General features: G+C 41.3%; 2 long non-coding RNA genes across 2 annotated transcripts in view; one reads left to right on the plus strand and one right to left on the minus strand.

Annotated features, from left to right (window-relative positions):
* Positions 1-30,803: 30,803 nt before the first annotated feature.
* LOC120935338 lies at positions 30,804-31,321 on the minus strand. The gene is made up of 3 exons (XR_005748425.1): positions 31,280-31,321; positions 31,032-31,190; positions 30,804-30,819 (listed from the first exon to the last, which is right to left on the minus strand). It is a non-coding gene; the product is annotated as an uncharacterized LOC120935338 (long non-coding RNA).
* A 40,332-nt stretch (positions 31,322-71,653) lies between these two features.
* Positions 71,654-72,089, plus strand: part of LOC120935339 — a 9,807-nt gene continuing 9,371 nt past the window's right edge. Inside the window, exon 1 of the long non-coding RNA XR_005748426.1 lies at positions 71,654-71,748. This is a non-coding gene — a long non-coding RNA (uncharacterized LOC120935339). The remainder of the gene's footprint in view (positions 71,749-72,089) is intronic.

Consider the following 72,089-nt stretch of genomic DNA (forward strand, 5'->3'; position numbering starts at 1 on the left):
TTGGAGGCTGGAACTCGCAGAAATCAATTCCTTGATCATGCTAAAAGATTTTTTTTGAGCCAACATCCGGCTATCCTATCTTTTGAAAGACACCAAAAACAAACAAACAAAAAAACGACACACATATGCAAACAACTGTTATGTGTACTGCTTAATTTGTCCTGACAAACAGCATATTAACTATTAATATTAATATTAACGTTTTTTTTTAAATAAATAATACAAATGTTAACAAATCAATATTTTTGCTTGACATGTTTTAGCTTAACAATGACTTTAATTTTTTCGGGAAAGATACTTTTGTTGTTTGGTAACATCACAATTGTAGAAAAATGTACAGTACATATAAAATATTTACTTAGGCTCCTTACTTTTTGTTAATGCATATATCTTTAACCACTTCCATACCGGGCCTATTCTGGCATTCCTCTCCTACATCCAAAAATCATAATTATTTTTGCTAGAAAACACTATATATGTTTTTTTTTTATCAGACACCCTAGGGAATATAATGGTGGTCATTGCAACTTTTTATCTTGCACAGTATTTGTGCAATAATTTTGAAAATGCCTTTTAAAAAAAAAAAAAACGGTTTCACGAATTAAAAAATAAAAAAACAGTAAAGGTACACCAATTTTTTTGTGTAATCTGAAAGTTTATGTTTTACGCCGAGTAAATAGATACCTAACATGTCACGCTTTAAAATTGCACACACTCATGGAATGGCGACAAACTTAATTTCCTAAAAATCTCCACAGGTTACCAGTTTAGAGTTACAGAGGGGGTCTAGTGCTAGAATTGTTGCTGACGCTCTAACGCACGCGGAGATACCTTACATGTGTTTACATATGTGGGCGGGACTTGCGTGTGTGTTCGCTTCCGAGTGTGCTACCAGGGACAGGGGCGTTTTAAATATTTATTTTTATTTTTATTTTTTTATTTTACTTAATTTATTTTATTTTTGCACTTTTTTATTTGTTTTTATCACTTTTATTCCTATTACAAGGAATGTAAACATCCCTTGTAATAGGAATATATTGTGACAGGTACTCTTATGGAGAGATGCAGGGTCAATAAGATCCCACATCTCTCCTTCAGGCTGGAAAGCATGAGATAGTGAAAAAAAAATCACCGATCTCATGCCGGCAGCCGCTATTGTGGCTTTGTTCACTTCCGGGTACCCGTGCCCGGGCCTCCGACGGCCATAGAGATAACTGGGGACTATGCTTTCCATCCGACGCCAGCGGATCGTTTCTTTGGGCCCCCGATGGCACAGGAGAGCCCGGAGAAGCACCAGATGGTGGCAGGAGGGGGGACGTCCCCTCCTATCACTTATAAGAACGATTAAGCAGCAGAACTGCCGCTATGATCGTTCTTATGGTACACAGAATCGCCGTCAGAAAACAGTGATATCTGAATGATGCCTGTAGCTGCAGGCATCTTTCAGATATCCCCACTGAAAGTCCAGGACGTCATATGACATCCTTGGGCGGGAAGTGGTTAAAGTTCTTTACCACTCCGTGGGGTTTATTTACGAAAGGCAAATCCACTTTGCACTACAAGTGCAAACTACAAGTGCAACTTGCACTTAAAATTGCACTGAGAGTGCACTTGGAAGTTCAGTCGCTGTAAATATGAGGGGTAGAAATCTGAAATTATTGGAAGCTCTGCTGATTTTATTGTCCAATCATGTGCAAGCTAAAATGCTGTTTTTTATTTCCTTGAATGTCCCCCTCAGATCTACAGCGACTGCACTTCCAAGTGCAATTTCATGTGCACTTTGCACTTGTAGTTTGCACTTGTAGTGCAAAGTGGATTTGCCTTTTGTAAATAACCCCCCATGTGTGCATCATTGATGATATCAGCTGCCTCTGCTCGATGAGTTAGGGGCTCTAGGTTAAAAAGCTGCCAATGCAGCCCTTCCTATGTTACAGCCCTAGAAATCGAACTATATGGAACATGTGGCAAAAGTGTATTTTGTTTCCAATGTTGGCTTTCTGTATGGTTGGTTTGCTAATTATGGTATCCAGTCAGATAATTGTTACCTATGAGCTGATTTTTATTTTTAATTTTTTTTATCTTCAGGGTATTTTTTTAGGTAATGTCCAACAAGGTAATTAGAAACACAAGAGGGTTTGGTCTCATATACATAGGCATCATGTTCAGAATTGAGTCAAAGACTGTGGGGAGGATTTACTAAAACTTGGGGGTGTAAAATCTGGTGCAGCTGTGCATTGTAGCCAATCAGCTTCTAATTTCAGTAAACTGTAAGCTGAATGGTTTGTATACAGGGCTGCACCAGATTTAGCTCTCTCCAATTTTAGTACACCAACCCCACTATACTTTCAGGTGCTTCTGTGTTTCTTTCACTTGCCTTTGAGTAGGCTTCAATTTGCTTTTGCTTTGCTACCAGCGTCTTCTGAGTTGCTTTTGCAATCACATTTGTTTAGTGAAGAAAAGCTGTTCAGATGTGAATACCCATGTACATGTACATGTCCAACCAGTGGCGGCTGGTACTGTATACAAGACACCCATCACCACCCCTGGCCCCGTCCTCCCACCAGCACCGCACTTATGGCATCTAGCAGCTTCAGCTCCTTCTTGCGTCTCCTCCTCCTCCATGGTGGCGGCTTCGTCCCCAGTGGCTTTCCTCCTCCTTCCCTCTGCGGCTAATGCGATCACTTCTCCTCTTGGCCAATTGGGTCTTAACCTGCTTCCTGATTGGCCAGGAGGAGAAGCAGGAAGACAATAGTGAAAATTAATTCGCTATTGTCACACAACTGGGTGGGCTCAGGGTGCAGTGCTCTGCACCCTGAGCCCACCATTTTTGAAGCCTACGTACTTGTAGATTAGGGGTCAGACGCATGGATTAGGGAGGGCGCACCTGCACCCCTAATGGACGGGCCACCACTGTGACCAACCATTGTCATTTTGTTCACGTCGCATGCACATTGTAATCAAAACAGTTGTTGATATAAAAAAGTTCACTTCAAAGCTCCAACAAGGTATATAGGTAGCCAAAAAGTAAAAATTTCCTAATGTGGTTGGATGTTTTTATGCACTTAGCTGTGAAGCAGAAGAATAATACAAATGTAAATTAAACCAAAGGTTCTCCAAATAAAAGAAAAAATGATTATCTATCTACATATGTTTTACATATTGTTCATCCATTTGACAGAAGTACTTGTTGTCAAGTGCATTGGAAAACAATGCTGAATGTCTAACCTTACTTGGAAAACATTTATTCTTGTAATGATGCCTTTGAAACAAGAATGTCAATCAAGCAGAATTGTAGTATCACGTTTTTCAAATCCACTTGTATGTTTTACCCCGTGCATGGTACTGCAGCAGCAACACTGAAAGGGTTAATCAATAGTGACACCCTGTCATGTCTGGAGACAGACATTAAAAGGAAAGGGAATTCTGAAGTGACAGTTCTGGTGATCTTCCTGTCAGGACTGGGTTTAGGATAAATGACAGCTGTGGGCTTTGTATCGATTATGTGGCATCCTTATTTATCTGCAGACAGCAGAGGCAAGGGCACCTAATAACCCAAACACAGCGACTCCCCGTGTGACCACCTTGTGCTGCTGCAAATGATGATTGCTCACTCTCTCAGATGCCGATGGCTTTTTACCATAATTAAGGCTAGGATTTTTATAATAGCACCCTATTTCCAGCTGATATTTTTAACTAATTAAATATTAATAGTAATATCATATTTATGTAAATAAAGCATTGTTTTCTACCTTCAGGTACGTGATTTGAACATTTAAAATAATGCACTGTATACAAAAGTTGCAGTTATGTTATCTGAAAATGATCTCCTAAAGACATGCTAAATACTTAATAAGTTGCTAGAAAAATACATATGGAAAAGTACATCACAGGCTCATGCAGTATTAACAAGGATGATGTACACATCCCAGTAACCCATAGAAATGTATTTTGTGTACTCTAGGCAGGCCAATGAATGGCAAACGCTAGTTACTAATGTTTTTTGTTTGTTTCACCCATTGATCTTTGCCTCTTTGAATAAAATGTACACTTTGAAGGTCCAGCTCCAACCAAATTTGTATTTATTTGTAATTTTGGATTGGATGGATATGGGTTAGAATGCCTCAATTTATTGCAGACAGAGGCACAGACAATAAGAAGCTTCTGGCCCTTCTCTACTCCAGCTAAGAAGGGTATTTTCTGTTTATTTTCCTGAGATTTCCCCTTATTTCTTATTCCACAGGTAGCAATAAACTGGGCAGAGTTACGAACCCTTCCCCACCCTATCCAGTATTAAATCAAGTTTTGGCTGGTGGTGATATTTACCTTTTATTATACTAGCATTTGATATATAAACAATGGGGCAGATCCACATACATACACTGCGCCCGGCGCAGATGTAAGATAAGCTACGCCGCTGTAACTTACCTGGCTTTGGTTTGAATCCTCTGAATTTGCGCCGTAAGTTACGGCGGCGTAGTGTATCTCTCGCGGCGGAATTCAAATTGGGCGGGTAGAGGGCGTGTTTCATTTAAATGAAGCGCGTCCCCGCGCCGAACAAACTGCGCATGTGCCGTCCGTAAAAACTCCCAGGGTGCATTGCTCCAAATGACGTCGCACGTCAACGTGACGTGAACGTAAAGCCCCATTCACGGGCGACTTACGCAAACGACGTAACATTTTTAAAATTAGACGCGGGAACGACGGCCATACTTAACATTGAGTACGCCACCATATAGCAGCTTTAATTATACGCCGGAAAAAGTCGAATGGAAACAATGTAAAAAAATGCGACGGCCGGTCGTACGTTCGGGGATCGTCGGAAATAGCTAATTTGCATACTCGACGTGGATTACGACGTGAACGCCACCTAGCGGACGCCGAAAAATTGCATCTAAGATCCGACGGCGTACGAAGACGTACGCCTGTCGGATCTAACACAGATGCTGTTGTATCTTGTTTTGTGGATACCAAAACAAAGATACGACGCGCAAAATTCGAAATTACGCGGCGTATCAAGAGATACGCCGCATAATTTCTTTGAGGATCTGCCCCAATATGTACATTTTTTTAGGTTGATTTGCTAAGAGAGTAAAGATGTAGCAAAACCATTGTTGCAAAGTGCAAGTTGAATGAGTTTGGTAAATAAGGTATTTCTCCATTCATGTGCAAGAAAAAATTAAGTTTTTTTTTCCCTTGAACATGATTGGGTATTTAAAGTGAATGGTGATTCTTATGTACTAACCTCAAAGAACTTTCGCTTTTCACAGTCTATACTCCTTTAGTAAAGCGACCCCAATAATAGGGTCATGTTACGTGCTACTTACACATAATGGCAGTCAATAAGAAGGCTATAGAACTGAGCATGTGAACCTATTATCTAATATTATAATTGAGTCAGTCATGAAACAGATATGATTAAACATGCATTATAAACAGCACAGCAAGTGACCCATATATTAATGATACACCCTTATGGTGTTTTTATAGTATAATATGCTATGTTACGTTTCAGTACATTTGGGTGTATCCAGCCTTAACTTTTTAAAGCTTGATGTACAGGGGTCAATTATATGATTTATTCCAAGGAGTCTAAAGATTTTTTTTTATATTTTCTGATAATCCTTGGTAAAAAAAAATAAGCTCCAAGCTATGCCACTATTGATCCATATGTCACCATATGTTTATTGTTTCCTTGAAGTTTTACTCATGGGCACATGAGCTTTGGATCATGGTATGTCAAGTAGTAATAATTGTGCTCCTTTATGTCTGTTACTTCAGTTCTTTGTAAAGGAAGAAGACTGTAGGTGCATTACACTTAGTCTGGTCTACCCTGAAGCAGTTCCTCTCTGATCAATACAGAACGCCTTCCTTACTGATCATTATAGTACAGTGGTTTGACCTTGTAATATTTTCTGTGACCAGGTTCTCCAGGTTCTTATGTTCAGACTTGTTTTCTTATATATAACATTTTTCTTTCACTTTTATATCTAGGGGATAAAAGCTAAATCTACAATAAATTAATTAAGCTCTCCTCCTTATTATTCACAGCCTCTCCAGCTCACTTTATTCCATTGCCACAGTATTGATTGTTTATATATTTAATTTGACTGAAATTATGTTCACACTAAAGATAAAAAAAATATATATATTTGTTATTTTTAATTAAGCAAATTACAGTTGCTGATGGATTTTTTTTTCATTTTATAGATTCTAAATGGGGGTTACCATGTTTTTTTGATAAAAAAATAAAATAAAATATAAAACAACAGGGAAAGTCTTTATTTTGCGTGGACCGGAAGAGACTCCAATTGAGGAACCCCTGGCAAAGTCTGGAACTTTTTTTGGCATAGGGGTGCTCCAGCTTGAAAATCTTTTGAAAGAGATGTGTTTTCAATCTGCAGTTTCTCCATATGGCCACATTTGGTCAATAATGTCACAAGGATGCCCGTTTCCCTTAGTGTATGCGTAGCTGCAGGGTGGGGAGTGCCTTGGCTGCAATTGAATGAACAGCAGTGGGCAGAAGGGACAGTTTCCCCCTTGGTTCACTCACATGTCAATGACAATTACCTTATATGACCATGTAGCCATATTAGGTTAATGATGTCATAAACATTCCTGCTGCTTTTTGTACATATAGCCGCTGGGTGGGAAATGCCCTAGCTGCAGTTGATTGGGAGGCAAGGGGTGGAAGAGGGAGCTTCTTAATGGGTTCAGTTTGGACCAACGTTTGGACAACATGTTATGAAAAGTATTCAACCTTTTTATTCATAAACATGTCATGAGAACAATATATGGATTACCATTGTTGAGCTGGTTTGAAAATACTGGTCACCGACTTTACACACGTAAGTAGATCAGAAAAGTCAGAGAGAAGTCAGAAGGCCTTAGGGCCCTTTCAGACATGCGGACCGTATGTCTGCTTTTTCATCCATCCGTTTGCGGATGAAAACGGGACATACATTGGTCCCTATGTGATTGCTGGTGTCAGCGGATAAACATCCACTGACACCCGTAATCACCCGTCTCCGCAAAGATCCGATTTTGCAGACGGAACAATGTCCTATTTTTTCTTCCGTCTGCGGATCGGATCGGATGAACACGGACACACGGTCCGTTTTTATCCGATCCCCCCGTAGGGGAGAGGGGAGAAAAGACAGGGCGGTCCCTGCACAGTGTGCGGGGACCGCCCTGTCAGCCGCCGGCTCAGTGGGCATATACAGAGCGATCCCCGCTGAGCTTACGGACACACGGAGGCGGATCATTACTGATCCGCCCCGTGTGAAAGGGCCCTTATCAGCATGTTGGTTAGAGGTTATTGATACAAATAACTGGAGCAAGAAGGTCAATCTAGCAGTCAGACGGATAGCATTTTGTACAGCAGCTAAACTAAAGGGATTTTTTATTTTATTTTTTTGAGCAAGGGAGGGTTATAACTTCTGTCAGTTCTTTTCATTTTTTTTGCCATCTGTGTCTCATTGGAAAAATTCCCCTTCACTTCCTGTGCTATAGTCAAAAAAGGAGTGATAGGAAATTCCTCAAAAGTAAGGGAATTTCTAGTTTTCACCAAGGTCCCATTGGAAGATTTTCCCTCTGTTACTTTTTTGTTGCCAATTCAAAATTTGGGATATTACACTAAGAATTTTTTTTCTCAGTTCAGTTCTCGGCAGTTCTCAGAGGAAAATTATCTCCCCTGCAGCCGGTTTATGAAGCTGAGAACTTCAGTTCCCAGAGGGAAACTGAGAACAAGTGTTTCCTTTGAAAACGGCTGAGATCTGTGTAAAAGTGGGTGGGCTGCCTGCAATCTCATGAGATATTGTGAGATTAACGTGCAGCTGAGTTAAAAAAGTGAAACTAAAGTTTAAAAGAACATGTAATTATATGTTTTCAGACATGTGATAACTAAGTAAATATATATATATATATATATATATATATATATATATATATATATATATATATATATATATATATATATATATATATATATATTCATGTGTTTGTGTGTATATATACATATAAATATATATATTTATATGTATATACGTGTATGGGTGTGTGTGTATATATATACAGTACAGACCAAAAGTTTGGACACACCTTCTCATTCAAAGAGTTTTCTTTATTTTCATGACTATGAAAATTGTAGATTCACACTGAATGCATCAAAACTAAATATAAAAATAAATAAAATATATTTCATATTCTAGGTTCTTCAAAGTAGCCACCTTTTGCTTTGATTACTGCTTGGCACACTCTTGGCATTCTCTTGATGGGCTTCAAGAGGTAGTCACCTGGCGCAACACCCCATCACTCTCCTTCTTGGTCAAATAGCCCTTACACAGCCTGGAGGTGTGTTTGGCGTCATTGTCCTGTTGAAAAATAAATGATGGTCCAACTAAACGCAAACCGGATGGAATAGCATGCCGCTGCAAGATGTTGTGGTAGCCATGCTGGTTCAGTATGCCTTCAATTTTGATTAAATCCCGAACAGTGTCACCAGCAAAGCACTCCCACACCATCACACCTCCTCCTCCATGCTTCACGGTGGGAACCAGGCATGTAGAGTCCATCCGTTCACCTTTTCTGCGTCGCACAAAGACACGGGGGTTGGAACCAAAGATCTCAAGTTTGGACTCATCAGACCAAAGTACAGATTTCCACTGGTCTAATGTTCATTCCTTGTGTTCTTTAGCCCAAACAAGTCTCTTCTGCTTGTTGACTTTCTTTAGCAGTGGTTTCCTAGCAGATATTCTACCATGAAGGCCTGATTCACACAGTCTCCTCTTAACAGTTCTAGAGATGTGTCTGCTGCAAAAGGTGGCTTCTTTGAAGAACCTAGAATATGAAATATATTTTCAGTTGTTTCACACTTTTTTGTTATGTATAATTCCACATGTGTTAATTCATAGTTTTGATGCCTTCAGTGTGAATCTACAATTTTCATAGTCATGAAAATAAAGAAAACTCTTTGAATGAGAAGGTGTGTCCAAACTTTGGGTCTGTACTGTATATATATATATATATATATATATATATATATATATATATATATATATATAGCCAAGGCCCTAGAGAACATATTGGTGGTAGTTTTTTTGGAATAAAATACACATTAATGGATTTTAATGCTAAAAAACACAATATATAATCCAATTTTTTGGTAAAATATAAAAGATGAAGTTGCCGAGTAAATAGATAACCTAACATGTCGCGCTTTAAAATTGTACATGCTTGTGGAATGGCAACAATCTATGACACTGAAAATCTCCATAGGCCACGCTTTCATTTTTTTTTTCAGATTTTTTTTATTCTATCATTTATTAAAACAATTTAAACAGTTTTAAAAAAAAAAAAAAAACCTTGTCTCTTTTATTGTCATCACAAGGAATGTAAATGTAGCGCCTGTGTATGCGCTACATAAACATCCCTTGTGACAGCTCCAGGCACTGACAGGTACTCTTTATGGAGAGATCTGGGGTCTATTAGACCCCAGAGGTCTTCTCAACCCTTAAAAGCATCTGATCAGACCAAGACCAGTGTGATCAGATGCTTTCGCTACTTAAAAATGGCGCTGTTTACATCCGGGAAACTGGAAGTTATGAAAATACTTGTTGCTTCCTGTCTCCAAGATCATAGAGATTACATAAAAGAAAATTGCCGACCATAGAAACAATACCAGGATGATGGTAGCATCATACTGGTATAATCACTTGGAGTCAATCACATACATGTACAAGATTTGATGGCAAGTGGTTAATGAACCTGTGTATTTATTTACAATCATTGAATTTTTGTAAAAATGTAAGCAGTATCTGAATTTGACCTGGTATCAGCCTCTTTCAGTCTTGGTACAGTAGATCTGGAGTGTGAGCGGAAGCAGCAACACAAGGATCCAATAAGTTAATGTGCTGACACGAAGTATGCTGATAGGAGAAGAAAGCAGGGTAAGGCCTCATGTACACTGCTGCTGGTAAACTGACGTTAAGGAGCAGTTGGGCATTTTTTTCAGCTGCCCCTGAGCGCTCCTCTATGTTATCTTATCAGTACATGTACACAGGGTCATTTATAATCGTTTCTAGGCAGTTGAGTTTAGAAGCCTTTTTTGGAAACGCCCAAAAAATGGGCTCAGACGGATGTTCAGAGGCATTTAAAACACCAAATGCCTGTAACAGCTTGTAAACGCTCCTAAACGTGGTAACTCACGTTTAGCAACATTTTGTTTACAGTCATTTTTAATTTTAACCCCAAAAAAAAAAAAAATATATGCTTCTAGATGCAAACACGGCTAAATGGACATTTTTAGATGCCAGTTTCTAGCTGTAAGGTTAAATCGTTCAGGAAAGGTCAAACAACGTTCCGTGTACATGAAGCCTTATAGAGAAATGATCTAGTCACTGTGCTGTTTCTTCTTTCACTGTCAAGTCACAGCCAGAGAAGTGGTTTGAATGATGCTGGTCACCAGACTGAGGATATCTAGTAGCGGAAATAAAAAGGGCTACAGGGAGCATTTCTAGACTGAAGGGGAATATTGAAGCAAAGGCTGTTTTTTTTATTTTGTCTTTTAATGGGTTATTTTGTTTTTTAGTGTTATTTTCAGGAGTTCTGTTTCAAGGTAAGTTTTTTTCTTTAACCTACGGCCGGGGAGCACCAATTTTTTTAAAGCCAGGCACCCCTTCCATAGACTCCTATGTTAAACAGTAATTTTTCCGGTATCTTTGGGGACCCGGTACCGGTCGGTCGTAGGTCCTCTGGACCCCAAACTTCGCACACATGTAGTCCCTGTTCTCATCTACAAGTGTGCAAAGTTTGCTGTCTGGGGACCTACAGCCGGGGATCACTGATTTTTCAAAGCCAGGCACCCCTTCCATATACTCCCATCTTAAACGTAAGTCTAGTCATGGACACAGTGAGGCATGGGCACAGTGAGGCATTTGCACAGTGAGTCATGGGCACAGTGAGGCATGCACATGGACACAGTGAGGCATGCAGATGGACACCCTAGGCCAGTGATGGCTAGGTGTTTTGGAACTACATTTCCCATGATGCTCATGCACTCTGCAGTGTAGTTGAGCATCTTTGGAAATTTAGTTCCAAAACATCTGGTGTGCCAAGGTTCGCCATCACTGCCCTAGGCTTATACTCGAGTCAATACGTTTTCCCATTTTTTTGTAGTAAAATTAGGTGCCTCGGCTTATATTCGGGTCGGCTTATACTCGAGTATATACGGGTAAATTATGTTATATAGACATTGTATTTGCTTTGCCAAGTGTCAGCCATTCACCAACTGTAGTCACAGGAACGGTGCCATAGGAGTGTCCAAGAGAAGGTCCACTGCCCGCTGGAACTTTACATTGTCAGCAGTTTTATGCTGAACAGATGAGCCTTACAATATTTCCAGAAAGTCAGTACAGTAAATTATTACAAATATAACAGGGGTTCTGTTTGGTCAATATAATCTATGTAGATCATGCAGTCTGTTTATTATGTGCATTTTCTGTACATGGCCTCTAAAATAAGTTTGTATTCATTCTACTCATTCTACTCACCAAAGTCAATATAATATGAATGGAAGAGGTGGGTCTACGATAGCATGTGACAGCAATAGATATGTTATTTATGTAAACACCACCAGATTATACATAGAGAAAATCTCAATCAATGAATTGCTCGTAGTGAAATTTTTTTTGAATGACCAGAGGCTTATTGATTGAGAAGTGGTTTCTGTTTTTTTTTTTTAACAAGTGATGGAATTTCTTTTCAAGGGTGGCCATGCTGTAGCTTCTGCTAAACCATGTGTGTAGTATGTGTATCTATATTGTATATAGTGTTTGTTATCTATAGATTCACAAGGTGTAACACCCATCATTTCTGAAATTTCTAAAGATGTCAATACCAACCTATTATTACCTTTGAAATAACTACTTAGCAATTATAACTACAGTGCCTAAACTACCCTTATATTATGTTACTACTATAGTGCATATTGATAATAATTCCTCAGAAAATATATTCTACTACACATATCAAAGCACAGTATATTAAAAATAAAATATCTGTATTTACTTCATATTACTTTAAGGGTTCTAGCTAATCTTTCCAAATGAATGTTGCAAAAAAAAATTCAATCCTCCATGATGGTTGATGAAGGTCATTAAAGAAAACTTTTTAATCTTTTAATCTATTTAATTGCATTAGGTTGTCAAATCTGCCATATTAAATTTTGTCACAATTTCTAGAGTATGATATGCGCCTAATCTATTGAGTAGTTGTGAGAAATAATTGTGTGTGCTGGAAGTAAATAAAGGATCACTACAGCATGATTTTTTAAAAGACATTTCTTCAAGGTAGGATTTAGCATTTCCACTTAGTAAGTTAGAGAGGCTTGGGCTGCCCCATCACCGTGGTAACTGCCAGAAAAATGCTCCTGATGTTTGAAGAGGTCAGCTAACCAGGTCATCCACTCTGGCCTCTCCCTGAGCTAGGCCTGGCAGCCCACAGTTTGCAGTTAGTCTAAGTCTGGGTCTAGCCCCGCAAGGTCAACTAATCCGGCTCTGATATAATTTTTTTTGAGTCAGTTCATGGCCTGCACCCACCAGGTGGCCTCTAAAATCGATTATGACCTTTTGGCCTTGTCTAACAGAGGAATAGCATCCAACCTAGGAGTGGGTTTGCATAGGCATGACAGCTTTCCGCTGAGTGTTATTAAGGGTAGCACCAACCGTTTGGGAAAGCATGGATGTAGGTATAATGAGATGCCTGTATACGCCATAAAATTATTTACATTCTAAGATTTATTTTACCAGTTCCTGGAAATGTCAAAAAGTATCAACTTTTTCAAAAATTTTACTTCCATTTTTATAACACTGGTAAGAGTCTAGTTTAAGGTTCAAATAACCTGGTCTGGAGTCTTTACAAAGGAGGTTTTCCAACACAGCTGCTGAACCACTAATATTTTGATATAATTGAAGATGTATTGTGGGGCCATAATTAATGCTGAAACGTGTGTGTAACAAAGTACGCTAAGCTTGTCAGCAAGTGAATCATTAGTTTCCTGGGTGGCTCTGTCCCTTCCCATTACTTAAACTTGACTTACTCTTCCGCATACAGATCCAAAGTTCAATTGAAAAGTTTAGTTGTGTGACTAATGTAACAAACTCTTCTCTGGGGTTTGCGTGAGAAACACTGTATACCTCCAAACACCCCCTTCTAACCAAGAGGTTAACAAATGCATTAATCTGAAGGATTCAAAATGGGTTTTGGATTGTTGTTAAATAGCAGACGTAGTGTAAGAGTATTACTTATGACACTTATGGCACCAGCTAGCTCTAATATTGCAGTAACCCTTTTTTTTTTTATTCTGCGCTGTGCAAACACCTTGAATAATGTCTAGTTTTCTACACAATGGGTTTATGAAATAATGTTTTAGCCCAGACAAACTAGGTCATTTTCAGTTCCAGTGTGCCTAGAAACTTTTTCTAAAAAATAATTTTATAAACTGCATAGATAGGTGTATATTAACAAAAAAAGAGGCACCATTTCTTATGAGTAAATTTCATTCTATAGTACTTTTTTCACTGTGAAAAAAAAAATCAACATGCACTCTGAAAATGTAAAGTAGGTCTAATGCATTATAGTGCTATCACTAATGCCTGTCTTTTTATTTTTTCACAGCCACCAATCAGGCTCAAACTTGAAGATTTAAATTGTCATTTCCCAGGACACGCTGGAGCCTGGTGGCTTTGGTGAAACAATAACAGTGATTAGTATTTACACTTTTATACATATTAATATTCATTTAATGGGCACATCTGTGTCTGACCTATTACACCTAAAACTGGCCAGACTTGGGTACTTTGGTCATTTATTAGATATTTCTATCCTAAAGCGATGTCCAGGGTCCCAAATAAAAATCAGTGCATGGATTGTTGAAGCACATTGGACGTATTGTAAGCTAGAAATAAATAATATACAGTCTAATGTGAAAGTACCAAAAATATTGTATTATTTATATGACCAGTAACCAAAGAAAGAAAACTGGAACTTCTTGAAGAAACCAATGGGGGTTAAAACACACAAACTCCAAAAATCCTGCTGTGAAGTGGACAAGTGGCTACACTAACCACTTGGCTAACATATAAAAACTGAATTTGTTTTTTTTGTAACAATGAATAAACTTTAGTCTGTCACAATGCAAGTGTCAGAAAACCTTGATCTTTTTTTCATTAAAAATCTATCTTTGAGCTCCAGTCCAGTGGCCTTGCCTAGGCCGAGATGATGCTTTTGGTGAGCTGTAGGTATTAGGAAAAATGTATCCAGTATTCTATTCCAGTGATCAGACTGTAATATAAGCTACAGCGGGTGTCTAATCTGGGATCAGATATTTGTGAACACAGTCAAGTACTGCACAGACATAAGGATTTACATGATTGTGGTTAGGCCTGACACTGGTTCTGCCACGCCTTAGCAGATGCCCTTTGCAGACAGGGACCGCAGGCTCCTTTGGTGTAGCAAAATGTATGTAGTCCTAGTGCTAGCTGTCCACATGGCTACTGATCGCAGTACCACCTTCTCAGGCCCTGCCAGCCCTGCTGGCTGTAGCTGCCTCTCTCTACTGCCTATGCCACCACAGTTCACTCCACTGGCTCTGCACCCATCCCAGACTGCAATCTCCCAGCCCTCTCAGGCTTGTCTCTCAGTCCTCTCAGGAGTGCCCCCCAGTCCTCAGAACCTGTTGTTCCTTCCTGGAGACTTGCCTGGCAGTGCTCTCCTGCTGTCCTCTCTTTGCTCCCATGCCACCTGCCCAGGACACCATCATGTGTCTTGAGAGAGTCCTGTTCAAACCCGAGCCCAGGCCTAAGGTCACCCCCCCCCCCCACAGGCTAAGGAGCTCCCTCAAAGGCTACGACAGCTTAGCACTCCATCTCCAGCTTCCACCCAAACAACTCCTCCCCAGCTGTGTTGATCTTAAGTATTTAAGGAGGCCCGCCCCCAGCCAATTCAGGTTGGCATTTGGTCAGGGCTCCTCAGAATACTCCAGGCAGTGCCACCTTTCCTTGCTTCCTTCCCTTCCAGAAGATTCTAGAATGTTCTGGAAAGAAGTGGGCAGTCTCAGTGATGCTGCCTGTGAGTTACCCAGCTCTGCCTGAGTCACTCCCAACTCAGATCAAAGCTGGATCAAAACTAGTCTTAGCTGCTAGCCAAGCCTGTAACTTTACCCGCACTAACAAAAAAAAACTCTTTACACTTTATAGTACCACTGCAGGGTGCTACATGTAGGTGAGTTTAACCACCTCAAGACCAGACTGTTTCACCCCCTTCCTGCCTTGGGCATGTTCAGTTTTCAGCATTGTCAATCTTTGAATGACAATTACTCAGACATGCAACGCTGTACTCAAATTATGTTTTTACCATTTTTTGAGACAGATAGAGCTTTCCTTTGGTGGTATTTACTCTCCACTGGATTTTTGATTTTTTGCTATATAAATGAAAAAAGACTGAAACGTGTTGAAAAACTTTTTGAATATGTTGTTCTTAGATTTGTACAAATGTTTGCAAATTTGAAAAAAATCTTTTTTCACATTCTGCTACATTTCTTTGGTAAAAAGAATCCCAATCAGTGTCAATTTTTTAGTTTATGGTGAAACCATAGTTTATTTAATCTAGAAACTATGGTATATGTATTATAAAATTGATCAGTCCTGATGTACTGACGGCCTATCCCATTGCTTGAGGCCCTAAAATGTCAGGCTAGTACAAAATTCATTTTTTTTAAGCTGTAATTTTTGATACAATTTTTTGGAAAATAAATCCCTTCCCGCCTAGCGTATGCATATATGCCACGACAACCGATGTGGCTAAAAGTTGCTTGGTTGTTATCCCGGAGGAGCGGAAGGGGCATTCCCCCCTCCTGCTGCAGCTCTTACTGGGCCTCCCTTTCCATGGGAGACCCGATTCACAATCTGCCTCTTCCGACGTCTAGACAGAGACTGGCATGAAGCCGGAAATGGCTTTGTTCCAGTCTCCTGTATGTAAACACGGAAGCGACGTCACAGCGTCACTTCCGGTTTACTCGGCTGCCAATGGCGCCGGTTTAACAAAAAAAATTACAGTATTCAGAATCGCTGTTTTTGGCGATCTGAATACTTTGAAGTGCAAAGGAGGGATTCAGGGTCTTTGGACCTCCGATCCCTCCATAAAGAGTACCTTTCACCACCTATTACTGTCACAAGGGATGTTTACATTCCTTGTGACAGCAATAAAAGTGATCAATGTTTTTTTTTTAAACACAATGTAAAAAAAATAAAAAATACGATTTTTTTTAAAGCGCCCCTGTCTCTGTGAGCTTGCGTAGCAAAGAAAACGCATACGTAAGTCGCGCCCGCATATGTAAATGGTGTTCAAACCACACATGTGAGGTATCAAGCAGGCCCTTGCACTACATGGTTTTGCTAAATCTAAAGGAAATCAGACAACAGAAGTTGTATAGCGTGTATGGGGTCTTAGGGCCTATTCACACATTTCTGTTTTCCTACAGTAAAACATACAAATTTGCTGCACGAAAATACATTTCAAGTAGAAATCCTATTATTTGCTGTGTTGCTGGTTCACATCTATATGCTGAAGTTTAATGAGTTTTAAAGGGAAAATATAGGGGCCTATTCACACCTACATACTGTATGTGCATTACCATGAGTGCTGCAACACAAAGGTGTGAATAGGCACCTAAAATATATTTTTGTATTTTGTAGTACCTTGTATTGAAAGTTCATTCTGTTTTAAAAAAAAAAAACGATTTTATTTGGATAAGTATTTAGAAAATAAACTTTTTGTGAACCACAAAATCAGAAAAAATATGTAAATGATAATCATTTCCTCCATCTGGGGTTTTATAACCACAGTTGCAAAGTTTTTTTTTTTTTTTTTTTTTGGCACATTCACATTACTCATCAGTCCCATGCTAGTTTTGTTTGAAAAATGCTGGTGTTTGGAGAAAGGGGTTTATCAGATCAGCAGTGTATGATGCGCGCATGCAGGGAAACAAAAGACCAATGCTAATTTCAGTAGTGCTGGCAGCGTGTCATGAGGCCCCAAAATAGGCTGAACAAGGCTTCCCTTACGACTAGAACAAAAATACTGTGTAGTGTAAAGCTGTTAATGCCATAACATCTCTGCCTGGAAAGTGTCTCTTTCATTGTTTGCTACATTTACACAAACTTTCACTGCATCTTCGTCATGTAGACTCAAAGTTTTTTTTTTTTTTGTAACGCTGCAAAGCAGGAAAATGCTGATTGTTTCAGCATAGAATAAATATTTGATCTATTCTGATCTTCATATTTACTGACAGCTAATTAGTAAAGACTATCATTCATTATAAATAGAGGTGTTATGGACAATGACAGGAAAGGAAAAATGTACATCACAGGGATACACAACCTCACCTAACTTCCTGATGTCTGAATGTGGTGCACAAATACTGAAGACACCCTTTTCATGGTAAAATAGTATTAATCTCCATATAAATATAGAGATTTTCCAACACGTGAAAAAACTCTGCTTATAGTAATGAGCGTGCCAATGCTTATACAGTATATGCTTGTTTTTAGGCAAAAGTTAACACTGCTTGAATAAAGAATTTATTATTATTTTTTAATGTTGTTATTTTTAATATTAATCAGGAAGTAAAAGTTTATTAAGTTTTCAGTCATACAATACTTAAAATAAAAAAAAAACTAAACATTTTTTGCCATAAGAAAGCAGTGTACAGTACAAACAGGGACACAATAAGGCACAGTGGTGTGCATACAGTAAATTAGCTGACATGAGACACATATCCAAAGGAAGGTATAAGCCTCAAATATTTCCAATTTAGGATATAAATGGTTTTAAGCTCGACTTCTGGGGAAGTGCATACTACCCCTGAGCTGCATATAGAGTTACAAAAATCTATGTAACACCAAATCCAGTGGAGCCAAACCTGGAAAAGCCAACCAGATTCATTATTATTATTATAAGACATAGCGCTAAACAATTTGCACAACACTTTAGATTATAAAGGAAGACAGTAGCGTTACTATACAATAGGATATGTATTGTAACTGCACTTACTTTGCTTGCAAATACTGTGCCATTTATACCTGGCTTAAATACAGTGGCGTCGCTACAGGGGGGCAATTGCCCCACCTAGGTTATTCCTTTCTCCCCTGCTAAATTAGGCTGCCGGGAAGGAGAGGAGGAGAGAGCCAGTAGGTGTGCTGTGCTCTCCCTTCTCTCCATCTTAACACTCCTGTCACTGCAGCTCTTGCATTGGGATTGTCAGATCGGGTCATCTTGCAGAGCGCTCTCTCTGCTCTTGCACTCAGAACGAAGAAATAGCTATATTGTCAGGTGGCGTCATCTCCGCCCGACAGGGGAAAGTTAGTACTGCCCGCTGCTGCTTTTCTGACATGATGTCATGTCCAGGCCGGGAAATTATCGGGTGCCGAGCAGCATTAAGGTAACACAAGTGTGAGTGCAGCAGCTGAAGATAGAATCTTAATTAAAATAAATTAATAACCCCTTGTGGGTGAAAGGGTTAATTAACATTGCCATCTATCTATGGCCATAGGTTATGCAATTTTCTTCCCTTCAACCACAGGAATGAAAATTGCTTGATTTCCCCATCAACACAGTCAGTGTTGATGGGGATATCCCTCCTGCTGCGGTATTGTATTCTGACAGTGGGAGGTTTCCCCACCATCAGAATACCATGATTACTGCCGGAGGCTATAGTCGCCTGCAGTGATCACCTGAAAAAAAACTGACAGGCTGGTTGTACTGAAGTCGATACCTACTTACCTGTCAAGGCATCCAGTGGTGTTCATACCTACAGTAGGCTGATTTCTCGGGTGCTGCCGCCACCTTCTTGGCTAATCGAAACTGCCAGTGAAGCCTTGCGAATAGCACTGCGCTTTCTCAATGGGTCGGCTGTGGGGGAGGGGAGGAAGGAGGAGGGGCCAAACTTCCAGCTCACTTGAACTGAACCTATAGGGGAGTGGGTACCTATCAAAACCAGGTTCCTGCTCCCCCTTCTCTCCAAAAGGTGCTAAATGTGTCAGCAGATGGGCGTAGGTGGCAGAAAAGTGGAACTTCCCTTTTTGGTTGGAGCTCCTCTTTAAGGGTACACTGAGCTTTGAATGTCTCTTGAGATAATGGTGGCTGATTTTAGCTATGCTGGACCTGTCTTTTTGATGCTTAAACGTGTTGTAAAGGCAGAAGATTTTTTATCTTAATGCATTCTATGCAACAAGACTTTACAATCACTTTAAGTAGTTGTAAGCATACAATATTGTAGACACTTTATAATCCAGTAAAAACTGTATAGTGGGGGTGGAGTTGCAGGACATTGTGCAGATACACAGTATGCCTGTATTCCATAGTCTGTTCAGCCTGAGGTAAGATGCTGGTTGTGCTTGAGTAGGGGTGTGTTCAAGTGGCAGGCTGTGATTGGTAGGGGGGCTAAACAAACTACCCAATACAGAAAGCTTTACTCTGGCGTATCAGTAGATACACCGTCGTAACTCTGAATTTACGCCGTCCTAAATTTAAGCGTATTCTGGAAACCAGATGCGCTTAAATTAGGCTAAGATACGAGCGGCGTAAGTCTCCTACGCCGTCGTATCTTAGGGTGCAATATTTACGATGCCCGCTAGGTGGCGCTTACGTTGAGTTCGGCGTAGAATATGCAAATGCCTAGATACGCCGTTTCAGAAACGTACGTGCGCCCGGCGCATTTTTTTACGTCGTTTACGTATGGCTTTTTCCGGCGTAAAGTTAGTCGAACAAATAGCTGGCCTAGTCAATGTTAAGTATTGCCGTCGTTCCCGCGTCAAAATTTTTAAATTTTACGTAGTTTGCGTAAGTCGTCCGTGAATGGGGCTGGACGTAATTTACGTTCACGTCGAAACCAATACGTCCTTGCGGCGTACTTTGGAGCAATGCACACTGGGATATGTACACGGACGGCGCATTCCCTGTTCGTAAAAAACGCCAATCACGTCGGGTCACCACCCATTTACATAAAACACGCCCCCTCATCCTCATTTGAATTAGGTGCGCTTACGCCGGCCCCATTTACGCTACGCCGCGGTAACTTAGGAGGCAAGTGCTTTGTGAATACAGCACTTGCCTCTCTGACTTACGGCGGCGTAGCGTAAATATGATATGCTACGCCGCCTGAAAGATGCGCCGCCGAACCTGAATCTAGCTATATGATTCATTAATCACACATATGTGAACACACACAAAGAAAAAAAATATTTAAGTTTGCTATACACTTTAACCTCATTGTTTTACTTTTTCCACAATAGAGAAAAACAAACAATGAAAAAAATAAACTAAAACTTTAAAGAGACAGTACACAAATAATCAAATACAAAAATAAAGGGCAAAAACATAAATACAAAGAACACTAATGCCGCGTACACACGATCGGAATTTCCGACAACAAAACCGTGGATTTTTTTCAGACGGAATGTTGGCTCAAACTTGTGTTTGCATACACACAGTCACACAAATGTTGTCTGAAATTCCAAACGTCAAGAACGCGGTGACGGCTGGCCGAGATGGCGTGCACGTGCACGTGAGGACGTGGCGCGCTCGTAGGTGGGGGGAGTGAAGAGCTGCGGGATTGCCAGGTATGGGGACGGACGGACCGCGCTGACAGGAAGAGGAGAGGAGACGGCAGATAGCAGTAGCTTCTGCCCGCACGCTGCCTTCCTACTAGAAGGCTGATCAGCTGGATACCACGGACGCAATCGGCGGGAGCGGGTCGCTGCGTTGCACGGGCTGCCGCGGTGTGCAGTGTAGCTGCTTTGACACACAGCCGGTAAGGATCGGAGACGGATGGCCAGGTCCAAGGTAGTGAGCGGACTATGCAGCGGGAAGATTGAGGCAGCCAGGTCCAAAAAGTCGGACGCCTACCTCCACTAAGGTCTGCTCCCGGATGCCTGCATCCCGCTCATGTATGAACACAGAAGACAGAGGCACGGAGGTAAGGTAGGGGAAACCCCCAGTGGGAGAGGAGAAGGTGAGCTGAAAACAATATCAATGCAGTAAAAAGATCTGGAATGTCTCTGCTGTCACCTAAGTATCTGGAAAGCAAAAGTGTGTCATGGTACTTCTTGTATGATAAAAAACTGAACATAAGTATTAAACTGTCAAAACATTAGAGTGATATAAGTAAATCCAAAAAGCACTTAGCACTTTAAAGCACTTCATTTTGAGGTTCTGGGGGAAGATTTGGGACACGGCAAGGACCCGGTGGAAAACCTGGAATATGGCAAAGAGTGAGGAGGTGGAGAGGTGACTCTAAGGAGCAGAGGTTACTCAAATTTTAAAAAAAATCCAGTGAGAACAAGAGACAACCTCTCCCCCCCCCCCCCCTATAAAGTCCTCTACAAGGTATATAAATGCTATGAGATGGTATGATATATATTATCCAGTATATGAATATCGGGGACAAAATGGATGGAGTAGAGGAGAACCTTAAGATAACCAGCAAGACAGTGTTAAATCACATGGAAGTCAGCTGCTACTATCGGTAACCGACTAATCAGGCTATTAGGCTATTAGCTGGGTGGACTACCTACACCTCCCCCCCTCCACTCTTCTTTTTGAAACACCCAGAATAGACCAGGCATATAAGGGTAGATTCAAAATAGCATATTTCTTCCTAGCTCCTCCCTATCTCCTTGGATGATCCGGGATAAAAAAGGGGCGGACAAGGACATATTAACTGATGGAATGGGATCACCTACCCGTTAATTGGGAATAGGCAAAAACTGTGGAACTTTTTTTTTTGTGTGTTGCTGTTTTTTGTTTTTTGGTAGCTTTGGCAAAGAATCCTAAAGGAGGCCCATTTTCCTGAACATCCAAGGGCCATTTGAGCCATTTGAGCCCGCGGACGGAGGATAATTATAATTCCCCCTCTCTTGGAAAATCCCAGGTGCCATCAGGCCATCAGGCCTGGACCTTCCTTGCTCTCCCTCTGGAGGCCCCCCCCCCCCTCCTCACAGGACTTGTTAAAAAATTGAAAGGGGAGGGAGACATGAAGGCAGCTAGAACACAATACTAAATACAAATTAGAAACCCCCAGGCTATTCGGTCTAGGAGTGTGGTATTCTGACAACTCCGACTGGAAAATAGTGGGGGGAGGAAAGGAGGGGAGAGAAGGGAGAGGGGGAAAAAAAAAGGAAAGGGGAAAAAAAAAAAAAAAAAAAAAAAAAAAAGAAAAAATCAAATACACCCCAGAAACACGGGTCCGACTTAGTTTGACACCCCAAATTGGCTTTATTTCATTAATCTAAGCTTTGCACCAATAAGAGGTCAAGCTGGGGAAGAGAATTAGAAAGAAGGAGACTAACATGAGCAGGATGACGAGTAGATCAACAAAAGGGGGACCTCCAACTACTCCGAGCAATACAACAGCAACAAGCTCAATAAGGCCATTTGTGACCAGAGGGGAAAGTCCGCGAGCCCCTGGCATCCAGGGAACAACAAAGCAACAACAAGTGAATAAAGCAAAGAAGACTGAAAATAAGAAACCCCAGAGCGATACTTCCAGGGAAGTATCCATAGAGGAAGGACCTACAGGGAGTGGACCGGAAAGCAGCAGGATGGAGGATCGAAGTGTAGACACCCAATCCCCCTCTAAAGGAGAAATGGCAGAGATGCTGTTAAGACTGGAAAATGTAATAAAAGCCGAAATACAGAACCTGCGGACCGATTTTGGCCATATGCTCTCCAGAATAGAAACAGCAGAGGAACAAATAGAGAAACAAGCACAGGAAGCCAATACATTAAAAGCCCAGATTGACCAGATTCAATCACAACAAAGACATATTCTCTATAAATTAGAGGATCAGGAAAACAGAAATCGGAGACAAAATTTGAGGATAAGGTCCATACCAGAGAAAAGGGGTGAGGACCTCAGGATAATAACGCAGATGATATTTAATCCATTATTGGAAAGAACTGCAGACAACCCAATCAGGATTGAAAGGGTTCATAGAGTAGGAAATCCGAAAAGAGGGACCTCTGAGCGACCAAGAGATGTCATAATAAGGCTCCGATTCTATGAAGAAAAAGAAGCAATCTGGAAGAAGTTGAGGGGACAACCCCCGATAGTGTTTGAAGGGATGGACTTGCAGATATTCACCGATGTGGCCCCAGAAACTTTGGCAAGGAGATGGTTGCTAAAACCACTCCTAAAACAGATGTTGGATTTGAATATTAAGTACAATTGGGGTTTTCCTGCCTGCTTAATTGGAACAAAAGAGGGGAGATCAGCGACACTGAGATTCCCAGAGGACTTGAACGAATTCTGTAGGAAATTAGAAATGCAGGTCCCTGACATACCGGGTTGGGAGTAGGGGAGGGAGTGGAAAATGGAAGCACCCCCCCCCCCGTCTTGTTTGCCGCTCTTTTTCTTTGTTATTATTTTTTCTTCTATTGGAGTCACCTTGTGGGTCCCTCTTGAGACCCCCGGTTTCTCGCTATACTTGTATTTTCTTTTTGGCCTGAGGCCCCTGTACCCCCCCCCCTGTCCCGGGTAGACAACCCGGGAGAGGGAGAGGCAATCTCAGACCCCACCTAGAGCAAATCTGAACCAAGACATGGAAAATGGTTCAGAGGTCTTAAATAGGCCAAATTGGGAGGGTGGGAGGGAGGGAGGGGATGGGGGGAGGGGGGAGAGGGAGGGGAGGGAAGGGAGGGGAAGGGAGGGAGGGGGGAAGATATCCTATCTCACCAAAACAATCGGAAGAAACTGTAACCAACAACCAAGATGCCGGTAATTAAATGTCTATCTTATAACGTAAAAGGCCTCAATAGTCCATCAAAGAGACATAAGGTACTAAAGGAACTAAAGAGGTTTAGGTCAGATGTTGTCCTCCTACAAGAAACCCATCTTACATTAGGATCAAACATAAAGCTATATTCCCCTGACTTCCCCATATGGTACTATGGTGACACCATTTCTAAAAGGGCCAGAGGGGTAGCAATCGGGATAGCTAAGGGGATTAGGTTTGTGTTAACAGACCGATTGACAGACCCAGAAGGGAGATTCCTCTTTTTAAGGGGAAAACTAGAGGAGGAGGAATATACTCTTGTAAACATATATGCACCGAATACCTCCCCGATGAAATACCTCCAGGGAATCCTGGGGAAATTAAAAGATTTCAGGAGGGGAAAGATAATACTGGGAGGAGATTTAAACTTTTGTATGGACACAAAGGCCGATAAAACACACCAAACATTAGAGACTCAAGAGAGGCAATTAAGAAAGGTAAAAGGCAGTCTACATAGAAGCCAATTAGTAGACACATGGAGGATCTTTAACCCAAGCAAACGAGATTATACATTTTATTCTCACGTACATGAGAGTTACTCCCGGATCGATCACATTTTCATTGAGCATAGAATGTTAGATGCGGTGGTCGAGACAAAAATAGAGACCATGACGATTTCCGATCATGCCCCAATCAGTATATCCATAAATATTATAGGCAATCAAAGGACCTATCCAAATTGGAGACTAAATGAGAAACTACTAATAGAAGAGAAAAGTTTAACGAGGGTTAAAAAAGAATTAGAGGAATATTTTAAGATAAACAAGACAGATGAAATTTCGGCAGCAACATTATGGGATGCCCATAAGGCGGTGATTAGAGGGGTGTTAATCTCCGAAGGGGCAAGGAGGAAAAAAGAAATGAACAGCAAGAAGGAAAAATTAGTAGATGAGATCTTCAATTTGGAACTAACACATAAGAAAAATGGTAAACAACGAGATATTTATCTGGACTTAGTTAATAAGCGGAACGAACTTAAAGAACTTATTGATCGGGAAACAAGAAGGGAATTTAACTTGGTGGCAAGGGAGAGATATAGGTGGGGAAATAAAACAAGCAAACATCTGGCTCGGATGGTACAAAAAAAGAAATCAAGGAATTATATAGACAAAATTAAAAACGAAAAAGGAGAGGTCTTGCATACAACAAAAGATATTGCTGAAACATTTAGATTATATTATGAAAAATTATACTCAGTAGAACAAAAAAGCTGGCAAAAAGGGGAGAAGGACAAAAAAATCTCAGCATTTTTAGAAGAAGCAAGGTTATCAAAAGTCAGTCAAATAGACGCAGAGGGGATGGACAGGCAAATAACGGAAAACGAAATCAGAGTAGTATTATCAAGCTCTGCCTCAGGTAAAAGTCCGGGGCCAGACGGCTTTACAGTAATGTATTACAAAAAATTTAAGGAGATACTTTTGCCAAGGCTATGCCAGTATTATAATGGGCTTGGAAAGGAGTACGAACTAAGTAAAGAGGCATCGGAGGCAACTATCACCGTTATCCCTAAGGAAGGGAAGGACATCGGAAACTGTTCAGGATACCGGCCGATATCTCTGCTCAATACAGATTTAAAACTGTTTGCAAAGGTATTGGCCGGGAGAGTTAAACAGGAAATGGCGAGATTGGTGTACCCGGATCAGACGGGTTTTGTCCAGGGAAGAGAGGGGAGAGACAATGGGGTTAGAACACTGTTAATCCTCCGGAAAATGAAGGCGGCGGGGTCCCCAGGTCTACTTCTGTCGATAGACGCAGAAAAAGCGTTTGACAGGGTAGACTGGGGACTCATGTTGCTCACCCTGAAGGAAATGGGGTTTGGACAGAGGATGATGGAGTGGATTGGCACTCTCTACCGGTCCCCCACGGCCAAAATAAAAATAAATGGAAGTCTCTCTCAAACCTTCTTAATGAGAAACGGTACAAGACAAGGGTGCCCTCTATCGCCATTACTGTTCGTGCTCGCATTGGAACCTCTACTGGCTAGGATCAGAAACTCTCAAAAAATAAAAGGGGTTAAAATAGGAGAGGAAGAACATAAACTTGCAGCTTTTGCAGACGACGTCCTCTTCTATTTAATGGAACCCAAAACATCAATCCCAAATCTTCTAAACCTTTGTAGCGAATACGGAGAAATCTCAAACTTTAAATTAAACATCACAAAAACGGAGATTATGAGTATAAACATAAGCAAGATAGAAGAACAACTCCTGAAAATGAAGTACAAATTTGCTTGGGTTAAAGAACTCAAATACCTAGGAATACTGCTAGCAAAATCTACTAGGGAGATGTATACGATAAATTTTATCCCTTTATTAAATGAAATTAAGACAGAAACAAAAAGGGTGGAAAACAGGGCAATATCATGGATAGGACGAATTAATTATTGCAAAATGGTCATTCTGCCAAAAATTTTATATAAGTTCCAGATGATCCCCATTGCCCTCCCCGGGACATTGTTCTCGGCCCTCAGAAAATTAATAATGAATTATATATGGAGAAATAAGAAGCACAGGATAGCACTCCAGACTCTAAAACAACCAAAAAAAAAGGGTGGATTAGCGGTCCCTGATGTCAAAAGATACTATGAGGCGGTGATATTAACAAGAGTGGTGGAGTGGGCCAGGGCTAGTAAAGAAAAAAGGTGGGTAAGTGTAGAAAATAAATTGTCACAGGCAAGGTTAGATAAGATAATTTGGAACCCTCCACAATTTAGGTCAATAGATAAAAACGCACACGAGATAACTAAAAATGCACTTAAAGTTTGGGACACTGTCTATAAAAAAATTGTGAAAGAGTACAATTCACCCCTTATATCACTAAAGAATAATGATTATTTTGCACCAGGTAAAACACAAGTGGGGGGAAATTGGATTAAAATGGACACTATACAATTAAGGGATATAATGAAGGAAGGGCACATTTTAACACTACAGGAGTTGAAATTAAAAAACTCTTTCCTGGAAATTAATGAATGGAGATATCGGCAACTAAACCATTTTATCCAAGACCTTCCACACCCACTGAGGTCGGGAGATCAGTTATTGGAATTGGAAAAAATATGCTCTACAAAAAATGCCAGAGGATCTATCTCGGGACTATATAAGATGTTACTGAAGATGGAAGAGCAGAACATACCCCCATTCATTAAAAAATGGGAAAGAGAACTAGGGACACATCAGGATAGGACCACAATAGAGAAAATGCTGACCCTGACACACTCCTCCGCGGTGGATAGCCGCACAGCAGAGATGTGTTTTAAATGCATAGCCGGATGGTATATGACACCAGACAAATTAAAAAAGTTTAAAGAAGGACAGACTGGAGAGTGCTGGAGGGGATGCGGTTTACCAGGAAATATGGCACACCTGTGGTGGGGATGCCCTAAGATAAGGAGGTACTGGGAAAAAATATTGGCCTGCGTTGAAGAAATTACAAAGAAAAAGATAAAGATGGACCCTTGGGTTGTCCTGTTCCACGGGGGGGAAGAAGGCATTAAAAGTTATAAAAAATCGCTAGTACCACACCTATTGAATGCTGCCAAAAGACTAATTCCAAGGGGCTGGCAAGAGGTGGAATGCCCATCGATCTGGGAATGGATCGATGCGGTTGAAGAAACGTATAAAATGGAGGAACTGCAGGAGGACATGGAGGGTAATAACATATTACAAAATATGAAATGGGAAAATTGGAGAACTTTTAAGAAATCGTGGAGTTACGCGGAAAAATTAAGAGAAGACACTTAAGGCCATTATAGAAAAATTAGAGAGAAGTAGAGGTATAAGAAGATTGTTTTGGTGAGATAGGGGGGGGGGGGGGGGAGGGGTAAGGGGAGGTGAAGTATTAAGGGAAAACTTTTGTATATGTCCAGCAAAAGAAGTCAAAAATGTACTCAAGAAAACAATATAATATATATATATATAATAATAAAAAAAAAAAAAAAAAAAAAAAAAAAAAAAGACAAAAGTGGAAAACAAAAACAACTAGCATAAAAAAACAGAGACACTAATGATGCAAAACCGAAATAGAGATGCAATGGGCTGGTACGCAGAACATGAGCATGTAAATGCACACTCTATGAGGTGGAGTCTGAAGTAAAAAAAAAAAAAAAAAAAAAAGAACGCGGTGACGTACAACACTACGACAAGCCGAGAAAAATGAAGTACAATGATTCCGAGCATACGTCGAATTGATTCCGAGCATGCGAAGGATTTTTGTGTGTCGGGATTGCATACAGATGATCGTCATTTCCGACAAGAACTTTTGTTGTCGGAAAAATTGAGAACCAGCTCTCAAACATTTGTTGTCGGAAATTCTGCAATGCAAATGTCTGATGGAGCAAACACATGGTCAGAATATCCGACGAAATGCTTCGATCGAACATTTGTTGTCGTAAATTCCGATCGTGTTTATGCGGCATAATGGCTTATTTACACTTGCTTCAGCATCAACAAGGCTTCGGACAAGCTTTGTTAACCACTTAAAACCCAGACCAATATGCAGGTTAAGGACCTTGCCCCTTTTTGCGATTCGGCACTGCGTCGCTTTAACTGATGAGTTGCGCGGTCGTGCGATGTGGCTCCCAAACAAAATTGGCGTCCTTTTTTTCCCACAAATAGAGCTTTCTTTTGGTGGTATTTGATCACCTCTGAGGTTTTTATTTTTTGCGCTATAAACAAAAATTGAGCGACAATTTAGAAAAAAAAACAATATTTTTTACTTTTTGCTATAATAAATATCCCCAAAAAAGATATTAAAAAAGCATTTTTTTTCCTCAGTTTTGGCTGATACGTATTCTTCTACCTATTTTTGGTTAAAAAAATCGCAATAAGCGTTTAACGATTGGTTTGCGTAAAATTTATAGCGTTTACAAAATAGGGGATAGTTTTATGGCATTTTTATTAATATTTTTTTTTTTACTACTAATGGCGGCGATCAGCAATTTTTTTCATGACTGCGACATTATGGCGGACACATCGGACAATTTTGACACATTTTTGTGACCATTGTCATTTTCACAGCAAAAAGTGCTAAAAAAAATGCATTGACTACTGTGAAAATGACAATTGCAGTTTAGGAGTTAACCACTAGGGGGCGCTGTAGGGGTTAAGTGTGACCTCATTTGTGTTTCTAACTGTAGGGGGGTGGGGCTGGACGTGTGACGTGATGGATCGTCTTTTCCTATATCAGGAAACAAACGATCAATGACAGTGCCACTGTGAAGAACGGGGAAGGTGTGTTTAAACACACCTCTCCCCGTTCTTCAGCTCCTGTGACCGATCGCGGGACACCGGCGGCAATCGGGTCCGCGGGTCCCGCGGCCGTGGTCACGGAGCTTAAGGCAACGTACATGTACGTGCCTGTGCCCAGCTGTGCCATTCTGCCTACGTATATGTGCAGGAGGCGGTCCTTAAGTGGTTAAAGCTCTCTGAACGCTAGTCAAAGCTCCTGTCACTAAATAAAATGGTTAACTTACAGTCCTGTTTACACCTGCTTTTATTTTGCTTTGCTTCGGCAACGCTTAACAAATGATACCCCATGTAGCTTCAGTGGTGCTTCAAAGCGTCTTCAAAGCCTCCATAGAAGTCTATGGCAAAGCTCGCTTGAAGCCCCACTAAAGTCCCACTGAAGCCTCATCAAAGCCCCACAAAGCTTTAACTAAGCCCAAACTAAGCCCAATCAAAGCTAAACAGAAGCCCCACTGAAGGCCCACCAAACACATATGACCCCATGATCAAATTTATCTGAAATAATGGTTTGCAATGTTCTGGTTTTGTGATGTTCTGATTTTAGGATACATTTATACATGATAGGAAAAAGCAGATTGGTTGTTATAGGGATTGCAGGTGTTGCTTTGCTCAAAAATGTTTGATTGCCCAGGACAACCAAGTAATGGAACCCTAAGGTGGCCTCTAGACTTCAGTTACCCTCCTAAACCACTCCGCTAACTCTGTCCCCACTGTGTGGACACAGAGCTCCAGGCTCCTCCAGAAAGTGTCATGTCATATAACCTATTTCTTATTTACAACACACATTGTAAAACATAGTTTCTTCTTTGTTAGTGCCGGTTCGCACTACCGCGACTTGGGATCCGACTTGTGTCGACCCAAGTCGTGCGACAAGAGAAATTCAATTGAAGTGAATGAGAGCCATCTTAATGTACACTTCTGAAGTCGCTCCGACTTTAGAAAAGGTTCCTGTACTACTTCAAGGCAACTTCTAGGTGACTTGTAGGCAACTTGTACCCATAGATTTCAATGGAAGTTGCCTCCAAAGTTGGATCACTGTCTTAACTGAAGCAACTTTACAGGAAAATAGTTTTCTTAGGAAAACTCCTCCCTCCCACAGAGCTGATTAGTGTTTGATTGGCCACTGGCAAAGTTGCCTGTCCTGGAGGAAACTCGAAGTTGCCTCGAAGTTGCCTCGAAGTTGCCTCGAAGTTGCCTTGAAATTGCCTCGAAGTTGCCTCGCAAAGTCGTGCCAACTTTCATGTCGATGTAGTGTGAACCGGCACTAAGAGCCCATTTACACAGGGGCAACACGACTTCTAGCATGACTTTGGGAGGCAACTTGGACACGACTTGAGTATGAATCATCAGGCAACTTACAAGGCAACTTCAGAATACGTTTTGTGGACAAGTATCAGTAGTCACAGGCACCTCACCCCAATGATAAGAAAAAATGAGAAGAGGGGGGAAAAAAGGGGGTAACCAAAAGGACCCCGGGGCTTTTGAATGGTGCAAATAGATAATCAGACAAAATTTGATTATAAAATTAGAAAATATAATTTATTACACAAATAATTAGTATGCCATAAATACGATAAATTTGAAATACATCTCGATTAAATACGTGATATCAAGACGAAGCATTGTTTAAGTCAGCTCTACATGTTTCACTCCGACGAGTTTCTTCAGGAGCTTTCAGACATACAATGCTAAATATCAGAAGAAAAAACAACAAGACATATAATTAAATGACTGTTGAAAACAATCATTTATATATCAATACATTTTGGTAAATAATGTCAAAAAAGGGAAAAGAAAAATATTGATCATGAATACATCAGTTATTGTAGATAATGCATGCTCAAGGATCTCAACTACATATAAACAGGGGCCAAAAGTAAAAACAATAATATTTACTTACCAAAGAGGTAAAACAGCAAAAGACAGCAGACCATACAGGAAGGAACCAGAGTCCTCAGGGAAAGACAGAATAGTTCAGGAGAACCACAGCAGGATTTTAAGCCATTGATAGAATTAATCTGAAAAATCAGGAAAGCACATGTGGAAACACATATGCAAACTACTCTCAGTTGTATTGTGCAACAATGGGTAAAGAGATTATACACTCCAAAAACTTGTTATAATGGACAATATATATAATAAATATACCTGTCAATAGTAAGCAAAAATGCCTATTGTCAGTAGAGACAGTCTAATGTTTGCCATAGATATGGATTGAAAGAGGATAAAGGGGAAGGAAGACACTCTCACAGCCCCTCAAATAACCTGATCAAAAAGCGGCATCCGCTCTGTTAAGAAAAAAGGGGAGAAATAAAAAAGTATATTATAAGTAAATAGGGATAGTTCAGTGCCAAAAAATGCACAGAACAAACAAATCCCTAATGCTCACAGTGTGTAAGCACAAAGCCAAAAAGCTTGTAAGGTAAATACCTGATTAGGACAAAGTCCAAAGATGAAAAGGCAGAGCCACCTAGATAGCTGTGCATACAGCAGCCTTTCCTTGCATTAATTAGGTCTGGTCTCAGCTGGAGCGCCTAACACAGCACTTGGGCTTTAAATCTGCCACCACGGCGATGATTGACCAATCAAAACGCCGCGGTGCAGACACGTGACCTGGGCGTCAGCAGAAGGAAAACAATCCACCCAGCTGACAAGCTCAGCTGATCCCAATGTAGCCAAAAGTAATGACAGCACACATGAGACCAAGGAAAGGTCTCTGTGGGCGGTCCAAAAACGATCGGCGCCATTTTGGAGGCTGGAAAGGTTTCCAGTACAAGATACAAGTACAAGATAGCTGGAAGGCAAATGGAATAGACAGCGCGGAAGCGCTGAAAAAACACACAAAACTCAAGCTGGGAATGGATGTGCTGGCGTAAACTTCAAGTTGCCTCCAGGACAGTACAAGGCAACTTCAAGTCGTCTCCAGGACAGGAGGCTTTCCAGTGGCCAATCAAACAACAATCAGCTCTGTGGGAGGGAGGGGGAGGCAGGGGTTTGCCTGAGAAATATATGTTATCTTCCTGTATTGTTGCTTCAGTTAAGACAGTGATCCGACTTCTGAGGTGACTTCCATGAAAATCAATGGATACAAGTTGCCTACAAGTTGCCTAGAAGTCGGATTGAAGTAGTACAGGATCCTTTTCTGAAGTCAGAGCGACTTTAGTAGTGTACATTAAGACGGCTCATATTCACTTCCATTCATTTTCTCGACCGCGTGACTTGGGGCGACTTGGGGCGACTTGAAGTCGGATCCCAGGTCGCCCCAGTGTGAACCGGCTCTGATTGTCCTCACTTGGAAATGTTTTAACTTTCACTGTGAGTTCCAACATGGAATGTTTTCATAACTACTCATGTTGTTGCATGAGCTTCAACATATACATTCAAGGAGTCTGGAGAAGAGTTTCATATACGGTATCTGCCGACGATATTGTGTCACTCGCCTCTGTTAGCGGTGAAATTGACACCTGTAAAACCCGTTGCGGGAGCAAACAACAAGCTCTGTCGCTCCTCCCGCTCGCCGCCCCCAACGGATTCCTATGGATGCGCGACTCTATCGCTCCTCCCACTCGCCGCCCCTTGCGAACGCAAGAAGCACAGCCTCACAGCAGTGATTTCCAGTGCAATCCCATCGCGCCTGAAAAAACAATATCGGGGCCAGGTACTGTACTTACATTTTTATGTGCAGCCCTTAAAATGGTGCCAACAATATAGAAAGCTCCAGTATCTCATCATCAATAATGTTTAACGGGTAACTCCACTTTTGTGGGGAAAAAAATATAGCAAATAAAAAATAATGTAGCATATACAATTGCTGCACAAGTCATTTTGTAATTTAATGTTATAAAAATGTGTCATTATGAAAATCAATGCAATATGGCACCCTGGAGGCTTTCTCTGCACCATTGGTGTTTGGAACGCACCCAGAAATGTCAATTCCTGCCTGTGTGATTGGCTCACTAATTTGGCCAGAACAAGTAACATTTTAGGCACCCCTTGCGATAGGGATTTCAGTTTTGGTGAGATACTCATAAGGGTTGAATATTTTCCTCATTAGAGCACTGAGCGTGCACAAGGTCATTTTAATAAACCATTTATATTCAGTCTCCAAAAGAACTGGTGAAACGAACAGCTATTTCTTCAGAGCAACAACAGGTAGGAATCTGCAACAATGTTTGTTAATACTTTGATCACCTAAAAGGAGTGGATTTCTTTCTCAACAAAAGTGGAGTTGCTCTTTAAGAGAGACTGTGATACGCAATGGTTTGCTGCAAAGGGAGTTTATTACAATTACCATTCTATAGTAAATTTTAACAAGATTTCAAGATTATGTGTAACAATAGACTCTTGAGCAATCAATGATATTGTGACTACTTTACATAATTATCCTGTTGCTTGCACAACCAAGTATACCACACACCTATTTACCACACATTTTAGTAATATAAAATGCAGCACCCCTCCTTACAACTTGCACCTACATGTAAGCCTAGATTATGGTTAAGGAGATAGCTTAAGGAGATATTTGCAGTAAGGACTACACCGATGTCTACGGCGCATGCACGCTGTAGACAACGGCGCAGGCGCACTGAGCGTGCCGTTTTTGTGAATGGGATAATGGGGAGTTAATGCCATAATCCCGCGCAGATCCGCATGGAGATCTGCCGGTCCTGCACGTCATTGCCGCTCTGGCCAGTCTCAGCGCCGGAGCGGCTAAACAAGGAGGAAGATCAGAGGAGATGTGGCGGCGGAGGGGACCGATGAGAACTTTGGGGGTTTTGATCTCAGGTAAGTCAATTATAATGAGCTAGTATGCTATGCATATTAGCTCATTATGGCTTTCTCTTGCAGGGTTTTATTTAAAAACATTTTTTTGCAGGGATTACTTCCTCTTTAAGCAACCACTAAAACAAAATCATAGCACAAGCTGAAAGATTCCCACTTCATTTCTGATAGTACAAAGAGCAACTTTACCACCTCAAAACACTGGCATTTTCACCCCGTTCTTGCCCAGGCCATTTTTCAGCTTTCAGCGCTCTCACGCTTTGAATGACAATTGCATGACCATGCTACACAGTAACCATGAGACATTTGTATAATTTTCTTCACATAAATAGAGCTTTCTTTTGGTGATATTTTTACTAGGAACAAAAAAGTTTTTCTTAATTTCTGTCAATAAATTTTGTAAATAAGTAATTTTTCTCCTTCACTGATGTGCGCTGATGAGGCTGCATAGATGGGCACTGATAGGCTGCACTGATGGGCACTGATGAGGTGGCACTATTGGCACTGATTAGGTGGCACTGATGAGGAGGCACTAATATGCCACACTTATGGGCACTGATAGGCTTACACTGATATGTGGCACTAATGAGCACTGATAGGTGGCACTAATGAGTGGCACTGGTGGGCACTGATAGGTGGCACTGGTGGGCACTGATAGGTGACACTGATGGGCACTGATAGGCAGCACTGATGGGCATTGAAGGGTGGCACTGGTGGGTATTGATGGGGAGCACTGATAGGCATCACCGATGGGCACTGAAAGCCAGCACTGACTGGCTTCACTAATGGGCACTGATTGGTGGCATTGGTGGGCAGTGTATGTTGAACTGAAATAAAGCAACCTCCTTCAACTAGATAGATAGAGCTATTAGTAGGAGAACATTGGGTTTCATCGTAAGTAGCTTTAGGGCCGGTTCACACTGCTGCGTGGTGCGAGATCGAATGTGAATCGCACTGCATTGCAGTGAAAATCACATGCAATGTCCGTGTGATGCGATTTCAGCTATACAGATACTATTTATTGAAATTGCATTGCATTCGGACAAAACTCGTACAGGACCCTTTTTTTGGTCAGCACCAGAATCCAATGACATGGGTGTTTACACCCATGTGATTCGATTCATGTCCGAACTGACAGTTCGCAGTGCGATATGCAAGCTGAAATAAGGGTGTCAATAACAATGTATTGACACTACCCGCAGTTCGCATATGGCAGTGTGAACTGCCTTGTGAGTCCGGTGTGATGCCGCAGTGGATTCGCAGGGTTCCCGCATCGCACAAGTGTGAACCGGCACTTAGAGACATACGTGATCCATTGGTGAATGCCTACAGTAATGACCTGGTTTGTAAAGCTGTACAATTGAAGCTAAGCACATATTAAAAAAAATGCAAAAGCACAATCAAATGAAACCACAAGACAAAATGATCATTAGGTCCAGAGACTGATGCCGCATACACACGATCGGACTTTTGCCTGGCCAAATCACATCGGAATTTCAACGGAATTCCATTGGAGAAAAATAGAACATGTTCTATATCTAAACTCCGATGGAATTCATCGGAATATCCGATTAAAAAACTCAGATGGGGCTACACACGGTTGGAATATCCAAGGGAAAAAGTCAGTCTGACTTTTTCCATCGGAAATTCCGATCGTGTGTACAAGGCACGAGGAAGCCGAAGATATGGTATTTGCATATTTTGCATTTTCCAGAAAACGTATTGTTGACTTATGCTTGAGTTGTCCGGGTTCACTATTACAGGTATAGTTTAAGGCAGTGTTTCTCAACTCCAGTCCTCAAGGCGCACCAACAGGTCATGTTTTCAGGATTTCCCTCAGATGAAATGGCTGTGGTAATTACTAAGGCAGTGAAATTGATTAAATCCCCTGTGCAAAATAATGGAAAGCCTGAAAACATGACCTGTTGAGGCACCTTGAGGACTGGAGTTGAGAAACACTGGTTTAAGGAATCATTCACAATTTTTCAGTAATAAAATCATCAGGCATACCTCAATTTTCCACCCCGCGACATTCTCAAATGCTACCAGGTATATGTTCATGCAAACCCATGTGATCTGTCTTTACTCATGGAGCTAGGAATGTGAACACAACACAGTTTGTGAATGGGGACAGATGGTGTTGTCCCCATTAACAAATAATTAGCAGTATTTAAGGACATGGCCACAGTGTATTCAATATGTGGAGAACCTACTACATGTGCTTGCACTGTCACATAAGTATGGATAATATGTGCATTAGGACATGTCATGCATTCATTATCAATAGACTGGTGTTATAAGGCTTTTTAAAATCAACAACGAAAAAAGCTAAATATCCCACAACATTCAATATGCAATCGTCATTCATTGTTATAAACCAATAAAACATAATTGGTTGGTTGTTTGAGTGACTATACAACCTTGTTGTTTAATCTTTCTATTAAACAAACCCAAATATTTAGTAGCCAACAAACCATTTAGAAAAATAGTATATATTGTATAAAGTATGTTGTGCTATAATATACCGTATATTGTGTTTTATATATAAACCCAGAAGCAATGCCATCGTTTTAGTAGCTTGCCTATGCTAGTGAACAGAAGGCTTTCCTGCCCTTTTGTCCCCTCTGTGTCATCCTAGCCTTACAGTGATCTACAGAAAGTGAACAATATTTGTTTGTTACCTTACTAGGCCAAAGACCATATCAGCCAGAGATGGCACCATATCCCCTGGAGGCAGGACACACTGCGCACACAGCCAACTTCCAACAAAAAACCTTCTTTATTTCCTCCCGTTTTTAGAAAGAATTATGATGTTTCTGCCCTTCTGCTGATCAGTGAGATTGTGGTGGCCTTCGAGATAGATCCTGTACGTGTGGCGTACAGTATAACAGCGACTTCCATTCATTCGAAGCCCGTGTGTAATAAGCCACCAAAAAGAGGGACAGCTGCAGTTTGGAGCAACAAACAACGCAACTCATTCTTAGAGGACCAAACTTCCTAATTTGCTCCTGGGCAGCTTAGCACAGCAAAATTCTTTATGTTAACACTCTATGTGCCAGTGATTCATGTACTGCAGGATACAGACTTTTTTTGTTGTCTTTTTGTATGCATAAAACAGTACAAAACTAAGTAAGTCCGGTCACTTCAGCCTCATATCATTTTTAACATACTTTCAAAAGCCATTTTCATTATTTTTAAATCTGCAGATTTCATCAAATTATTACCTGATGACCCTGCCATGATGGTTCTTGTGCAGGCACTTCCTGTTTTATGGCGAGAACACTCTGTATTTGTATCCTAGTTGTGTGTTTGTGTGGTCACCCTGTCACCCTGTCACACAGGCTTCTGATGGAGACTTTTAGGCCACTTTCACACGGAGCGGACCGTTTTTGTGTCCGCTCCGTGTGTGTCCGTTGGCTCAGCGGGATCATCCGTAATCCCCGCTGAGCTGTCGGCGGACAGGGCGGTCCCCGCACACTGTGCAGAGACCGCCTTGTCTTTCCTCCGCTCTCCCCTATGGGGAATCGGATGAAGACGGACCGTCTGTCCGTCTTCATCCGATCCGTTCCGCCGGACGGAAGAAAAATAGGGTTTTCTTCCGTCCGAAAAACCGGATCCTGACAGACGCGGATGGTTGCGGACGTTAGCGTCGCTAACGGACGCGATCCCATAGGGATGCATTACAAGTCCGTAAACGGACTTGTAATAAACAGACGAACGGTCCGCCAATGTGAAAGGGGCCTTAATTACTTTTTTAACACACGTTACTCGTGCATTGTCCGCTATTTGGTCCATGCATTTTAAGAAAAAATACCTTCTTTTGGTAACAATTTATACTTCACAAATACAAAATCAAGTTTCTCCTTTTCCTGAGCAATTCCAAGCCCTGATGAAGTAGGGCTCCTTTGAACACCGGAAACACATTTGCTTTTATTGAACGTTAATCCCAATAAAACCTAATTCATGGACACAGATGTGTCTGGTCTTTTCCTAACCACACACCAGTCTATGTGAGATACAGGCCCCCCTTAGGGTCCTATCACACTTTGATAAGCTGCCTAGACAAATACAACTCCTTTAGTATCCAGACCAAGGCCCCAGCCGTACTGGAACAACTGTTTGAAACAGGGCTCTAGCTCCCCATACCTTTCCTAATTGTAAATGTTATTGCTGTTTGTAGAATCTGAAGGGATTCATCCTCTCCCTTTGTAATTGTAACCCATGTCACATGGACTGAAAGTGAAGAGAAGTATAAAGGCCCATACACACGATCAGATATTCCGGCAACAATTGTCCGACGGACGTGTTTTGTCGCATAATTCGACCGTCTGTATGCTCCATCGGACAATTGTTGTCGGAATTTCCAAAAAACAAATGTTGGCTGTGCATGCTCTCGAATTGTCCGACAACAAATGTGTTCCGTTGGATTATCCGATCGTGTGTACACAAATCCGTCGGACTAAAATCTAAAGTACAAACACCCTTGCTCCGAACCAATGCTAACCATCAGACAACATTAGCAAAAGTTGCCAAAAGGGTGGCGCTAAAGAGCAGAAAAAACACGTAGTTTCGTGAATGTTGGATGAAAAAGTTCTGCCCGTCTGTATACAAAACAAGTTCACGGCCAATGCCCTTCGGACAAAAATCCACGGATTTGTCCGATGGAAGTCTAATCGTGTGTACCAGGCTTAACATTTTGTGTTGTCACCAGAACAAGTATAGAGGGGAAAGCCTCAAACAGGAATACCTGTTGTGGTGTCAACTATATCAGAGATTTCCCACACTCTGGAGATTTGCTTTCTGTTGGGTCTATTGGACAGGAAGAAAAGGAAAATCTCCCCAATCAGACAAAAATGCAAAAAAGTGATGTATTTTATCCAAATAAAAGAAAAGTGTTGGATACCACTTGAAGAATTTAAACATAGGGGATACATCCTAAAAAACTTCAATAAAGTTTTCAGGATGTATCTCCTATGTTCTGCTCCTCACATCCTGCCACTGCTCTCCCCACTGCTATAACTTGCAATTATTGGGTGTCAAAATGACAGCCAGGAATTGCTATGAATTACTTAGTAGTAGTGGCTGTCAAAATGCACCAGCTCCTGTGTAAAATGTAACTTGTAGGTAGTCTGCATGTGTCATTGAGTAATGCAGTGTAACAATGTTTTGTTACGTTTTATTTATCATTTCATTCATATGTGAATCAAAAATTACATACAAAATAAACACATTTTTGCAACTCAATATAGCTCAAAGAAATCCTATTTTTTCCTCAAAATATACCATATATACTCGAGTATAAGCCGAGTTTTTCAGCACTTTTTTTGTGCTGAAAATTCCCCCCTCGGCTTATACTCGAGTCACCTTTTTGCGCCTGATCTCCTGGAATTTGGGGACCCGGTACTGGTCGGCCGTAGGACAAAGTTTGTTGTCCGGAGAACCTATGGCCGGGGAGCACCCCTTCGATAGACTCCCATGTTAAACGGTCATTTCTCCAGTGACTTTGGGGACCCGGTACTGGCCGGTCATAGGTACCCTGGACCCAGATCTTGGCACACATGTAGTTCCATTTTTTCTCTACAGGTGTGCAAAGTTTGTTGTCTGGGGGACCTACGGCTGGAGAGCACCGATTTTTCAAATCCGGGCACCCCTTCCATAGTCTCCCATGTTAAACGTCAGTCTAGTCATGGACACAGTGAGGCATGGGCACAGTAAGGCATGGGCACGGTGAGGCATGGGCACGGTGAGGCATGGGCACAGTGAGGCCTGGACACAGTGAGGCCTGGACACAGTGAGGCATGCACATGGACACAGTGAGGCAAAGTGAGGCACGGTGAGGCATGCAGATGGACACCCTAGGCTTTTACTCGAGTCAATACATTTTCCCAGTTTTTGTGGTAAAATTAGGTGCCTCGGCTTATATTCGGGTCGGCTTATACTCGAGTATGTACGGGTATATTATTTTGTTATCTCAAATTACAGCCGAATGAATGGGCCCATAGAGGAAATTTAAAAATGTATCTGATCCATAACAGATATAAGGGTAAGAGAATTGCAATATTTTCTGACTTTTGCACAACTGTAGTGTTGTCTAAATCAGATTAGTAATTCACTGTCAAGTTAAACTTGTTACCTATAATTGTGAATACAACCCTACAAAATCAATATATTAATCCATTTACAATCAGAGGCCATTGAAGCCTAGATGTCCAGATCAAAATTAGCAGGGTCCACGTGACAACTTTGCATTACCATATGACTAATTTTCCTACCTAAGTAATTTGTATATATAAGACCTTAGTTGTAACATGGTTTTAGCAAATACTCTACCCATGTTTTTATTATAAGCTTACAAATAGGCAAAGTATGTTTGTTTGGCTATTTTAGCCATAACAGTTTTGTACCAAACTTCCGAATAATTTAAAATTAAATTGTTTTAAATACTGTAAACATTTTTAACATGTTATTTCTTTCTCTGTGCACAGTAAGTGCATACAGGAAGAGAGGTACTGTGCATTAAAAACTTTAAAAAAAAAATAATACACTGAGGTTGATTTACTAAAACTGGAGAGTGCAAAATCTGGTGCAGCTCTGCATAGAAACCAATCAGCTTCTAACTTCAGCTTGTTCAAAAATAAAATCTGATTTCTTTACAAAACTGCACCAGATATTGCACTCTCCAGTTTTAGTAAATCAGTCCCACTGGTTGGCTCCAGATCATTAGTCTGAGAGCTGCAGCTTTCAATGACAGTAAGGACTGAGAACCATGAGCAAGCACAGGAATATAATCTAAGGGCTAGATTCAAGTAGCCCGCCGTAAGTTTGTGCGGGCGTAGCGTATGTTATTTATGCTACGACGCTTGCAGCGGCGTAGCGTAAATGGGGCCGGCGTAAGCAAGCCTAATTCAAATGAGTATGAGTGGGGCGTGTTTTATGTAAATGGGTGGTGGACCGACGTGATTGAAGTTTTTCCCAGTGTGCATTGCTCCAAAGTACGCCGCAAGGACGTCATTGGTTTAGACGTGAACGTAAATTACGTCCAGCCCTATTCGCGAACGACTTACGCAAACGCCGTAAAAAATTCCAAATTTGACGCGGGAACGACGTCCATACTTAACATTGCGTACGCCTCATAATAGCAGGAGCAACCTTACGCCGAAAAAGCCTAACGTAAACAACGTAAAAAAGTAGCGCCGGGCGTACGTAAATTTGTGAATCTGCGTATCTAGGTCATTTGCATATTCTACGCTGAAAACGACGGAAGCGCTACCTAGCAGCCATCGTAAATATGCACCCTAAGATACGACGGTGTAAGAGACTTACGCCAGTCGGATCTTAGGCTAATTTCGGCGTATCTTGCTTTCTGAATACAGAAAGAAGATACGCCGGCACAGCTTTGAATTTACGCGGCGTATCTATAGATACACCGGCGTAAATCAATGCTGAATCTAGCCCCTAGTGTTCAACTTCAAAATTGATTAACGTTCTTTCAGCACGAGAAATGCATTTTAAACTAATACAGCAGGAGTGGTGTCCTTCATAAATATTCCATATTTTTTTAAATAACAGTTGCATTATTTTATACACGGACTAATATAACTATCCATTGTCCCAAAAGAAAACAATAGTGCCACTAGTGTCACACACGGTAATAGTGTGTGAGTTTAATTTAAAAAAAAGTATGAAATTTAGATGCATAGATCTTCGATCATGCTAGAGAATTTAATTTAGCCATAGTATTTGGGAAAATACTGATCTACATTTCAATTTATATGTTAATAGATCTAGCTGTGATAATTCACATTTATGAATTTTCCATGCATTTTACCAGTTATCCTGCATATGACAGACGTTTTTGATCAAAAAGCCTTCATTGGCCTTGACACTTCTGGAAGTCTGCCTTTATTTTGTTGACTCTAGAATGCTCAGTTCAGAAATGGTTTAATAGAGGTGGCTGTGTCCACTTATTTGAAGACTCTTTTGTTGTAGAAAACATAGAAAAATAAATGTTTTATAGTTTAGGAATCTTAAAGACTGCTATAAAAATAATTAGTATTCTGTATTAGATGGATATTAGTTAAGCAGGGGGGACAGTTAATGGTTATGGGGCCCCATCACACATAGTTATTGCTCCGATTAATACTCCGATATTGCTCCGATTTCTATGAAATATGTAGCTCCCCTATAGCTGTGCTTTGAATTAATGGTCTTTGATGACCTAGTATAAAAAAGTTGTGGTTAATTTACAGTGGACTTTTAAGTGATACAGTATATAATTAAGATTTGTTCCCTGCCCCCCTCCAATCTCTTTAATCCACCGATACAGACATACTTTTGTTAGAACAGTGCAAAGAGAGATTGCAGTATGACCGTTGAATAACTTTCAAATTGATGATTAAAATCCTATAATTATATAAATATAACGTGTCCTGGCATCACTTTGGTGACTGAAGAGAAACTTGATCATTGGACATCAGTTTTAATGAGATACTTTTTCAAAAGTAAGCAGGTGCATAGCATGGGGTTCTGGTTGTCATGCTTGCTGGCAGCACCCCACTGACCCCTGTTTAAAGGGACAGAATACTGTAAATTCCAGCATCTTTTTATTTCCTGAAGATCTAAGTGTCAGGATGTTCGGATTTACTGGAGTGGAAAAGATTCCAGGGGTTCTGGAATTTAGGCAGGTGCTAAAGAATCCATTCAGCATAGATCCTCTTCCTTTCTACAATGTGTCAGCCTACATGCCTTTATTGTCTATTTGAGTGACAAGCACGGGTCATCGCTGCCCTGAGGCAATTAGCATACAGTCAGTGGAAGTACTAAAACTATTTCAAGTTAATTCTTATGATTTATTTGCAAGTATATATTAAACACTAGCTGGAATGCACAGTATGAACAAGAGCAGTATTTATATATATATACTTGATATATACTGTATATGCTTTTTATATATTTTATATATACTTGTTCCTGAATGCTAAGGAAAGCAACTTTACGTTTGCGGGTAATATTGAATAGGGTTTAAGTTGTTTCTACTACTTAGTGGTGGAGAATCTGGAAGTAGAGATTTATCGTTATTGGTACATTTCTTTTGCAGATTTGCATGAGCATGTAGACTTTTGTGCACCCCAAAAATGCCACCTCTAATCTGATCTGATGAAGAATATACACTCAATACATATGATGCAGACCGTTTTCTGTTTGTATTAAACATTCAATCACTGGGAGGAGATTTACTAAAACTGGTTCACTCAGAATCTGGTGCAGCTGTGCATAGTAACCAATCAGCTTCTAATTTCAGCTTGTTCCAATAAGCTTTGACAATAGAAACCTGGAAGCTGATTGGTTACAATGCACAACTCCACCAGATTCTGTGTGCTTCAGTTTTAGTACATCCTCCCCAATGTTCATTTTCTGCCTTATATGCAGATACAGTGAACTAAGCAATGTATTTTAAGACTCCTGGAAAAAAAAACTACAATGTGACAAGCACCATGATTGCTGAGGGCCATTTTACCTGGTGCTGCTATGCCCTATTCATTAATATTATCATTATTCAGGAATTATTTTCAGCAACAGTTTCCGCAGCGCTTTACAACCTATGGGCAGACAGTACAATTACAATACAATTACATATAGGAGGAATCTTAGGGTCCTGCTCGTTACAGCTTAAAATCTAAGAGAGAGGGTCAAGACTTACAAAAGATAACTGTGGGGGATGAGCTAATGGAGAAAAAAGGTGGAGGCGGATAGGCTTCTCCGAAGAGAAGGGTTTTCAGGGATTGTCTAAAAGTGGACAGAGTAGGAAATAATCAGATAGATTGCAGCAGGGAGTTCCAGAGGATGGGAGAGGCTTGGGAGAAGTACTGAAGGTGAGCATGGGAAGAGGTGACGAGGGAGCTAGAAAGCAGGAGGTTTTGGGAGAAACAAAGAGAACAATTCGATATTTTAAGACTAGGTTAGTGATGTAGGTGGGGCAGAACTGTGGATGGCTTTGTAAGTTGTTAGTATTTTTAATTTAATTTGTTAGGTGAGAAGAAGCCAGTGGAGGGATCAGCAGAGAGCGGTAGTAGACAGTGGGGTTTATTTACTAAAGACAAATAAACTTTACACTACAAGTGCACTGCTAATGTGCTTGGAAGTGCAGTCGCTGTAGAACTGAGGGGGACATGCAAGGAAAATAAAAACAAAATCCAGATTTTGCTTGTACATGATTAGATGATAGAAATCAGCAGAGCTTCCCCTAATTTAAGATCTTCCCCTCAGATCTCCAGTGACTGCACTTCCAAGTGCAATTTTTAAGTGCATTAGCAGTGCACCTGTAGTGCAAAGTGGATTTGCCTTTAGTAAATCAACCCGACTGAGTGGTTGGTAAGGTTGAGGCATCTAGCAGTAGCATACATAATCTATGAGTAGATCCCTTGCAGAATCAAAATTAAGTGGGGTGAATGTGAGTTTATTTTTACATCCATGCCCATTCAGTTTGTGTCTACATTTACACAGTGGACAGGGTACGGACCTGTGATGACTCTCTAGGCGGCTGGATGTAAATGGACCTGTGTCCATTTAAATCAAGCTACCTCCAACTAATGAGTTTTAGGTTCAGAAAAATTGGAAAAGATGCAGACTTAGAGGTAGGTGGGTGTAAACAGACACAAGTCCATTTACATGAGCCTGCCCATAGATCCACATGGAGTTCCAGAGAAGCGGTCCTGATCGGAAAGCCCCTTTGAAAGGGAACTAAGGTATGAAACGCACATGTGCCAAGCGAAGTACCAGCTCCACAAAAACTCCAAAAAACTCCAAAAAAGATAGTTCTAAAAACATGAACATTTTAGGTATGTCACTACTTAGCTGATGTAACATTTTGACAGTTAGACATTTAACCCTGATGTATACTGTCAGAGTTATGTGCCCCTATACAAGCATCTCATACATGTAGTGATACTATGAGAGTAAGCTTTGGCTGTTCTACTGGGTTTAGGGGTACAATGATGTAGCACAAAATGCATTTTCTATAGAAAGTCAGGCCCCTATTCCTATGTTTTTGGAGAATTGTGATGACTTCCTTTATGAGTCTTGGTTTTAAGAATCCAGAAACGTATTATGGCTTTCTCCCATGACCCGGTTTAGGCAGCAATGAAGATCCAGACATTTAGAATCTGCACTGAATATCTTCAACAAATAAATCATACACATGGTAACTGCATGCACATATACAGTTATCATGGGACTAGAATTTATATTCTATTGTTTAGCTATCTAACTGTACATTGAGCGGGTATGACAATTGTGTTTGTCCAGTATGTGTCCTGACTAGTTTTGGGCATATGAAAATCTAATATATATGGTCTGCTTAGACATGTGTAGAGACTAAAAGGCGTCAACTATTATAACTGTATGGTTAGCCCAATCAAAAGAAGGTATAGCCATGACATCCAAACAAACAAAGTGTAGCAGAGTACAATATTAAAATCCACGATCTCCGCTGGTAACCAGGGTAAATCCACAGTCAGCGATGAAAAGTAAGGCAATGTCCCAAATCCCCCCAAGTAACCGGACGAAACACAGCTCTGGGAGTCAACTGACTTTTTATTCACAGGCTTCCATATTTATATAATTCCCCATGCAAGGGGTTTCCAAACAGCCAAACAGATTTAGCAGGGGTAATACAGTGAGGACCACATGGGGAACTTAACATTTTGGATAATTCTCCCATCAGGCATTGCTGCACGAGGGAACAGTCGGTTGATAGCTAGGGTCTGGGGTTATGTGTTGTGAGAGTTCGGTTTAAAACTGCCGAACACCGATTGGGCAACATAAAACTAAGTACTTGAATGCTAGTGGCTTACGGCTGCTAGCATACAAATTACTATGCCCACATAAGACCCAGCAGAATGCATAGCATATAATACAGACAGCCCTTTGACATGTAATGTCCAGCGTTCCAGAAGTGGCTAGGTTTGCCACACAAAGCATTTAACAAAAACTCAAAGTAAGATTTTATTGATGTTGTCAATATTAATCCAGTGGCTTCTCTAATCCTCTTTCGCAATCTGCTAGAAGCTTTATACAGTAATAAAAAAAGTCCATAAATTGCAGCCAGAGATTTTCTACAACCGCAGGTCCATAGACATCTTCCCTTGTTTCATCACTAATTTTGTCCAATGTTTGAATCATGTTGGTAATTTCTTTGTTCTATATCTTCACAGAATACAAAAAATGTGTAGAATGACCAGTGGTCAGACTATTATGCCGCAAAAACACGATCGGACAGCCCGACAACAAAACCGTGTGTTTTTTTTCCCGACGGATGTTGGCTCTAACTTGTCTTGCACACACACGGTCACACAAATGTTGTCGCAAATTCTGACAGCAAATGTCCGATTGAGCATACACACGGTCGGAATATCCGACCAAAAGCTCACATCGAACATTTGTTATCGGAAATTCCGATCGTGTGTACGCGTCAAGTTCAAGGAGTAAAACATGTTTGAGGAGCAAGTGGATAAGTCTTGTACCCTACAACCTCAATAAAAGTTTTCCATAGGCTTTTAGAAGGAAGAGTTTCTTCCTTTTTGCTTGTTGGGATGTTATGATTGTGAAAAGATCACCGGGAATCTGGAACCAGCACCAATCAGTAGGTAGAGCAGGGGGTGCAGAGCCTTGAGAGAAGTGGTTGGGGCTGTCTAAAGGTTTATGTTCATGATAGTTCATAGTTCAACCTAAATGTTGTAAATTGTGCAATGTAATTGTAATCCTTTCTAACCTGGCACCTTTGATGTACAGTATGTATTCTCCCAACATATAATTGATTTCTTATTCCGAAATAGTCATTATTACAATTCCTTTATTAATTTGTACCTGCAACCTGCTGCTTTATGCTGTTAGGTGAACCTGTAACTGTCTCCAACCTGTATGACCATAACAGTTTAAATAGAGAAGCAAGGAGGTATGTGTGCTGCATTTACAGTAGCTACAAAGGACCAGACCGCACTTCCCTTTTTAAGTGAGGTGTAAAATACTGAGACCTTTAAAACAAGATTGCTATACCCTTAAAGGCAGGAAAAATGGACCTTGACAAAAGCTGATTACATGCTTGCAAATCACCCAGCTGCTGCTTTCTTTACTTACCACAGCTTGAAAGAAGATAGTTTTCTCTGTGCTGAAGTTTTTTTTTTTTCATGCTCCATTGGGTTTTCCACTTCTTGATCAATTACATCCATTGGTCAAGTTAAATTAACCCTTAAAGTATCAGAATATGGTATTTTTCTTTATTTTACTGGAAACCTCATGGTTCTGGGGATCAAGAAACATTACAAATGCATATTTGTTACTAGCCTTCTTCAAGCACCTACAGTTTTTCTCAGCATTAAAGCTTTGGTGAAACATTTAAAATGTACATATCATTAAAATTAATATAACTTTTTGAAGATAACATGTAATTTACAAACCTTTTACACTATAAAAAAAAAACTTTATTAAGAACTGAAGATTGAGTTTCTGATTTAGGTACCTGCTGTGCAGATCCCATTCGCACCAAAATGGTGCACCCTTTTTTGGTTCTGCACTAGAATCGGATCACATGGATGTGCACACCCAATGCGATTAGATTACTGCACCATTTGACAGTTCACACTGCGGTCTGCGAACCGATATGAGGGTGTCATTAACTTCCTATTGACACCAGCAGCAGTTCACATAGGGCAGTGTGAACTGCCTGTGAGTTCTATGCAATGCAGGAAACGGAACTGGAATCACGCTGGTTTCCGCATTACGCTACTGTGAACCGAGCCTTAACTCTTGCACATACGTGCCGAATATTGTCTGGTAGCAGCTAGTTCCATGGAAACCAGCCAATAAGTGACCTGTGTGTACAGCAGCCTGTCCGACAGAAGCTAGCTAAATGTCCAGCTTCTGTCAATGCGCATGCTGGAAAAAAAGCAGCCCATGAGCATCCCTTGACCGATGAGTTCTAACGGGGCCTGGAGGGACTGGGTGGGGTTGTGTTGCAGTCCTCAGTCCAAACACAATAGTTCAGTGGGGGGATTGCTGTACTAGCATTACATAGATAGTACAGCGCGCTTCATAGTTTTTGTTTATTCAGCCAAAAAAAAAACGTTCTGTGTGTACCAGGTGTCTGTATGTACCAGGGTGCTAGTACACACAATCAGAAAATAGGATGGGAAAATTCTGCTTTTCGAATTTATCGTCCGAACTCTGATGGTTAGCACACAGCTTTCGTGGGCCGATCACAACAGTTCATCAAAAATTACCTGAAATGTATTTGTCGTACGATACCAGACTGTACGATTTTCGTTGAATCACTACAGTTTTTGTCCGAAAAAAAATTGGAAGAACACCACGTATGCTCAAAACAAAAGAATACATTACTATACAATACAACACATTACATCACTTCCGAAGTTGTATTCTGTCGTTCAAGAAATTTGGTAAGTTGAGTAACCTCTTAATTTTCAATATTAGCCTAGCATGCAAAAAAACCGGACAATCATTCATCCAATAGTCTCATCATGTGTATGAGGCTTTACGCTCTGGATGAAGGAGCAACATTAAAAACCTTTGACCCACGGAAGATTGGTGTACTGCTCAGGTTTGTGTGCTCATTAGGGGAGCAATGAGGATGGTGTATGTGTCTGCTGCTGCGGGAATGCCGGCGAGGCAGTGGAGCTCATCCCAGCTCCTGTGACCACTGGAGAGAGGAAGAAAGGGATCCCAGATGCTGCACATCCACGTGGTGCGATGGTAGGAGAGACAACCTCAGCCTGGGCTCCCGCCAGGCCATGTTACCAATGCATTTTGCTTCGTCATGGCAATCCTGGGGCTAAGGTTGTCTCTCTTTCCATCGCACCACTCGTGTGGATGTGCAGCACCGATGAACAACCTTTGGACAGCATCATTGTTAATCTAGGGGGGGGGTAGTGTTAGATGTACTAGCAGATTAAGATAAACTAATACATTGAGGCCAAATCCTAGCTAACACCTTTTAAGCAGTTACAGAAGCAGTTTTTTTTTTCCTTTTTGGGATTAAGGTTTCTTACTGGTTGGACCACTTGGTGAAAATAAAGGAAAGAAAGCATAAAAAAGAAAATGAATGCAGCCAGCACATCTAAGAACTGGTAAGCTGCATTAAGGTGAAAAACTTTGTGTGCTGCATAATTCCTCCAGTCCCTCTTGTACTTACCTGAGCCAAATCGGATCCACCGATGTGCACAAGAGCAGTGCCTCGGCTCTTGCCACTGTCTCCCTCCTTTCTGGACAGAATAATAGCAGCAGGAGCCATTGGCTCCCGCTACTATCAATCAAATGCTGTGCCGAGTTCGCTGGCGGCTCGGGAGCAAGCACGCATGGATGCCCCCATAGAAAGTGACTTTGCATGGGGCCACTTGCCGAAAAGGAGGAGCCAGGAGCACCGACGGGGGACCCCAAAAGAAGCGGATCAGGGCTGTTCTGTGCAAAACTGTGCACAGAGCAGGATAGTATGACATGTTTGTTATTAATTTTTAAAGCGGGAACAAAACAATTTTTAACATTAGATTGAGGCTCATTTTGTGAAGGGGAATCGGGTGTTTTTTTTTAAATCGAAGCAGTACTTACCGTTTTAGAGATAGATCTTCTCCGCCGCTTCCGGGTATGGTCTTCGGGACTGGGCGTTCCTATTTGATTGACAGGCTTCCGACAGGCTTCCGACGGTCGCATACATCGCGTCACGAGTAGCCGAAAGAAGCCGAACGTCGGTGCGGCTCTATACGGTGCCTGTGCACCGACGTTCGGCTACTTTCTGAAAATCGTGACGCGCTGTATGCGACTGTCGGATCAATGAAATAGGAACGCCCAGTCCAGCAGCCCATACCTGGAAGCGGCGGAGAAGATCTATCTCTAAAACGGTAAGTACTGCTTCGATTTAAAAAAAAAACACCAGATTCCCCTTCACAAAACGAGCCTCAATCTAATGTTAAAAATTGAGTTTTTCGGTGAACCTCCACTTTAAGTTTTAATGTCACTTTAATACTGCTTCAAGTATAGTCTATGCCTATTTTTAAATGGTCACATGGTACAGCTTGGCCAATGTAGGTATGTATATGCTATACCCATGGAATCTAGAAATTCCTGTATTAGGCATTTTTACAATGGCACAGGCGCCATTTAAAAGCACTTTTTATCAATTAACCACTTGCTTACTGGGCACATAAACCCCCTTCGTGCCCAGGCGAAATTTCAGCTTCCGGCACTGCGTCGCTTTAACTGACATTTGCGCGGTCGTGCGACGTGGCTCCCAAACTGCGGTTTTTATTTTTTTGCGCTATAAACAAAAAAAGAGCGACAATTTAAAAAATTTAAAAAATATATATATATATTTTTTACTTGTTGCTATAATAAATATCCCAATTTGTTTTTAAAAAAACTATTTTTTTTCTCAGTTAAGGCCGATACATATTTTTCGACGTATTTTTGTAAAAAAAAAAAAAAAAAAAAAAAAAAACGCAATAAGCGACTGGTTTGCGCAAAAGTTATAGCGCCTACAAAATGGGGAACAGAATTATGATTTTTTTTTTATTATTTTTTTTTTTTACTAGTAATGGCGGCGATCTGCGATTTTTATTGAGACTGCGATATTGTGGCGGACGTATCGGCACTTGAGAGCCGCGCTGTGGACGTCTTTTGTCTATAGCGCGGGTCTCAAGTGGTTAATACAAAATGTTCTATGATTGAAAAAGTTGAGATTTTGACATTACCGCTCTGCCTCTCCACCTAGCCCAATCATTGATAAAATGCAAAATGTTCTCTGAATGGCACCTGTGCCAACCGAAGGACCTCTTGTGTTCACAATGCAGCAGGGCAACCACTCAGCACAGAACCCAGAAGTTAGCAGCATTCACTGCAGTAGTGGTGCATTGATTTCCTACAAGGCATACTGATCACATGCAACAGAGGTACTGTTGCCTCGTACACACAACCGTGTTTCCCAGCGGTAAAAGATCCACCGAGAAACCCGAGGGGAAAACCGAGAACTTGCTCTGTAATTTTTTTCCCCCTACACACAAATGGGTTTTCCCGACAGGAAAATTGCCATGAGAGCTTTGGTCGGGAATCCCGGCCGTGTGTATGCTCCATCGCAGTGTTTCCCATAAGAAAACTGCTGGGTTAAAAACCGCCAGGAATCCTGGCGGGAAAAAAGAGAGCTTGTTCTCTTTTTTTTCCCCGACAGTTTTCCTGCCGGGAAAACTGTGATGGAACATACACACGGCCGGTCTTCCCGGCCAAAAGCTCTCCTGGCAGTTTTCCCGATGGGAAAACCGATCGTGTGTACGAGGCATGTGAGTGTAGAATTGGTGCTGATTTTATAAATAACAGCAGGTTTGGTTTCAAGGTGATGGACCTTTTGACTTGCAGCACCAGGGTCATGCATTTAATTCCAGGGATACCACCTTCATGGAATTTGTGTGTCTTCTCGAATCTGTATGCACTTGACTTGATCTGGAGATGGACATTTGATTGTACGCTCACCACCTGGGACAGGTCCTACTGATGTGGCTTATTCGGTGAACTCAATAAAGTTGTGTGTTACAATTTACATATTTTGGGACATAAAAGGCAGACAAATCTTTCATTACCATATGGAGAGATCTGTCTAGCTCTAGCGGGACTCATAGCTTATGTTGTTTTCTTGATCTTCAGAAAATTGTTGACTAATTTAAGAAGAAAATGTACCATTCCAGTCTTCCTATTAGGCATTGTAAGTTCAGCAGTTATTAACATTTCTTTGGAATCCAGCCAGTGGGAGACGAGGCTGAGAAATAGTGAGTTGCTGCAAACTTGTAGAGGATGTGGGCTGTCTGTTAACCCTTACTACTCTGTAGGAGGCATGAGCTTTGTGCATTACAATACTCCCTCAGGGAAGGAGAGGTTAATGAAAGCATAAAAAGCTACAAGTAAACACACATAGAGAGAGTGTAGCCTGAAAAGGTGAGCTGAGCATGTGGCATGAGCAGGTGATGGGCTCTGAGAGGTATTTACAACATGCCAGAGAAGGTAATTAGCACCCAAAGCAGGCTGCAGGAAGTACTTTTGGTCACCTCCAATGAAGAATTTGTAATGAGCTGGAGGGCCTGATTTTCAATGGATGATTTGCCCAGAACAATGGCTCCAAACAGAACGGAGTAAAAGGCTTACAAATGGTAACCTTTGAGGCAGTGGGCTCTTTTCCCATCAGTTTAAATCGTTTTCTAGTTGATAACATTTTAAACTTTTGCATGACAAGTAGTTTTAATGTAAAGAGAAACTTTAGTGACTGATCAGGGGGATGGTATGAATAACAATTTAGCTGACACGAAGAAAGTAAAAAAAAAAAAAAAATCCCTAAGTAATATTTCATAGATCACACATTTCAACCAGGTTTTTTTTCCCAGGCACAATAAACAACTTTTCCTTCCGCAAATGACATGGTATATGAGCTGCTAATAGTCAGCATTATCACACATAGTACTTTCCACAGGTGGGGAAAGCTGTACACAGGCAAACCAGTTAGCCAGCAACGCATCACCAGCAACATGTCAAATGCAAAATACAGTATAAACGTTTTCAACAAACTACTTAGGCCTTGTACTCACGACCGGATCTGTGCGCTGGAAACTGTCTGCCCGACAGTTTCCGGCGTACAAGGCTGATTTGTGTTTTGTTCCGCTGGCGTGTACACACCAGCGGACCAAATTCCCGTCGTACCGGAACGCGTGCACGTAAACTACGTACGACGTCACTATAAAGGGGAAGACCAAAGTTAATGGCGCCGCCCTCTGTTCCTCTTTTGCTAGTTACGTGTTTGCTCGTGTTAGTGAAGGTTTGGTTAGAGCTGATTCGCGCTTCTCGGTCTCCAGGCTTTGACAGCGTGTATTCACGGGTTCAGTGCGTGTGCTTGCGGTAACGTAGTTGTCATTCGGCTATAGGCAAGCAGGTTGTTTCTGCTTTAGCAGTTGCATCCTGTGCGCTCGTATCTGTTTGTCACGCGTTTGTCGCAGGTAGTGCTGGATTTGCGAGTGCTTTCTGTTTCAGTGTGTTCTTGACTGACCAGCCGGCCGGTTTGAAGCCATGATGGAGCAGCAGCGTCAATTTTCGCGAGTTGGTGCTGTTTATGGGATGGCTGCTGGATATGTTCATTTGTCCAGTACTTTGGCCAGAAACAGGGGGCGGAGGCGTTTCTGGACCAAGAATTGGTTGCGCCAGCGTGACCAGTTCTCACATATGCCTCTGCTTAGGGAACTCCAGGAGAATAATCCTAATGACTTTAGGAATTTTCTCCGCATGACGGACCCCGTATTCAACCGTCTGCTGGATCTTCTGTCCCCCTATATCACGAGGCAGGACACTGTGATGCGCCAAGCCATCACGGCCGAGCAGAGGCTTATTGCCACGTTGCGGTACCTGGCGACTGGGAGGAGCCTGCAGGACCTCAAGTTCTCGACAGGCATCTCTCCGCAGGCGCTTGGGGTCATCATACCGGACACGTGTGCTGCCATCATCAAAGTTATGCATGAGGAGTATATTAAGGTAAGTTTCCTGGCTCTAATAATGTGGCCAACTAACTTTCTTTTTATTTTCCCAGATATGCTGTGTGTTTAACTAACGTTACCTTTTCTCCCTATGCATGTTGATATCAGCTTTACATGTTTTATTCTTGGCCTACCTGCATATTTGTCCCTTACCCAATATTAACCTGTCCAGCATGCTATCCTAGGGACAAACCCACCTTGCCATTTTTTCAAACAGGACTTTTTGGTTTTTGTGCCCCCCCCCCCCCCTTCAAACTTTTATTGTCCCCATCAGAGGGCTGTGGAGTCTCTTAATGAAGTGGCCCTATATATTTCATTTCCCAAATTCTCCATGCACATTTTTCTAATGCAATTTTAATACTGTGAACTGTCACAAGGATGCTTGTAGGATGTATTTGTTACAAAGTACTAAATCTCTAATTTTGTTTGTCCCCACAGCTACCCTCCACACCACAGGAATGGCAGTCTGTGGCTTCCCAATTTGCCCAGCGGTGTGATTTTCCAAACTGCGGTGGAGCAATAGATGGGAAACACGTCCGCATTGTGCCCCCACCCCGCTCGGGGTCGTACTATTATAATTACAAGGGTTATCATAGTATTGTGTTGATGGCGGTGGTGTCGGCACAGTATGAGTTTCTATATGTGGACGTGGGGAAGAACGGCCGGATGTCTGATGGGGGAGTGTTCGCACGGACTGATTTCTATGATCGTCTCCAAGCTGGTGGTCTGGCATTGCCACCAGATGAAGATAATGTGGAAGGACTTCCGTTTGTGTTCCTAGCGGACGAGGCTTTTGGGCTTGGTCCTCACCTCATGCGGCCTTTTCCCCAGAGGACCCTCACCTCAGAGAGGAGTGTGTTTAATTTTCGGTTGGCCAGGGCTCGGAGGGTAGTCGAGAATGCCTTTGGGATACTCACCAACCGGTTCCGCCTGTTCAGGACATCGATACATCTGGCGGAATATAAATTGGACACCGTTGTATTTGCCTGCTGCATTTTGCACAACTTTTTACGCAGGCACTCCCAGACGTACCTACCCGACATCGGTTCTGAGGCAAGACTACCCTCAGATCCCCTTCCCGGGCTGGACACTGGTCGCGCTGGCTTGGCCCCCCAATCAGCTCGTGAGGTACGCGACAAATATGTTGAGTACTTCATGGGTCGGGGGGCCATTGCTATGCCAGATCATATTTCTTTCTAATTCGGCCCCCAAAGAAAGGAATATTCTAAAAAATAATAAATAATTAGACCATTGGACTTTATACAGTTGTTTGTCATTAATGCTTTTTCTCTTTTTCTGTCTTCCTGGTTCTCTAACTAACTTCTTCAATTGTAATGCATAATTGATTTCTCCACTTTTAGTAACTAACCACATTTTGCACATTATTCACTCATCTACAAACAGGGTATTGAGTCTAGAAATAAGAAGCAACTCCATTTGTAAATGTTGAGGTCAATTTTTTTTAATTTTTGCTTGTTCATGACCCCAAAAATAATTTTATATTTTTTTCATTACTCCCTGCTTTTGTACTTAGGAGTCTTCAAAATTTTTTTTAAATTTCCTTTTTTTTTTTCAGGTAATTCAACCAAAAATATTATGCAGATTATACATTTATTAACAAGTTCACTTTTTTTTTCATCAAATATAGTTAGATTTATTGTTTACATATATATATATATATAGATTATATTTGGTGGGGTGTTTACCGCCTTAATTTTTTTTTTGGCCATATTTTTTAGGCACAAAAAACAATAATTTTTTAACCATTTTTTTTTTTTTTGGTGTGTTTTTCTAAAAGAAAATTTTTAGGTGAGAATTTGAAGTCAAATCTCTACTTCACTAAATTCAGTGATTAGAGAGATTTATAATTCTATATATATATTTAAAAAATTTTTTGGCGTTGTTTATTCTTTATGGTCTAAACTTTATAGTATCCCAAAATGTTCAACATGGTCAAAAAGTAACAAAATCCAATTCAAAAAATATAAAAACTCACAACAGCAGTCAGTCATGGTGTGCTTTCACACTGGAACACGCCAAAATTGGAAGATACACACATTCAGTGCAAACTCGCCAAATGTCATTGGTTCAACAGACAAATGGCCACATGTGCTATCTGACATCATGGGTGATCAATGTCTGTGTTTTGTGGGAGCAAACCCTTCCTCTCAACTACTTGAGGATGGAGGAGGGGGTTGGACCCACAAAGCACAGACATTAGATATTCTGTGATGGCAGATAGCACATGTTGGCACACTGTGTGTGTATATTCAAATTTTGGCGTATTCATTATTCAAACTGTAAAAATGTTTGTGGGGGCGGGGGATGGGCGGGGGGTGTTTCAGTCTTTGACACGGCCCATCATGTCAATAATGTTCTTAAAATTAGATTCGATCACCATCATTCTTTGCCGCATATTGTCCATTTCCGTGCTGCATTCCAAAAGGACATTTGTTACATTCTGTTCCATGAGAAACATCCTTTCACGCATATTGTGCATTTCAGTGCTGCACTCCATTACCTGCTGAATAATTATAGCAGCACTTGCACGTGAAAATATTGGCACACCATCCTCCTCCCCTAAAACAACAAAAAAAAATGGCATTTACAATATTATTTTTCAATGAGGCCTATCTACATATGTTTTTTGGAATCAAGCTAGGGTGACACTGACCTGATGGGCTTCTCCTTTCCACCTCTTCGACATCTTCTATCACTCCTCCTTCTTCCACCACCTCCCCATCATCTTCTATCACTCCTCCTTCTTCCACCACTTCCCCATCATCTTGGACTCCTCCTTCATCCATCAATCCACCTTCTTTCAATTCGCCAAATTGTTCTTCCGCCACTTGCCCTTCATCTGCTATGACTTCTAAGTCCAAAATTACTTCTTCCTCCTCTCTTCCTTCCTCCTCTCCTTCCACATCCTCCTCTCCTTCCACATCCTCCTCTCCTTCCACATCCTCTTCTCCTTCCACATTCTCCTCTCCTTCCACATCCTCTTCTCCTTCCACATCCTCCTCCTCCTCCACATGTTGAGATGGCAGATTTTGGCCTTGTCTGGCCCTCTCTGCCTCCTCCAAATGCTGGCGACTTCTTTCCCCTGAAATAAACCAAAAAAAATGTAGACTCATCAGCACACAGATATTGGAGAGCATAAATCGCACACATTGCTTAGAAGATGCTTTCATTTAGTTACTTTTATCTTTCACCAAACCTACATTTTGCAATTACTTCTATATGGCAAGCTCTGATCCTGCCCCTTTTTAGCAAAGTGACACACATGGATGTCCCCCCTAAACTGTATTTCTGGGAGACCCTACCAAAACCCATTTTTGATTTGGGGAGACACAGGTGCTCTGCATTGCAGATGTGAAAACATCTGCTTTATTACCACTGTTTTTAGAATGAATCCTGTTTGCCTTTCCCATTCTCATACTTTATTTTTCTAGAACTAGCTTTTACACAATGTTTACAAACAAAGTTTTTGGCCAGTGAGCCATGTCCAGGTGTGTTGTTCCTGTAATAACCGAGCCTTTCTGATAAACTATGTGATGTTACGTTGTTTACTAAGAACACTGTTTGTAAATATGTAGTTATTTATGTTCTAAAAAATAAATAACAACATGTCTTTAAAATTACAAGCTGGCCAAGGAGGCAGATGGTGAAATATACATGGCAACACATTATTGCAGACAATCACCACCCCCCCCCCCCCAACCCCAATATATATTTACTTACTTTTACGCAGAATTTTAAGTATTTTCTTCATCTGATGTGGCTCCCTCAATTTTAAGTCTGACCATCGTTTCCTCAGCTGTTCCTTGGACCTGGTGATCCCAAACATCCTCTGCATTCTCCTCGCCACCTTGTCCATAATATGTGCCTTTCGGCGGTTAGGGGTCTTGTATGGCCCTAATTCCCCATCATAGTCCCTTCTTTCGCATGATGTAAACTAACTCCACCATTTCCTGGAACCGCATATTAGTGGCTTTATATCTTCTTTTCCTTGATCGGGACGTCCCTGCCTCTGTCCCTTCACTTGTGGCATGAGAGCATCGTGCCCGCTCGTGTGACATCGCCATCTTTCCTTTCCCACAGAGATTATGGGCGTGGAAAAGATGAATTCTTACGCCATGGGCGGAGAAGAGGGCGGCGTTTAATACATACGCGGAGTGTAGAGAATGCAAACAACGTGTTTACGTCCGTTACGCGGAGAATCTTCGAGCGCATCCAGAACATACACAGTTAACGCCATATTTCCTAAACTCATTGATTAGGGGCCTCGCAAAGGTGACGAGGGCGGGGTTTCATAAATACGCGGAGTGTTTAAAAGGTTTACGCCGTGATTACGCATCTTACGCGGTAATTAGGCGAGCGTGAGAAACGAGGAGCGAGAGACAGGAAGGTAAGGAAATTAAAAATGTGATCAGCAGAGGCCTTGAAAATGTAGACACATGGGATGGGGGTTTGGGCTGTTGGTTGCACCCTTTTTAAGCTATTCTGTCTATGGGGTACCACAATGTTATTTTGGTATCCAAATGCTTTTGGACACCTCACAAAATAGAGATGTGAACAATGCTGTACCTCATTGACAAGTTTTTGAATGGTGTATTCAGATCAGGCAAAGTATTGTTCAAGTGTTGGTTGTACAGAGGTCATTAGGAAGTGTCTTTTATGTCATCCATTGTCAGGGGCATGAGATTTACACAGGAAAGAGTGCCTAGATGAATACTGTCATTTGTAAGCATTGTTTATTTTTCAATATTAAAAATATTTACTGCAATGTTAACAATGGCTCTGCATCTAGCAAATCAATGTTTGGTACAACCAATGCGGCCGAGCTGACAATCATTGTTTAAACAAGAGAGACTGTGTTTGTAATTAGATATAGGTAATAAATTTAAAGACACATATTATATCAAGGTCAACGCTGATCCTTTTGAATATTTATTTTTCTTTGGTTTATGTTTTTTGAATCTAGACTCAAAAAAAAATATCATATTTCAAAAAGTAAAATGGACCAACTACAAACCAAGGAAGCTATAGAGGCCTTACTACAAAAATATCAGGACACGCCCATCCTGTGGAATTCCAAACACGCATTATATTGTAATAAAGATGTACGAGCGGCAGCACTAGAAGAGCTAGCAAACTATATGCAAACATGGGTGCCAGGATGCACTGCCAACATGGTGAAGGATAAACTTGCCAACCTCAGAAGCACATACAGGAGAGCATACAAAGCTAATAAAATCAAAAAATCGGGAGCAGCAGCAAGACAAGCAAAGGAACCCAAACTGTGGTATTATAAACAGATGGCTTTTTTGCGGGACGAAATGGAAGGCAGGAAAACGATGTCCAGTCTTTCTTCCAACCTTTCCTCCATGCTACCTTCCAGCGGACCTTCCCCAGATGACCACAGCCCTGCAGAGTCGGAGGAAGAGGGCCTGGCTGACAGAGATGCAGATCTGCCACCCTTCGATGAGGAGGTATAGTAGTTTCCTCTATATTTATGGCGTAAATAATTCTTGGTGGATTAATGATTAGATATTGTAAAAATAAAACCAAGCTGGAAAAAAGCAAACAAAAAGGTGTACAGACAAATAGGTGTCAGGGATGACAACTGCAGGGGTCAGAAGTAGAGTGTATTCAAGTAATAATGAACAGAAAATACTGAACGAAAAACATGAAAATGAGTGTGGTTTTATTTAGCGAAATTGTAAAAAAATTCTTTTTTTTTCCACACAGGAAGAAGAGATCAGCCAGGAGGTGGCAGATCCTCAGGTGTCTGTCAGCCAGGAGGAGGCCGGGGTCAGTGGCAGCCAGGAGGAGGCCGGGGTCAGTGGCAGCCAGGAGGAGGCCGGGGTCAGTGGCAGCCAGGAGGAGGCCGGGGTCAGTGGCAGCCAGGAGGAGGCTGGGCCCAGTGGCCTGCAGCAGGTCCACCCGGCCAGGAGAACCACCACCAGCCAGTCTTCTCCCCCCCAGGTGAGGCCATCAGGCCGAAGGAGGCAGTTGAGGCCTGTGGAGGAGGCAAGCCTCCGCATGATCCAGGAGGCAAGCGCCATCATGAGGGCCCCCCTCAACCCCACAGAGGCCTTCAGTGCCTCATTGGCCCATGATTTAAATGAAGGGGAGGAGGACCAGAGAAGACTGGCAAAGGCCCTGATGAACCAGGTCCTTTGGTGGATGCAGAGGGGCCTGCTGACCCCAGACACTGGGCTATGTGACCCGGCCCGGCTTGCGGAACACCATCCTCCTGCTGCCACATCAACCCCACCTGCAAGACCCCGTGTTCGATCCGCTGGAAGGCTGCCTGGAGGGAAGGCTGGAAAGAGGAGGAAACGTTGATTTTCTGCCTTCCATTTCCTTCCACATAAAGGACATCGTGTTTGTACTACCACAGTTTGGGTTCCTTTGTTTGTGTGCTGCTGCTTCATATTTTTGTGTTTGGCTACTGAGGCTTGGAAGTTTATCCTTCACCATGTTGGAAATGCAAGTTTGCATATAGTTTGCTATCTATTCTAGTGCTGCCGTTCTTTTTATTTTTTTGTGATGACATTTGCCTGAATAAAAGGCCTTTTGCTTTCATTTGAAAACATGTCTATTGTTTGATATACTGTGGGGATTATTAGGCAGCAAACCTTTAATAAATATACAATGGGTAATTTACAAAGGACACACTCCTTGGGGGGGGGGGGACATTTGGTGTGCCAACATGGTTTAATATTCTCTAATGAAACACCAAAAAAAAAAAAAAATTTTAAAAAAAAAGTAAAAAAAAAATAGTTTAAATGGTGACATAACTAGAAACAAAAAAAAAAATTAAAACAAAATGAACATTCCTTTACAAAAATGACTACTCTAAATTATGGAGGACCACCAACCAAAACACACGTCTGGCATAGAAAACATTATTAAAGGATTACATCACAAGCAAGAAATGTGACATTTCAGTATGGGACAACTCTATTGAAATTGCATCAGCAAGAGAACGGGGTTATTCTAGCAAGAGAAGAATTAATAAAACGAGGCTTTAAAATGTGGTTTAGTGCGCCTTTTTAAGACATTGTTCTCTTGCTAGAATAAAAGGTTTCTAATGACGAATGTGCCATATCCCAAAGAAACGCGAGTTTTACCTGAACGAGCGCTCCCGTCTCCTCATTTGGACTGAGCATGCGCGGGGTTTTTGTACGCTGCTTTTGTGTACAGACGACCGAACATGTCTGACGGACACGATTCCAGCAGACTGTTTTAAAGCAAGACCAGGAAACAGTTGTTCGTTGGAAAACGGTCTGGCCGACGATTGTTTGCTGGAATTCTGTACGTTACTGCCTACACACGAACGAACATGTCCGCTGAAACTGGTCCGCGGACCAGTTTCAGCAGACATGTTTGGTCGTGAGTACGAGGCCTTAGAATCCATTTCATACAGTATGATTGATGTTATTAGAAAGGCCAAAATTGCCATTACACACAGCAAGTCTGCTACTAGGGGTGGTAAAATTAAGTGGCGCTTTTCTTGTTACTTTAATCATTTTTCAGCAGCTATAGAAAATAAATATAATTCCAACTGATATAACAATATCTAGTAGGTTTCTAGATATTAATATTCTATTAAGTGAGACCCGGAGAAGAGAAAATGGGCAGGGGGTTGGCATTAGTGTTGCTCACGAATATGGCATATTCGAATATTCGCGAATAACTCGAATTTCGCGGCCAATATTCGCTATTCCGAATATTCGTATTTTTTCAATTTTATTTTTAAAACAGATCACATCCTAGTGATCTCCATCGACGTCTAAAAGCATTGCTGGTATGATTAGAGACCCTGGGCCGAGTAGCTAAGCTGAGGCGATCCTTTTATGTTGCCGAATATTCGCAATCGCGAATATTCGATTTCCGAATATTCGCGAATACTTTCTCCGCCCTTCTTTTGCATCAGAGCTAATCAGAGTTCTCCTACCACAGTTGTCATAGGAGAGAGTGGAGTGTTTCTGTGCGTTTTTCCAGTGTATCACATCTTCAAAGAATTTTCCGTCTTTTGTCCCGTGTCATCATCATTTGCATTTCACCTCTTTAATGAGAATAATGTTTAATGTTTAACATAAAGGCATTTAAGAGATGTCAACGTAAACGGTTTACTTGTATTTTCCAAATCTATGGTTATTCAATATTTATTAAACTAATCAATATACAAATTGGTCAAAGTAAACCCTCAAATCTATATAATAATGTATTTATTTTATTAATACCTTGTTAGTTGCAGGGTCCATTACGTAAAACCACACTTTTTCCAAAGGGCAGGTGAAATTGAATGTTTCAAAATTTCACAATCAATTTCGCATTCGCATTAGCGAAATTTCGCAAACAGTTTCGCATTCGCATTAGCGAAATTTCTCCAAATTTTTTTTTTGATAAAATATCACGAATATTCGATTTTAGCGAATATTTCAAGAATATTCGGCTATATATTCGTGATATATCGCGAAATCGAATATGGCGTATTCCGCTCAACACTAGTTGGCATGACTAATGGGAGGAACAGGTCAGAAAAGGGTTATAAAATGTGAGTTTAGTGTAGATGGGGTGTAAGCCATGGGTGCTCAACCTGTGGTCCTCCAGCAGTTGCGGAACTACAACTCCCATCATGCCTCTGCCTTTTGGGAGACATGCTTGTAACTATCAGCCTTGCAGTGCGCCATGGGACTTGTAGTTCCGCAACAGCTGGAGGGCCACAGGTTGAGCACCCATGGTGTAGGTTTTACCTGCTTGGGGGCTGAAGATCAGAGGGGCATGGTGCAGCCGTAAGGGTGGCTCATGTGAGGGATGCTAATATACATCCTGGAAAGTCTAGGCGCAGCAGAACTTTCCCCACCTGCCCACCCTGAAAGTGTGGTTCAGTCAGGGGTTGTGGGGAGGCATTATTTAAAAATAAATTGTCACAGCAGCTTGGTGGCTCAGGGAATCTTTGGGGGGGAGGGTTCAGGGAATATTTACATTGTCACAAAACAGTGGGGGGGGGGGGCTTCTGGGCTTCTATGGCACTTCCACTTGGTTGGTTATTGGTGCTTCTGCCAGGAGTTAGGTTCCTTGGGGAAAAATATAAGAACGTGTGAATTCGTAAAATTTTTGAGGCAGTTGAGGGCATGGGCGATTCTAATTTTAAATTGTGCTATTAAGGATTCCCAATAGAACCCCTCTGACCCCCCCCCCCCCCGCATTGTTGAAATCTTTAATTGTTTGCTGTTATGTAATGGTATGCACTTCATCATTTTAAGGAGTGGTAGAAGGATCAAGGTTGACAATTCCTTTATATCAAGGATTTTTCCGTGGGACCAGTAGGAAAAAAGGCCTACTACATGGCCTGTTTAGGAAGTAGCATAGATAGTTGTTCTAGAGCAATTCTCTATTCCCTGGTACCAGGGAAGAAGGTTATTTGTCCCTACTGCAAATCGAATGCCCCGTACACAGGACCGGTTTTCCCATTGGGAAAACTGCGATGAGAGCTTTTGGCCGGGAATTCCGACTGTGTGTATGCTCCATCGCAGTTTTTTCCAGCGGGAAAAAAATGTGCATGCTCGGAAACAATTCGACGCATGCTCGGAAGCATAGAACTTAATTTTGTCGGCTTGTTGTATTCTTTTACGTCACCGCGTTCTTGGCAGTCAAAAGTTCACCGGACTTTTGTGTGACCGTGTGTATGCAAGGCAGGCATGAGAGGAATCCCGTTGGGAAAACCATCGTTTTTTTCCGACGGGAAAGCCGGTCGTGTGTACGAGGCATAAGGGCTAAGGCTAAGGACATTTGAGATTACTTAAATGGCAAACTACTGGTCAACGCACCTAAAATACAGCATGCACAAATACATTAGTGGGAACATGCAATGTATTTTATGATATTCATACATTTTAATTGTGCTGGAAAAAGCAACATATTACATTAAAAAAAGATGATGGTGAGAACAATGTAAAGGCCTTGTAAATGTGAACTACTAATGTTCAGACTTCCTGGACCAAAAGGGGTGTACTGTGATAAATGAAGTAATACACATGAGTATTTAGCAAATGTTTGCAATCAGTTACACCATGTTCTATTTTATTTCGCACCCTTTATTGTTACTACTAGGATGATGGTACCCCTATATCTTTAGATGTAATACCCCTATTTGAGTCTCTCTCTCTAATGTTCTGTATGTTGAATATTGTCTATAGCAGGGATACCATTTGGAGGTATTACGTGGCTTGTCACTGACTGCTGGAATTATTTGGGAGCAGACCATTACATATAGCTAACCTGGGAACTTTCCAGACCTGACCCAGAGACTGATCAAAAAGGTTCAGAGCACAACTGGCTGACTGGAGCAGTGATGTCAGCATCACAACGCCAGTCAAACAGCAGACGGAGCCAACGCTCTGGAGTGGTTCAAGATGGGAGTTGGTGTTGGGTGTACTTTCATTTCTTCTAGCCTTTACCTCTGGCCATAGGTAGACTGTCCCAAGTACTGGCGTAGAGGAAGGTGAGGGGAAGCCCTATTTCCTGTGTACAGATTGCAAAAATGAAGACGTTAGCCTGTTAAAGGGACAATGGCTAAAAGCTCAATTACCAGTTAAGAATGTAAGAATTGGATGCTGGTGTTCACAAGGCAAAGTGTGCACCTATCAAGAAAAGCCTTACCCTTAGTATAAGTGTGTGTAAAGTGAGCCTTTTTCTAGTGTTTAAAGTAGTAACCCATGCAGTGAACCAGATATAAGCTTTCCTTTGTTTGCTCACTCTAAGCTACCACAGCACCTTAAATAAGTTCAAAAAACACTTTTGGTATTGAAAGGATATTCATAAATCAAGAAATTGCCCCAGCCACAACTTTCAGGTTGTTTACATTTTCTGTATAAAAAAGAGTGTTTAGAGACAATCTAGCCCTATAATGGTGATATTCTGCCTAAAAAGCAATTTTACCAGCAATTGATATCAAATTTGAAAATTGTGTTCTCCTGAAAACCATTTTTAACATGAACCTTTTACAAGGGCAAATTTTTTAATGCAAACATATACACAATATTATTCTTCTAAGCACTAAACACGAGCCAACTAACCGTGTCTCATTGCTGAGATATATCAGTATTTAGGATTTTCATCAAAAGTCTAAATTAACATATTCTCCTCATTCACTGCTTCCTATATGTGCGACTTTTCATCTATGCTGCAAAACTAATGCTGTATCGTGGGGCAATATGGTGGGATCCATACAATTAATAATGATGTGCATTGGCAATACTTAAGCCCTGTACACACTATCGGTCCATCCGATGAGAACGGTCTGATGGACCGTTTTCATCGGTTAACCGATGAAGCTGACTGATGGTCAGTCGTGCCTACACACCATCTGTTAAAAAAAAACGATCGTGTCAGAACACGGTGACGTAAAACACAATGACTTGCTGAAAAAAACGAAGTTCAATGCTTCCAAGCATGCATCGACTTGATTCTGAGCATGCGTGGATTTTTAACCGATGGACGTGCCTACAAATGATTGTTTTTTTTTCTATCGGTTAGGAATCCATCGGTTAAATTTAAAACAGGTTGGCTTTTTTTTAACCTATGGATAAATAACCAATGGCGCCCACACACGATTGGTTTGGACCGATGAAAACGGTCCATCAGACCGTTCTCATTGGTTTAACTGATCGTGTGTAGAAATACAATTTTTTTTTACTGTTTACAGTAAACCTTTTAGAACCTTACAGATGGTGTCAAAGCTTCTGAAAAAGCTAGTTGCCTGACTGTCACCCTGACACACTAGGATTATTATGATTTTTTTTTATAGTTACAGCTTTTCAAAAAGTATGCAAATCAGGGAATTTAGAGAAAAGTTATATGCCTTTATTTGTATGTTTATTCAAGCACAATCATTCAAAATACTTAAGCAAAATGGCCAATTTGTCAGCCAATAAAGTAGAATTTTCATAAGAAGAGCTCAGCATTGGAATCCTCTATGCTCTTATCAAGTTTTTTTTTTATTTTTATTAAGTAAAGCTGAACAAAAAATGTCTATTAACAACCCAAAGGGACCTGTATTTGCCACCACTATTTTGGTATAGGTTAGTACTCTTGGGATTTATGAATTTGCTGATGTATGCTCTGTAGTGTAATGTACGTCACCATCTCCCCTGGTGCACTATCCTTTTTGGTTAAAGTATACGAGAGGCATTTTAAGTCTGTGTGGCCATATGACACTCAACAAAGACAAGTAATAAATCACCCTTTGTGTTTGTGGTCAGGGTTATAGTTGTTAAACCTGCTGTAAAGCCCCTTCCAATAAATGTATGAAAAATATAGTTTGCAGGTGTACATTTTTTCTGAGCTTTGTTGCCTGGACACTCTGTTGTGCCTCTTAGTTATATGGTAAGTTCACATCTCCTGGGTACAGTTGCCTATGAAATCACCATGTTAATTGATCCTGTCATTGAATATGCACATAGCATTTTTTTTGTGTATAGTTTTGTAAATTACCATATTGTTTGATGTTTTTTTTTCTTTTGATTGTTTGGCTGACAAATTGGCCATTTTAGTTAAGTATTTTAATTGGCAGTTAACGGTAGCGTAACTAGAAATTACAAAGCCCAATGGCATAGTGCCCCACAACAATACTGTATGATTTATGGTACAGAAACCAACAGTCATAGTTCATAATCTTCATATTGTTCATAAACCAAGGCGTAAACCAAAAAGGCAATGGTCAGTGGGTGGAAAACATTATTCAAAGTCAGTGGTCAGGAGGAGAAAAAAAATACCTCATCAGTGGTCTGGTCAGTAGGGGGTAAAAATGCATTGTCAGTGGTGACTAGTGGTTGCCCTGGCATCAATGGTCAGTAAAAGAACAAAATACTCTGAAATCAGTTGGAGAAAGAAGTACATCAACATTAGTGTCAATGAGAATAAAATATTGGGGACTCTGCAGGCCAGTGGGGGCTCTGTGAGGGCTTGGGGACTCTGTGGGTAGCTGGAGGCACTGTGGAAGGCTGGGGCTGTGCAGCAGGCTAAGGGGCATGGTAGCAGCGGTGGGGCTTTGTAAGTGGAGATGAGTGCTAGAACAGGCTTGGCAGCATTATGGGTGGCTGAGGGTTCTGCAGAAGGCAGCAGATTTACTTTGGGGAGATGAGAGGCTCCGTAGGGAGGCACAGTGTGGGGAAAGGTGAGGGAGGTGTTGGGGCTGTTGTGGCTGCAGGAAGCTTTGCAAAAAAAAAGGGGTCCTCTGGAGGGGGGCTGGAAATATTTTTGTCCATGTAAATATACTATATTTTATATGACACCTAAACTTGATGGACATTTATCAAGTCAGTGTTTCTTTACATTTTAATTTTTTTCTTAAATAGAGGAATTTGTAGTTGAGAAACTCTCAGTTAAAAAATTCCAACTCCTGCTTTGAATGTAAAAATTAGGTAACGACCACCCCTCTACCACTGCAGATCCCACATCCTACCTTATTCTTCACTCACCCTCTAATATTCCATAACCTCTTACCTCTAACACCCTTACAGAGCACCCCACACTACCAGCAATCCCCACCCCAGTTCCCACATTCTAGCCCCCCCCCCCCCCCAATGTCCCATTCTTCTACCTAAAGACACCCACACCACCCTTAGCAGACTAAAAAATGGCAAACAAATTGATTGTATTTTTCTTTCTTTTACAGGTATCTTGTCACAGCCCAATCTTTTGGAAGCCTACATTGTGATTTTCTAGTAGGAAGTCAATGGCATGTAACATTGTAAATATTCCCTGCAAAGCCCTTTGGGAAGAACTGAACAACATTGTTATATAAAAAAAAAAGCCCACAGTCCTGGATTGAGCAAAAAACCCAGAACTTTTCTGGAACATATTGATGTTAAACATATTTACTTAATTATGCCCCCAGGGTAGTGGTCCTAATAGGTGTGGTAGATGCTAATTACTGCTTCAACTGTATTGATGTGGGGTCATATAGCAGCAGTTCAGGTGCTGCAATTTTTGCCCATTCCAAATGTAGCCAAATGCTTTGTGGTAATGCCGTAGATTTGCCTAAACATCAAGATGTCCCAGGGAACACAGAGTCAGCTCTGCCAATGGTCTTTATGAGGGATGGGGCATTTGCCTTGGAAAAGCATTTTTGCACAGCTATTGTAAGTGCAACATGAAGAAAGAAAACGGTATCTTCAACTACTGGCTTGCCCTGGCCAGGCACATGTTAAAATGCACATCTGACATGCTGGATAATAAATAGCACTTTTGCACACCCAAATTCCCCTTTCTGTGAGTAAGTATTGCAGTATGAATGGTGAAGTCAGCATGTGTGTTGCACAATTCTGTCTGGCAGAGGAATGGGTATCTTTTTGAAGGGTCCCTAGGGCATTCAATGCGGAGGGGCCCAAAGGTTTGCCACCAGGGATAGCAGGAGTGGTGTTACAAACTTTGACAATTTTGCAAAGTTTTGTACGCAAACTTTTTATTATTATGTGTATATGGAATTATTTTTGGGAAATATAAATATTTTCTGTAACAAAGTAGTGTTTATGTTAAGTAATTGATTGTCAAATTACACCACAAGGCTAGAAAAAATCTCTGATATTACCCCTATAAAAATCAATACAGATTGCTGGGGTCCAATGTCTAACACCAAGTAGCAATGGGCAGCCTGTGGTTCTTGGGCTGCAGGTTCGGAGACAATATAAAACAACCACTGCATTTTGAAGGTGTAAAGGTATCCCCCTTCTTCAGGTATTGCATAAACGTGGGAGGATTCAAACTGGCAAAATCACCACAATTAATTGTTTGATGGAAAAAAAGTAACACGATGCTCAGGAGCAAAATAGCAGCAGGATACCTTTAAACCCCTGAAATGCGTTGGATGTTCTATATTGTCTTGCTAAAGAAAAGCCAAAATTAAATGTTTTTGGACTCTCAGCTCATTTATCTAGCTCTCTTTTTAGAGGTTTTATACATAGCTTGCAAGCTAGAGGTCCCCCATTCATAGGGGAACCCTATTTGTGTTGAAGGGCAGCCTTAAGAGAGTCTCTAAACCCAATATGAATTTGTTTGATCTTCTCCAATCATGATCCATTGATGAGTCAAATCCAGCACCTCAGTAACACATATTCCAGAATACTATAGTGATAGGGGAGAGTCCCCTTTCAAACTCTTTACCTTAAAGTTTTAGAGTGTTTTGCCTGGTACACACTGACCGGTTTTTATTTTCCTTCAGCCCGCTGGGTTGAACTGAGAGGCTCAGTTGATGTGATGTTAGTACATGGATCTCCTTGCTGAGCTATTGCGTTCTGATAGGGGGACTGCCCACCCCCAGAACACACTGGTCAGCTCTTGCAGCCGTTAGCTTCCAGCACTGATCAGATGCCGAACAGATGCTGGTTTTCCAGCATGCCCATTCAACAGAAGCTGGACCTCAGGCTGCTGTACTCACTGGCGAATGCCAGCTGGTTTCTGTTGAACCAAATGACTCAGGACGACATTTGGCCAGTGTGAACCAGCCTTTACAGTGTAAGAAATCGTGGGCAAGAGTTTTCCTTTTGCCTGCAACAGACTATGATATTTTTCTCAATGACTGTACCTCTCTGCCTAGGTACAGCTCCTTTTTTTTGGTTAAGGCCATCTTTAAGGCAGGGCAAAAGGGGATGCTGCCCTGGGCCCTGTCATTGTTGTGGGGCACACATCAGCTGCCTCATACTTGCCAACTATCTCAGTTTAAATTCCCTTGTCCCTTGAAGTTTTAGTCATGTGCTGTGTCCTGATATCTCAGTGTGAAGGGCTGCTACTAATGCTGCCCATCTCTGCCCTATAGTTGTGTACAGGTGACTCACCTGCAGACCCTGTAAATAACCTTTATTCATATGTAAATAACATGAGCATTCATATGTAAATAGTGGCAGCATTTATATGCAAATAGCTGAGGCTGACGGCATTCATATGTAAATAAAGGCGGCATTCATATGTATATCATGCCCCTCTGCAGTGAAGAGATGATGTGCTGTAACCTCTAGCAACCAATCAGTGAGCAGTATTACTGTACAGTAATCTCTAGCAACCAATCAACAAGAAGAAATCAAGTGCTGTAACCTCTAGCAACTAATCAGTGAGCCGTAATGTGTGCTGTAACCTCTAGCAACCAGTCAGTAAGTGGTAATGATATGCTGTAACCTCGGGCAACCAATCGCAATCACTGGCTGATCTGATACAGTAAACTGATTTTTAGTCTAGCTGATATTTATTGTATGTCTCAGAGAAGATGGAGAGCAAACTTGCATGGGGGGGCCCCAAGAAAATTTTTGCCCAGGGTCCAATCAACATTAAAGACAGCCCTGATTTGGATAACTGTTGGGGAGAAAAGTAACATTTTAACCTATGTTCATGGCGTTTTGCTTCTGTGTACTCTGGATGAAAAATAAGTAACTTTGATTCGAAATTGGCTAGAGTTACAAAGAATTGAATTGAAACTTTCACTACAGGAAATTAGGAAGGTCTGAAAAATGTATTTTACCTAAAGTGAGTCTTCAGCTTAACCAACAAAATAAAGCAGAAAGTACCGTGGAAGGAAGGTCTGAAAAATGTATTTTACTTAAAGCGGGATTCCACCCGCAATTTTTTTTCTTTTTTAAAGTCAGCAGCTACTAACAGTGTAGCTGCTGACTTTTAATAAGGACACTTACCTTGTCCTACTTGCCCGCGCTGATGGCCCCCCCGATGCCGATCCAACGACTGATGCAGGTCACGCGCCGCCATTCACACTAGGGGAAACAGGCAGTGAAGCCTTACGGCTTCACTGCCCATTTCCTACAGCGCCTGTGTGAGGCCTCGTACACACGGCTGAGGAACTCGACGTGCCAAACACATCGAGTTCCTCGGCCAGTTCAGCACTGAAGCCGCCGAGGAGCTCGGCGGGACGAGAGCTCCCATAGAACAACGAGGAAATAGAGAACATGTTCTCTATTTCCTCGTCGAGCTCCTCGTCGGCTTCCTCGGCCGAAAGTGTACACACGGCCAGTTTCCTCGGCAGAATTCAGCCAGAAACTCGGTCGGAAGCTGAATTCTGCCAAGGAAACTAGTCGTGTGTACGGGGCCTGAGTCTCGTGCCGGCTTGTGAATTGGCGGCTGCTCTCTGAGAACACACACAGTTCCCAGAAAGCAGCGCGCCCCATTCACTAGGAGAAGGAGAAGAAGAAAACACACCGCGGTGCCGAAGAGGCAGATTACGGACTTCCGCATAGCAACAGGTATTTCGGGTGAGTATAACATTTTTTTTTCACTTTTTTTTAATTCTATTTTTTTAGGACTTTTGTCCAAATGTTGTTTTCCTGGGTGGAACTCTGCTTTAACAACAATTTGTCTCCTTTCCTAGTCAGTCCTATCCCCCCACAGTTAGAAGACCCTGAGGGAACACACATTTAACCCCTTGATCGCCCCCTACTGTTAACCCCTTCCCTGCTAGTGACATTTATACAGTAATCAGTGCATATTTATAGCACTGATCGCTATATAAATGTCAATGGTCCCAAAAATGTGTCAAAAGTGTCGATCTGTCCGTCGCAATACCGCTAAAAATCGCTAAAATCGCTAAAAGATAAAATAATAAAAATGCCATAAAAATGACATAAATCTTAGTTTGTAGATGCTTTAAGTTTTGCGCAAACCAATCAATATACGCTTGTTGCGATTTGTTTTTACCACAAATATGTAGAACAAATTATAAATAAATAAATAAATTGGGGATATTTATCATGGCAAAAAGTAAAAAATATATATTTTTTTCAAAATGTGTGTTTTTTTTTTGTTTATAGCGCAAAAACGAAAAACCGCAGAGGTGATCAAATACCACCAAAGGAAAGCTCTATTTGTGGGGAAAAAAAGAACGTTTGGGTACAGCGTTGCATGACCGCGCAATTGTCAGTTAAAGTGACGCAGTGCCAAAGTGTAAAAAGTGCTCTGGTCAGGAAGAGGGTAAAATCTTCCGGGGCTGAAGTGGTTAAAGTGAGTCTGCAGCTTAACCAACAAAATAAAGCAGAAAGCATCTTGCAAGAAAAGAAGTGACTACTCACTTTTCCGGCACTGCAATCTGACACTTTGGGTGTGTTAGGTGGATGTGCCCCCATGCAAGACACTGTGGCTCTTGCAGCGTCCAGTGAGGGACATGCTCTCCGTCATGCACAGAAGTGTCATATAGCAGTGACACTGAAAACTTTACAAAAAGAGTGACGTTTCAGGATACTGCCCATCCGAAAGGTGAGTATTCAATTTCTCCTCTTGCAGAGTATTTTTAGTTTGATTTCTTTGTGTAGGCACTGGCAATTTTTACCTTTACAAGAGTTCTCTCTCTAACAATTAGTTGGTTTGTTAGGAACGTATGATGTTCTTCATAGTACATGGTAATTCATTTATTAAAATAAGTGATAAACCAAAGATAATTTCCTGTGCCAGAATGGGATTCTTGGTGTGTTCCTGACCCTGATGTTCACAACAGTTTGTAAATGAAGTTGTGCCAAGGCAAAGCCAAGCCTGTGAAAATATTCTTCCAACACGTCTTTGTTGTCATAGTGATGCTGTATTTCACAGACTGGATTGCA

The sequence above is a fragment of the Rana temporaria genome, chromosome 4, assembly GCF_905171775.1.
Source record: "Rana temporaria chromosome 4, aRanTem1.1, whole genome shotgun sequence".
NCBI classification, from domain to species: domain Eukaryota; kingdom Metazoa; phylum Chordata; class Amphibia; order Anura; family Ranidae; genus Rana; species Rana temporaria.